At 36.2% G+C, this 72,089-nt stretch overlaps 2 protein-coding genes across 2 annotated transcripts; both read left to right on the top strand.

Annotated features, from left to right (window-relative positions):
• Positions 1–4,864: 4,864 nt before the first annotated feature.
• Positions 4,865–19,762, top strand: LOC128855769 (serine protease gd-like). Its single transcript, XM_054090938.1, has 4 exons — positions 4,865–5,518; positions 17,984–18,149; positions 18,234–18,900; positions 18,982–19,762. Exons 1-4 carry the CDS (start codon positions 5,291–5,293, stop codon positions 19,397–19,399), a joined length of 1,479 nt encoding a protein of 492 aa, XP_053946913.1. The 5' UTR covers positions 4,865–5,290; the 3' UTR covers positions 19,400–19,762.
• An 8,578-nt stretch (positions 19,763–28,340) lies between these two features.
• LOC128855768 (uncharacterized) lies at positions 28,341–49,201 on the top strand. The gene is made up of 2 exons (XM_054090937.1): positions 28,341–29,299; positions 47,324–49,201. Exon 2 carries the CDS (start codon positions 48,197–48,199, stop codon positions 48,833–48,835), a length of 639 nt encoding a protein of 212 aa, XP_053946912.1. The 5' UTR covers positions 28,341–29,299; positions 47,324–48,196; the 3' UTR covers positions 48,836–49,201.
• Positions 49,202–72,089: the final 22,888 nt, after the last annotated feature.

The following is a 72,089-nucleotide window of genomic DNA, read 5'->3' as shown; positions in this document are numbered from 1 at the left end:
GCCTATGGGAAGGCAGGCGAATATGGTCAGCATTCTCAGCTTGTGAGAAATTATTTGGCCAAAAACAACACCGTTCATCATGCCTCAACCACCGTACTCACCAGATTCGGCCCCATGTGACCATTTCCTGTTCCCAAGATTGAAAAAATCCATGAAAGTATGGATTTTTGCGACGATTGAGGAGATAAAAACTGAGAGAGCTCAAGGACATACCAAAAGGGGCAGAACTGCTTCGAGAATTAGGAAAAACGCTGGTAGATTCTATTATATCTGAGGGGCACTACTTTGAAGGAGATAAAATTGATGAATAAATAAATATTTTTTGAGAAAAATGAAAATTCACCTTATTTTTTGAACACACCTCGTGCATTCAAACAGTTCCATATTTGCTTATAAAATTGAATTCAATTTTGCTTTTTTGTTATAAAAAGTGACTTTTCTAATCACATTTCCGATGCTTCATAAGAAATTTCAAATCAGAAAATGAAATTGTCGGGTTATGGGCAAATAATCCCGAAATTTTCAGTATTTCAAAATGGCGAAATACCGAGTTCCCGAAAATCTTCGGCTTGTAAGCGAATAACCCCGAAATTTTCGGGATTTCAAAAATCCCGAAAATCTTAAAATTTTCAGTATTTCAAAATACGCAATGCCCAAAAATCCCGGACTCGTAAACGAATAACCCCGAAATTTTTAGTTCTTCAAAATCCAGAAAATCCCGGGCTTGGAAGCGAATCATGTCAAAATTTTTAGTATTTTCAAATCCCGGGCTTGTAAGCGAATAACCTCGAAATTTTCAGCATCTCAAAATACCGAATTCTCGAAAATCTCGGCCTTGTAAACGAATAACCCCGAAATTTTCAGAGTTTCAAAATTCCCGAAAATCTCAAAATTTTCAGTATTTCAAAATACGCAATTCCCAAAAATCCCCGACTCGTAAACGAATAACCCCGAAATTTTTTGTTTTTCAAAATCCCGGACTTGGAAACAAATCTTCTCAAAATGTTTAGCTTTTAAGCGAATAACTCCGAAATTTTCAGTATTTCAAAATACCGAATTCCCGAAAATCCCGGGCTTGTAAACGAATAACCTCGAAATTTTCAGAATTTCAAAAATCCCGAAAGTCTTAAAATTTTCAGTATTTCAAAATACGCAATTCCCAAAAATCCCGGACTCGTAAACGAATAACCGCGAAATTTTCAGTTTTTCAAAATCCAGAAAATCCCGAGCTTGTAAGCGAATAATGTCAAAATTTTTTGTATTTCCAAGTCCCGGGCTTGTAAGCGAATAACCCCGATATTTTCTGTATCTCAAAATACCGAATTCCCGAAAATCCCGGGCTTGTAAACGAATAACCCCGAAATTTTCAGAATTTCAAAAATTCCGAAATCACGAAAATACCGGGATTATAACGAATAATCCCGAAATTTTCAGAAATTCAAAATCTCGAAATCCCGTGTTTGTAAGCTAATAATCTCATAATCTCAATTTCAAAATACCGAAACCCCGAGCTTGTAGGCGAATAATCCCGAAATATTTAGTTTTATAAAATCCCGAAATCCCGGTACTGCCATCCCTTACACCCAGACACACACGATATAAGGCACCGCTGCGGGATTCACATAAAACACTTATAACAATGCCAGCGATAAAAAAATATATCTAAACCGGTTGCGTTAACCCTTCGTTAGGCACGTGGATTTTTGTAACGTGGTTAGGCACGTGGTCTACAATCGTAGACCATTTTAATATTATGACTAAAAGTGTTATTCATTTGTGTTTCTTAATAATACTTCAAAAGTATATTCTGTGATTTAATGTGAGGAATACAAACTAATATTTTCACTAAAATATTTGTGAATCTTCTAGAAATTCAATAAAAACATGAATGTATGTGTTTTTTAACATTTCACAACATAACACAATTCATAAAAGTTTTTTCTTATAACTAATGGACGATTTACAAAAGAGTTTTTATTATTCGTAAAACTTAAAATAAAAATATGTAAAATTCACTTCTTTAAATAAAAAATAAAAGTTCAGTACAAAACTTGTATGTTGTGGTTTCTGAAAACTGCTTATATTTCCTCACTGAGACATTCCGTGCAGCTTTCCCTCATATGATTTTTGCAAGCAAATCTGCCGCATTTAGTACACGACTTTCGGGATGATTGCGAGGGCAAATATGACAACATCCGACATAGTTACTTGGTGATTGAGTGGGTTGTGGTGCAATGCTTGGGATGCCAAGAAGGTTGTGGGCTCGCTGCCTCATTTCCCTGGGTAGTCGAGGATTTTTTGATCTAACTTCAATTTGTGGTCGAATGAGCTACCAAGCGCATTTTTCAAGAAAATCACTCCGTTTTATATTATTTTAGGGATTATTTGCTTTATATACACAAAGAGCGTTTATACCAGAGATGTTTAGTAAATTGTAAAATATTACCATTGACCAACGACACGTATCCCTTGCAACACTATATTTCCATAATTGGTCCACAAGATCTACACCAATTTTTGTGTGATTATAATCGATTATCATAATTGATTTTTTTTCATCATTTGTTTGCTCATCTATTGCGTTATCATGGTGCATAGATGATATCAGGATCACTGGCCGGTTTTTTTTTCGGGCAGTACGACACTAGTGTACAATTTTCTTGGAAACCAAAAATACTTGACTTTTCTTTACGGTTCTTCCTGGGAAGGAATTCTTTGGGAACTTCGCGTTTATTTTTTCTCACAGTTCCCAAATATGTAAGCTTTTTCTTTAGCAAATTATTAACCAACGATAAGCTGCTGAACCAATTGTCACCAGTAATATTGCGATTAGTTCCTGCGACTGCCTCTACCAATCGAAGAGTTATCCCTTCCGCACTATTGCTAAGTTTTTATGGTCCGTCCGGCTGAGTTCCCACATAAGTTTCCAAATTAAAAGTGTAATACGTTTTTGCATCCACCATCGCGAAAGTTTTAATGCCTTGCCTTGCTTTTAGTTTTAATGTATTGCTTAAACGCGTAACGTCCTCTAAATGCTAATATATAGTTGTTCATCCACAGTAAGAAACTCACTACCAATAAAATTACTTTGAAAGTTGACCAGGAATACTTCAAAAAGTTCTCTTATAGGCGCCAATTTATCAATTGCTCTTCTCTGCTGTCTTGTATTGATGTCATCAAATCGCAGGCATCTTATCAGAAATCTAAACCGTTTCTCGCTCATCGCTAGGTAGCACGATACAACCCCGTTTCCTTGGGAATTGAATGTCATCGGTTTCTCTTGCATCTTGATTCATTCTATCTTCTTGAAAGTTAACCCGTACTTTTTGAATATACAAATTTGTGGAAACGGTTATTAATCTGATAACCGAATCATTCTCAAATAAATTTAGGCACTCAATTTCTGTTTCAACATTCCGCGCATTACCTTTTGTACCCGGCAAAAGTTTGATTATATTGTGCGAACGAATACGAACTTGCAAATTGCGTCTGGTTTTCTTCCACTTAGTGACATTGTCTTCTCCTAAATAGAAATTTTGGGGATGAGATGCACCAGAACCGTCTGAAAGAATTTCATCATCGCTTGATGCTTCTAGTTCCGATTCGGTCTCGTGGTCACTCTCTTCAGCAGCATTCACATTGATATCCGTATCTTCGTCAACCTCCGTCTCGTTTTCTTCATCCATAGCACTTTCTTGACTACTTGATAATTCGGAGAGCCATCTTTCCCATACTTCAGGACTTTTGCTGCTTTCCATCGTCTTTTTTTGGAATCAGACATAATATTATCTGAAACTAATTAAATTAGCACACTTTTGAAAAAAAAATAAGCAAAACTTACCTGAACTTAATTCAAATATTTAATATATCAAGTAATATTGCCGCAAGAAAAAGTAACGTCGTTAGTCACGTGGTCTACATATGTAGACCAGCACTGTTCAGACCTTGATAAAACTTACAACTGCACGTCAAACCCGCACTGAATACACTAATTGGATAAAGAGATTAATTATAAACAGCTATTAAAAAGCTTAGGTAATTTAAGAGACAAATTTAAGGAGTTGCACGACTTTGAAAAGAAGTGGTCTACGATTGTAGACCACGTGCCTAATGAAGGGTTAAGATGAAATGCTCCATAAAATTCAGCGATTTTTACGCATAGCATGCGAGCCCGAAATTATCAAAGCAAAGCCAAGTCAACCCGCTGTATAGTTAGAGAAATTATTATAATAATGAAAATCATAATACTGTTTGCTGGTGACGCTCTCAGTGTAGTGCTGCATTTCTCAGACACAGCTGATGCTGAGCGAAAAATGATCACTCATTGGCGCTCATGAGCGGCGAGCGGCGAGCGACGCTTTAGGCATCAAGATTAAAAATGAAAAGCACAGTTTGTTTACAAAAAAAAAAAAACAAAAAAAACAAAAAAAAACAAAAACAAAAAATCGAAAACATTGCAAAGAAATGAAGTTGTTTTTGGCATTGCAAAAACGTCGTAAAAAATATAAAAGCACGTTAATATTTTGTAGCTGGAATTGACTGAGTACTTAGTGAGCAATATTTCAGTTTTGAGCAAAAAAGTACAAAAACAAAAACAAAAACTGAAAAAAACTAGTGTTTATGGGCAGCTATAAAAAATTCGAAGATATTGCAAAAAATATAATTTAAAAAAAAATTCTCAGTTATTTCCTGAGCTGAGCAGCTGAATAAAATACAAAAAGAAAAAAAAATTATTCAGTTACATACTCATATGTATGTACATAAGTACTTATAAGCGCACATGTAGCTATTACTTACATACATACATACATATGTACATATCGCTGGAAATATTAGATGCTGAGACTGTGAATTTATTTTCAGGTAGCCGGAATTTCATACAGTTCGCGACGCTCAGCGCGTTCACATACGGGCCGCGTAACGTAAATGCTGAAATTCATAAGCTAAGCTTTAAATTACGAAACATTGTGACGAGCAAGACTAGGCTTTGAAGAAATATAATATTATTATCAGTAAAAGCAGTGAAGTGTGACGCTAAAATGTTTTACTAAGAAATTAATCTCTAAACTGTTTGAAAGAAAAAAACTCAGGGAAAACCAAAAAATTTTACAAATAAAAAATATGAATACTTTAGTGCATTCTATGCGTTTTATACGAGTAACAAATACATTTTTAAAGTATTTACAAAGTAACTGAACACACGCAAAAAATCATTAGAAAAAAATTTTCGCAGCGCACTACACTTCATCAACTTAAGGCGTAGAATAAATATTCCACTTTGCATTCTGAGATGTTAGACGCGGTTTGGCGCACCTGCGCGTTTTTCATCTTCCTCTGCCACATATGGCGTCTGCCACGGAATGGCGTTGCCCAACAAGTGCCGCCTATTGCGTGTCCCAACTATTTTCAATATCTGAGCGATGGTAACGGCTACATCGGACGCATTACGCTGCCCAACGTTCCGATGGGGACAACGCGCCTAAATTTGCGCTTCTCACAGCAAGTGCCGGTGCAGTCGGTAAGTTTAGTGATGTAATTGCAAACAAAAAGTTATAATAATAACAAAAAAAAAAAGAAATAATAATAAAACAAAATAATAATAATAACAAAAAAAAAAAAATAAATAATAACAAAAAAAAAGAAAAAAAAGCCAAAAAATATATGTTATACTAAAATACTCAAAAGCCAATATTTATTTAGCAAACAGACATTCGCAAATGATTGCTTGATTGCGTTTGCCTAAGTACACAAAACATTAACTAAATCCCAACAAAACACCAATAACGACCTCTTGGCTGTTTCGGGAAGTAATCAAAATAAGCATATTTAAATATTTGCAAGCACAGATGGATGAATTTCTTTTATTAAAATTTAGTAATGAAATAACCAAACCGGATTTGTAGCATTGTTAGCAATGCGAATAAATTGATTGATACGTCGTTATTCAATAGGCGGCCCACCACGATGACTAAGTATTTTTTATTAGGCGGGTGTACGCTAATGGCACTATATGGATTTTAATAAAGGGCGATCCAAATACAAGTTTCTTTCTGAAAATGCGGTAAAATGAAAAAAAAAAACAAAAAAATGTTTTTATGTAGGGTTCGTTATGACTCCATTTTTATCGCTGAAACTAAGGCCTATTTTCAGGCAAAAGATAAATTGTTGTACAAAAGTGGCGTTGAAATGTTACAGCGGCACTGGAATGATTGCGTTGTTCTTAATGGAAATTACGTTGATGAGAAAGCTAAATTTGAGCAAAATATTTTTTTCTTTGTCTAGCCCTGCACTTTTCAGCCCATGTGTATATAAATAGGGTGGTTAAGTTTCAAAGGCCGGTGTTGATTATGAATCAAATACATTTTTTTTAGAAAGTTATTATCATTTCTTCTTATTAAGATGATACTGGTATATCTTACTTACGTAGAGAAGAAAATATTGGCCAAATGGTTAGCGTGGCCTCGGCGGCACACCTCCAAAGACCACCAAGTGCAAATAGTTCCTTATCTAAAGGGTGGTTAAGTTTCAAGGGCCGGTAATGATTTTGAATAAAATAAAATAGTTTTTAAGAAATTATTACAATTTCTCCTTATTATGATGATGTTACAATGGCTCAATTACGTATAAAACAAAACATTGACCAAATGGCCGCTGCGGCCTCGGCGGCACACCTCCATCCGAAGGTCTAAATTTTCGACGACGCTGAGGCATAATTGAGGTTCTATGCCGTTAAAGTGCCGAATTATCTCATCCTTTAGCTCTTGAATTGTTGCTGGCTTATCGACGTATACCTTTTCTTTCAAATAACCCCAAACAAGTCCAACGGTGTCGTTGACGTGTAGGTGTGGTTCACATTCAATATCGGCCCTTAAAATTTAACCACCCTCTATAATTGGCGCTTACACTCTTTATTGGGGATTTGGTCGAGCTTCTCCTCCTATTTATGGTAAGCATTTTGCTGTTTTTCCTCAAAATAAGAGACCTACAGTTTTATGCCGCATCCGTATGGCAATGGTTCTGTATGAGTCGTTTTTTTATGGTAGAAAAACGCCCGGAGGCTTGCTTCTCGTATCAACTCAAAAAAAATCTGTTATATGCGGAATAAAATTCTATACATATTTTTATGTATTTTTATATAAGTGGGAAAGATTTCCTTCCTACATATTTTTGATGTCCGAGTGCGTTTGAGTATTGTTTGAAGCAATAAATTCCTGTGATAATCTCAAGTATTTTTGGAACATCGATAAAAATGTGTTCAATCATCAATCAAGCATCATTTTATAGAAAATTGAAATTAGATTAATTTGAAAAAAAAAAATTAACTTAATCGTGTAAAGGATAATACTCGTATGCAAGGTTGGGAAACATTATTTTTTGATAGCCTTTAATGTCCAAATTACAAGAAAATATAATTCTGCAGCGATTAAAGCTTTCGATAGCTAACAAACGCCTTATTCCTACTAACCGGTTCGGATTTCGAGCAAAGCACTCAACAATTGAACAGCATAGGATCAGAAACGTGATAGAAGAAGAAATCGAAAAAGCTTGAAATCTTACATCCAAGGGGGTTTTCGGACATATAATATTTACTTTGTATCTAAATAACGGATATTTCAGCCAATTAAACCGGTATTCCGCAAAGTATCCTTGGCTCTATACTTTATGTACTTTTCACATCTGACGTACCAGTCTCTAAGACTAGCAGCGGTACAGCTACCCTTGCTGACGATGCGTGCATTTTAGCAATCGAAGACGATGAGATCCCGCCCACTCGTAAGCTTCAGGAAGATGTTAACAAAATCGCTGAATGGACTACAAAGTGGCGTATACAACGTAATGAAGCAAAAAGTAGAGTATTTGTGCACTATGTACGATGACTATTTAGCCGTTTTATGCTGTTGATGAAGTTCATCAGATTTTTCATATCAAGACCTGCTATGTCAGCAGGTGCAGAAAAGAAGTGAGAACCAAGATGCTTAAATCATAGCCCCGCGAAAGCGCGCCAGCTAAGGAGAAGGTGCTGAGATGATTCCAACGCATCCACCATACAGCTGACGCAAAAAGGACTCGAAGTAATTCTGAGTCTCACGGCATGTATACCACGCGGATGGTGCCCTGTGAGGATGCCCACAAAATCTGAGAGCTGAGATTTTGTCATCCCTCGAACGCCTCCGACCCAAACGTGACCAGAAGGATTTTGCGACCTTACATGTTCGTGTACTTACCCATTGCTCGTTGAGTTGGTGCAAAACCCATGCTTCGAGGAGTAGATCGCAGATTGTTAAGGGAATCCCGATTCTCTCTTCCCATACAAAACAAACTTTTAATTTATAGCTAAGTATTTAAACCCATATGGACTTATGGCATACCGCTGTGGGGCTATAACAGACAAACTCATTTAGAAAAAATTCGACGATTTCAAAACAAGTTCATAAAACCCGATCATGTTCCAGAAATTTTAACGCCCCATTCAGTCAGCTGCCTTCCATGACTGTAGCATTTATTAGAAATTACTTGATAGTGTACACTAGGTGCAATGGAATGAAATGTATTTAAGTGTTTATTACATTTCAAAAAAAAAAAAATATAATTACAATTACATTAGCAGCAGTTTGATTAAAATGACAATTACGATTACAACTAAAATTACAATTTCAGTTTAAATGACACTTGCAGTTATAATCAAAATTACGATCACATACATCTTAAAATTATAATTATAATAATATATTATTGATATTGTAATTACAATTAAAATTACAGTTGCAATATTGAGTACAATTACAATTACATTAAAAATTAAAACTACAACATAAATTAATTTTACAATTACAATTCATATTCATTACGAGTACTTAATTACAATCGCAATTAATGATTGAAGTTAGAATCGCAACTAAATTTGGAAATGTAATTAAAAGTACAATACAATTAAAATTACGATCATAATTACAACTTCAATTACAAATACAATTATTATTCAAGCACAATTGCAATTGAAATTACCAATACAAATACAATTACAGTTACACTTAAAATAATAACTAAAAATATAATAAAAATTGCAATTACAATTACAATACAACTGGTACTGTAATGAAAATACTGTAACTAAAATTCAAACTACAATTAAAATTACAATTAAAGTACAATTACTATTTCATTTAACTTGTTATCATAGTTCGAGTTATAATTACAGTACAATTACAATTGCACATATTACAACTAATACAATTGGTATTTATTTTCCAATTACTTTCACAATTTCAATTACTACTTCAATTGTAATTACTATTTAATTTACAATTACAATAAGAATTACAAATACAGTACAATTATTTTTGCAATTACAATTAGAATACAAAGTAATCACAATTGGAATTCAAATTATAATTACAGTACAATTCCTATCGTACTTAAAATTATAATAAGAATTATTTTTTTTTGCGGATTTGCGGATGAGGGAGTTTAAAATGCCTAATGCATCATCAAAGCTGCCATCGCAACAATAGTATGTCCGGGGACTAAAAAACTCCCCCTCATTTGGAACTGTCCCCCACCGCTTTCGCATTACTTCCTAGTAGCCTTCCATCTTCCTCTTTACAAAGGACTGTACCGATGTACCTGCGTCTAGGTCCCGCTTTTTTATATATATAGAATTACAATACCAATTACAGTTTAAATTACCATTATAATCACAATTGCAATTATAATTAAAATTACAACTCCAAAAACAATACAATTACAACAACAACAATAATTGTAACTGTGGTTACAATTACAACCTCAAAAGCAAAGGTACTGCGGAGATATCAGTCTGACTCGATCAACTTCATTAATTTGAATTTTTTTCTACATCGCACTTAGATCCTATTCAGATCTCATCCCGATTAGGTTATCTTGTTCGTTTATTCGTGTATTTAAACAAACCAAAAATATTTGGGAAATCCAATTAGGTAATAAAAAGATGAGTAATTAGAGAGAGAATAGCTGAGCAGCAGAGGAAGTTCAAAGGCAATTATCGTTATAAAAGTTTTGTGTACTGTACATACACACATCTATATATACACACATCTATGCATGCATACATACGAACGCCCAAACAACCATTCATGCATACATACATACATACACATATGTTAAAGCAGCGATCATCAATATTCACGCCCCAAAGCTGCCTCTGCGTCATTAGGCGATTATTGGTCGTGATAATTGTTAAACAACGCTGTCTCGTATAATTAATCAAAGTTATTGCATAAATTGTGCTCGCAAAAATACCACAAAACATTTTTTTTTTTAATTTTTTTTTTTTCAAATATTCAAAAATGTATTGGATTTTATTCCCACGCTTTTTTCGTTAACCCCGTTATTTATGCATGTCAGTTAAGAGTCTAATTTTATACTATAACTTAAAAATAGAACAAAAAGAAAAAGTACTAAAACACAGCAAAAGAGAAATGGGCATGAAGAAGTTGCGGGAATAAATAAAACCCAGAACTAAGAGCTGTGTTGGAAAAACCAAAGTAATTGCTAAATTGCCAAAGGGGATTCCTTTCTGCCTCCAAGAAGACTCGAGAGAGCTGCATATAAAGAAGAGAGGTATGTAATGCTCAAGACTGCCACTATCTACTGCTACATACATACGTACGCACATTATTAGGCACTTCCATCACTTCCAACTGCTAATATGCCGCAAACATTGAGTGATATTGGGTTGACTAAAATGTTCAGAAGCAATATCGAATTAATTTCAATTTTTAATTTTTTTATTTTTTTTTATTTAATAAATTTTATTAACCTACATAAGATCCATTTTGATCGATAATCTCTAGCTAACTTTTCTTTGGAGTAGTTTTTCCATCAGTGTAGAGCTTCTAATTGCGGTATCGTTTTTTCCAAAAACTTTTGCCTTTCCATTGCCCTCTACATTATAAAATACACACTCCATTCTAAAATAAGTCCAATCCGGTGAAAAAATTCTGTGTTTTATTCTCAAAACGCCACACTTAACGAAGGCAAAGCAGACTAGTTTCCTCCGTGGAGATGTTTTGTCAGTGGATTTTTTGCCCGAAAAATCAGCAGTCTAATTAAAACGTCAATATTTAGAAATGCATATTTGAGACAGAGATAGATATATACTCGCGTTGTTTGGTGCTCCTTTCTGTGTAGACAAAAACACGCATTTTTACAGGGATGAGTGTAACATTGAACAATTCGTACACCGTGGAAGAATAAAATTTATTTATAGAAAGAAAAAAACCATACGTTTTCTGAGTGAAGATCTATGCAATTCAGGAGTATTTTCAATCAAGTCTATTAAAAGATCGCAATAAATATTGAAACAAAAACCAAAAACAATCCCTAGGATTCTGCCACACCATCTAAAATATAGGTATAAAGGGTTTTCCAAATGGTGTTATTTTGATATTCCAAGCAAAATGCTATTTTCTAATATAAATCATCGGATCTTTATTTCATTATAAAGAAGAAGGTATGCCGTTAACATCAAACAAATGACCACCACGACCACGCTTACAGGACAATATCCTTTTCATGAAATTTTCCATAACCGAATTGCAAAGTGGCTGCCCTATATCCTCGATAGCCTCACGCATCCCATCTTTGAGATCTTGAATCGACCCTGGGCTGTTGGTGTAGACCTTCTCTTTCACGTGGCCCCAAAGAAAAAAGTCACAAAGTGTTAAGTCACAAAATCTCGGTGGCCAATTGTGATCACCTCTTCGAGAGATAACACGATGCGGAATCTTTTCCCATAAAAGACCAATGGTTTTGTTGCTTGTGTGGCCCGTAGCGTGGTCTTGTTGAAAATAAACGTTGTCCAGACCAACACCATCCAATTACGGCCATAAAAAATCGTTACTCATCTCTCGGTAGCGGAATCCATTCATCGTAACTGTTGAGCCGGCTTCATTTTCGAAAAAAGTAAGGTCCAATGACTCTGCCGGACCATAAACCACACCAAACAGTCACACGTTGAGGATAGAGAGGCTTTTTAATAATAACTCTTGGATGTTCTGAGCCCCAGATCCGCAGCCAACGAGGTGGAAATGGGCATCATCGCTCAAAATTATTTTTCGATGGAATTCCGGATCATTTGCTTGCATTTCAACGACCCACGTTGTTGATGATCGGCCGGCTTGCGTTCTTGTATTAGCTGGACTTTATAAGCCTTAAGACCCAAATCTTTATGCAAAATACGGTGTAATGACGTTTGTGGAATGCCGAATTCGAGGAAACGACGAAGAATGGACAAACCTGAGTTTTCTTCAACACTTTCGGCTACAACAGCAATATTTTCGATTGTTCTTGAGCGACGCACACTGGGGATTTAGCGGAAGAAAGTCAAATTTGCAACATACCACCTACGCAATGTTTAATGGTATTTCTAAATTCCAGAATAGAACCAACAATAAAATCAAAAAGAATTACTAAACTCCGACTTACAGTTTTTTTTTATAGATATGTCAAAAGTATAATTTTTTTATAGTATTGAACTGACTAAGAAAAAACTTCAAAGCCCAAGGTGCTTTTTTTTTCCTTTTGCTTGAGCCGACTTCCAATTTTTTATTTTTCATTTAGAGTACGATATTTTTATATATTTTAGCCGGAAGAACAAAGGCTGTAAAGCATTTGATTATCTATTTAGAATTAATTTTACGAAAAAAAAAAAAAATCATATTCCTTCATATTCTTGGATCTGCAAGTTGAGCTACATTTACCTACGGTCAGAAACTATTATCAACGTATTGCTTAATAGCGTCTCTTTCAGTTTTAATCAATTGCAGGTGCCACCAGGCGCCACTGATTATTTTTTGGCAATGATAATAACTAAACGCTTTCTAGTGTGTGCATAATGATAACGAAACACTTTTAATTTTGTTTTGACATTTTGAGGGTAATTCAGAATTATGAACTTACATGTATCCCGTGCGTAAATATTTGCTGGCTTATATTAATAAAAAAAAATAAAAAAAATTAAAATTTATGAATTTTAAAAAACATTGTTTTTTTAAATTTAAAAAAAAAAATAGTTTTTAAACATGTTCTTTTCCTACACAAATATATACAACTTCGTTAGTAGTAAAAATGTAAATATTTTTTGGGATGTATACTTTTTTCCGCATCTCTGTACAAAAATCCCCAGTGTGCGACGTGCACGGGTTTTCTTCCTCACATCACTAACTTTTCCGAACATCTCGAATTTTTTTACCAATTTCTGTATTGCGGTCCGACAAGGTGCTTCACGATGGCTCAAAAATGTTCGAGTGTTACGAACCGTCTCAGCCAAATTTCCACCATTTTTATAGTGAATTTTAATAATTTCAGTTCGTTGTTTAAGCGAGTATGGTTCCATTTTTATTAATGGCGTAGTTTCTACTTGTCAAATATCAAAAAATGACAGCTTCAAAAGCGTCATCTACCGAAATAGCAGACTATTCAAAATAACACCTGTAATTAGACAATCCTTTATATATGGCAATCTTTATTATTTTTGTGTAGAACCATTCGTGTAGCACCATGAATGACTCGCTGGAGTAGTTTGGTCGGTATCTCGTGAATGAGTTTAGTAATGTTGACTTCCAACACCTCAATCGAAGTTGGTTTATCCACAACGCGTTTATACTTTACACATCGCCACAAATAAAAGTCCAAATGTGTGATATTACACGACCATGGTGGCCAATCCACTGGTCCGAGACGAGAGATCAAATGATCGCCGAAACGACGATTCAGTAAACCCAGTGTTTCACGGACTTTATGGCAAGTAGCGTCGTCTTATTGGTACCAAATGTTGGGGAGATCACAAGCTTCAATTTCCGGTATCAAAAAATCGTTTATCGTGGCACGATAGCGTTCGCCATTCACTGCTACATTGGCGCCAGCCTCGCCTTTGAGGAAATATGGGCCGATGATTCCTCCAACCCAGAAGGCCTCACCAAAAAGTTGTTTTCAATGGATCTAATGACTCTTCTTGAATGTCTTCGGATTGCTCTTCAGCTCTTCAAATATGAAAATTTTGTTGGGTCTCATCGCTAAACTTTTAAGCACACCATAAGTTGGCCTGAACGCGCGATGAACACTTTTCACAGAGCGTCGATATTCGTAATACATTTGCACGATTTGTAAATGTTGTTCAGGTGTAAATCTTTCTATGATGAAATGCCCATGACTACAGAAAAAAATTATGTATTTAGATTGACAGTAGCAACGCGTGATTTGTCAAAAAAATTCTATTGGAAAAAGTACCTCCATTCTCATCGCCCTTTTTATTGCTAGATGTTTCATTAATCTTTTGGAATTAGAGATATAGATTTTTTGGACAGCTTGGGTTTGTATATGAGAATTTTAATTAATAATCCATAGGTTATTGTGGGGAGTCCAATGCATCTAAAGTGACTGACTTTTTTGAGCGGATTTTGGTTGAACGGTTTCATGTACCTTTTTTTTGGGCAATAAAGAGGAAGATATAGATGACATTTCATTTCAGCAGATTGGTGTCACACCGCATACTTTACATTCTATCTCTCGCATACTGCCTTCGAAAAACGAAATTTTAGCCAAAGGGTTGAAGCCAATTACCCGCCTGATGCCAAAGCAGTAATTTCACTACATTTTTTGATGAGAGTTTGCCAATTTGATGAGATAAGTGCTGAAAATCACGAAAATGTATTCAAAAATTGGGTTGTTAAAAAAAAAGAAACAGTTATTGTTGTTGAAGTTGTATTTATTTCATGTCGACTGGTAAAGCTTACCCTTCCCAATCACAAAACAATAAAAAAATGGAATTGAAAAATATTTACGTGCCTTTATTGGTATTTTATTTTATTTTTACAAAATTTTACATTCACAAAACAGTACTTTTTTTTGTAAACAATCAGCTTGTTGACTGCTGTTGCCTTAAGCTTGATGCGTCTCTAATGGATAACTAACCCGGTCTTGCTAAATATCCTCTCTGCTTCGTCTGATGAAGCTGGAATGCCAGGTATTTATTGGCACAATGTGGTAATGGTTCATGTAGCTAAAAGTTAATACTTTTAAGGGAGAAAATATTATATTTGCGAATCTATTCGGAAAAATTGCCTTCATCATGGTACATTAATGGATCAGAATTATAATTGCAGTTGAGCTGCTCGAATATGGTTTTTTGTGACAATTGTCGTCACTGTTAGTGTTTTATTGTTTTTGCTGGTTGCTCGTTGCCGTAGAAAGTTAAACAAGGGACTGGATTCAGTACTCTTTTATTATATTTCAGTATTTTTGACATTTACGTTATTTGCTGGCCTCAAAAGAGCAGATATTAACATTTCGGATTCCAACGCCTTCGAAGCCTGTCCAGCATATTGAAGTGTTACCTACGTTATGTAGTCTAGCGTTGTCATTTTATTGATCAATTCTGATCACTTCAAGTGGAACTTTTAACACTGTAGATCAAAATTAATCGGCCAAGCTCGCTTGCCGAATCCTCAATTATAGAACCGGATTTCCCTGGCAATACTGTGCCAAAATCATAAAATCATTGTGCAATAGTTATTTATAAAGTGTACATTTATCAAAATTTCTATAAAAAATTAACCCCAATGCACTAAGCTGCTCTTCTTTGTTGCAGCTTTCCCAGAACTTTGTTATTACTAAATGTTTTATTGATAATAATTACGCATAACAGACATACAGATGCATACATACATACATATTTTGTATTCAAATATAAGCGGAGCTACTGCGCCTCTCATTGTAAAATTGATAAGCTTAATGTAATTTTTTTTATTCACATTTCTTTGAGACCAGACACGCGATGCTTCTCGCGTTTTCGACTGCGAAACGAAATGGGGTTAGAAAAACACAACGGGAGCTAACAAATATCGATTGACTAACAAAGATTTTTCTATATTCTTAAAGAACATGAACCCAATTCATACTTAGCTTAGTCATCTGCGCCTTATTCTTCTTGATTGGTGCTATAACTATAGCCAGTCGTTTCTTTCTCGTGCTAACCGGCGCCACGGACACACCAAGTGAAGCCAAGTCCTTCTCCATCTGATCTTTCCAACGTAAAGGAGGCCTCCTCTTTCCTCTGCTACCACCAGCTGGTACCGCATCGAATACTTTCAGTTTGGAAAAGACAGAACTAACAGCGCGGCTTTTAAGACCGATCATATCAGTCGTATGCTCTTATAACAAATTGTACCTGAGCGGTTCTGCGGCTCGCACGATCTTTTCCAGCATCTGGTTAAAGAGGTCATACGACAGCGAGTTACCCTGTTTGAAACCTCGTTTGGTATCGAACTGCTCGGAGAGGTCCTTCCCAATTCGAACGCGCTGCAGGTTTTGAGCAACGTCATTTAGCCATATTAGTTTTGCGGGCATACCAAATTTAGACATCGTGACATATATGCACCTTCTTTTCGTGCTTACGAATGCAGCTTTGAAGTCGACAAAAAGACGGTATGTGCTTAATCTTCTTTTGTGGATCTTTTCTAAGAATTGGCATATTGTGAATAGTAGACTTTCCAGGTCTAAAGCCACACTGATGAAGTCCAATCAGTTGGTTGGCGGTGGGCTTCAGCCTTTCACACAATACGCTCGCTAGAACCTTATAGGCGATATTTAGAAGACTAATCCCGGGGTGTTGGGCACAGATTGCAGGATCGCCCTTCTTATGGATTGGGCAGAGCACACTTAAATTCCAATCGGCAGGCATGCTTTCATCCGACCATATTTTGCATAGAAGCTTATGCATGCACCTTACCAGCTCCCCGCCGCCATGCTTGAATAGCTCAGCCGGCAGTCCGTCGGTGCCCGTGGCTTTGTTTTTGTTTTAGCCGCGTTATCGCTATTCTCACCTCGTCATGGTCGGGTAACGGAACGATAGTCCCGTCGTCAACGATTGAGGTATCGGGATCTTCACATTCTGTCACTACTTAACAGGTTCGAGAAGTGTTCTCTCCATAATTTAAGGAAGCTCTGGGTGTCAGTACCCGAGATTTTCGGCTTTGTGCTTACAGGAAAACGCCCCGGTCTTTAAACCGTCTGTAAGCCGCCGAGCTCCCTAGCATAATTCTCATTGGCCAGCATCTCAAGCGCCTCGCACTCACGTATTTCAACCTTTCGTTTTTTCTTTCGGATAATACGTTCCTCTTCCTTTCGAAGCCCCCGGTAGCGGTTCCCTTGCTAATCCAATTCGTAGTAAAAAGTCATTTGTAGCGTTCACCAGTAAAAGTGACCATATTGGCGGTGACGTCCGCACCACACAATGGCTTTGAGTGGATGTATTGGTTATTCTTGCATCACACGCATATTTTGTGTGCCTCAAAAACGAATGTTTTACTTGTTCATATTTTAAGCCATTAATGAAGTGGATAAGTGCCTCGTCGCTTATGATGATTTTCAACACAAAATTGTCCTCTCCGTTGTTGAATTGATGATGGCTTGACACTAATTCACATGCGGCGGGCTGTCAGGAGGCATTAATTGATGCGCTGTTTGTACTTTATGCGGGAAAATGTGTGAGTCATTCACTAAAATTCGCTGTAGAGTCCGTCTGGGGATGCCCAATTGCGTGGCCTGTCGTCGGATTGCTTTTTCTTCGTAGTCGTTGCTCTTCGACTTCGGTAGCTCGGTGGCGGACACGCCCTGCAAGGTTTTGCTTAATTCCAATCTGTTTGAGTCGACCAGCTAAGCGCTGGAATGTTTATCCAGTTGGCGCCAACACCAGCGCCGATTATTGGTCAAAAGGATCGGCAACAATTGTTCCACGGTCTTGAGGTGTATATCATTCGGACCTCATGCATTTTTTTCTTCTTGTTTGTGTTTCCTTTGATTTAAAAACTCTCTTAAGACATTAAGTAATCATTTTTAAGCTATGTTGAAAATCGTTACAAATTAAAGAGACTCGCATATTCATAAAATTTTACTTCATTTCATTTAATTTAATTTTAAGCATTCCTTTTGCCACTTATTTCAGAATTACTTTGGGCGCTTATCACTCTACCAAGACCAGCAGGCAACTATCAATAATTTGGAGCGAGGTCTTCCAATTTCGTATCGCGTGGATTTTCCCATACCCAATGTATTGCCAAAGCTGACGCGTATTGCCGTCAATGGGCTTGACATCTGTTTGGCGTCTGAATGTGAGTAAAACCTCATCATTGCTCGAACATTGAGTAATCCAAATTGAAGTAAATTTGTGTATACTAACCTATTTTATTTTGCAGATCCTCCTCCGAGTACAGTTCTTGATCTGCAGCATACACTCCACACAACAACTGTGCGTGGTACAACACCGCTGAATAGCAATTTGGAAGGTGGCGCCATCTTTCCGGTCACAACAAACTCATTCCCTAGCCAAAACTTCAATCCATTTCTACAGCAGAATCCACAGCCGATGTTGACTAATCCAAATGCTATACAAAATCCCTTCCTCACGTCCATTAGACAGACACCAACCACAACCACTTCCCAGCCTACAGTTGTGCGTACGGAACTGCGAACGCAGATCCCATCGCCAGTCGTGGATTACTCGCAATGCGGCGTGGAAGGCAATACAGTGACACCATTCATCCATGGCGGCATAGAACTTGCACGTGGCCAGCTTCCTTGGTTAGCGGCCGTCTATCGAAAGCAATCGTCCGGTTTGAGATTCTTATGCGGTGGTTCCCTCGTATCCTCCAATACAGTGATTACTGCGGCACATTGCTTTAAATTAAAATCGCTAAGCGCCTCGCAGGTCGTCGTCTATTTGGGCCGTCACAATTTGGAAAACTATGGCGAGATCGGTGTGGTTTCGCGTGATATACGAAATTTGCTCATACATCCGGATTATAGTGGCAAATCGCTGCCTGATGCGGATGTGGCGATATTGCAGATGCAGACATCAGTCAGGTGAGTCAGCGTTTAATTCGTGAAATGTACTTTACTCGCTCATATACAAGACTAATTAAATTTTATTTCTCATCTGTGCAGCTTCAGTGAGTTCATTCGTCCCATTTGTTTGTGGAACGAATCGTCGGACAATTCATTGATTGTCGGCCAGACGGCCTTTGTCGCTGGCTGGGGTGCTGATGAGAAGGGGCGTGAAGTGACGGCGCTGCCCAAAATGGTTGACGCGTCCATCGTTAGCGATAATGAATGCCTGCGCTCTTCGGAGGTCTACAGCAAATTAACAACACCGCGCACGATATGCGCGGGCAATCGTGATGGCACTGGGCCCTGTATGGGCGACTCTGGTGGTGGTTTGATGTTAAGTCGCAATGGCTTATGGATGTTGCGTGGCGTGGTATCGGCCGGTCTTACCAGCCAAGGCCAATGTGATCTTAGCCAATATGTAATCTACTGTGATCTGGCAAAGCATATTGCGTGGGTGCGGAGCAATATCTCCTAGTTGGCGGACATAAATGGAGTTAAATTGAAATACAGTCTGCAAAATGTTAATGAGATGCTTAGTTTTAATATTTAAGGAGAAGGATCCGCAAGCAAAGTTGAGAGATTAGCAACCCTGGCAAAGGTGATTAGCAAAATTTGAGGCAACTGAAGGTGACTATGGAAAAAGAGCTCCATAAGTTCTCTTCGCTTAGATACATGGAATTACTCTTTGAAGAGTTTTGCTATCTATTCAGCTCTGAGGATCGCTGTAATATTTTAAATTTAAAAGTATGAGAAACTCAAACAAAATACTCAAATATGAACGCAAAAGTACACAAATAAAAACTTTTTATATACAATTTTTTATAATATTTTTGTAGAAGTTTCGTTGTTTATGATATTACATTTAGAGGAATGCCTGATTATCCATCACTAAGGCTACTCGAGGGTTGGTAGTTTTCTTCACTGAAAAGTTTTTTATGTGGTGGCTTTCCATCGCACAACAAGATTTAGGATTTTGGGATCCAGAATGTTGGGTTGTTTTGCTCTCATTAGCTCGCTCTCAAACGGATGTTCAGATGCTATCCAGAGGATACAGAAACATCGTCCTGGCCACTCCCAAGTGAATGGCGATCAGGGATCACTTGCGTGGACTTCTACACACGGAACCACCCTCCACTCAATCCGAAGTCATTGCTATTGTTAAAGCAGCAGAAAGGTGCCGGAGACAGACTAAAATCAGGATATGCAATGACAATCAAGTAGCTATTATTAGCCTAAGAAACCGCTTACACTTCTTAAAAACTAGTACCGGAATATAACTTTAGCCTAACCCCGTTGCAAGATACAGGGTCCGGTACTCGAAGTGTAACCAACTTCAGTCCGCTCGCGCAGCTTCAGTTGTCTGTTAGTTGGCTAAATGACAGTCCAGAGTATTGTTTACAAGCGCAAGGAAGCATTTTGCCCAGGGTAAACGCGAAAAAAGAAAATTAGTAATGGGTTTCAAACGTAACAGTGGGATTACATTATATGATATTTGGCTGGAAAATCTTAACCAGCAATTGCTCGTGAGCTGGAGCACCTTAAAGTATATGAAGTTTTTTGTTTATCGCACCACTACTCGTTACAATGACGCTGGTAGCATCGCGAAACGTCTTGGAGGTAGTCATCAAAATACTGCAACGTCACGTCACTAAAACGAAATAATTAGCTTTGTTACGAGAAATAGAAAAATATCACAAAAACTTTCTTATATAAAAATATGCACATTAAAATAAGTTATTGCGAAAGCCAGCAAATGGAATTATAAAAACGTTGTGCTCACCAATTTTTTTATAATCGAAATTCTCATTTATATTCTGTTGATGATCTTGTAATGGCAACATATTGACAACTGTTAGCTATTAGGATAAATATGTTAATCTACAGAACGTGGCAAGCATAAAATCTCTGGCACTGTTAACATATACCTAAATCGAATAAAAGAAGCAGCATTTTACAGAATGTGCGAGTCCACATTTCGGCAGTCGGCTGTAGGATAAAACATACAACTGGGCTATACAAAGGAGTTTTTTGTGCCCATGAAAAAAGAGGTTGTCTGTCGCAATGGAATTGATCAAGTTACATTTACACAAATGTGAAAAATTACGAAACATTTATCAAATTCATGAAAGATATGTTGAATTGCGATTGTGCATCAGACCTTAATAAGTCAACAACGGGTTGGGTACGTAATGCTGTATGGTACAATATTCTGTTTACAAAATGCTGTATACAAAATTCTGTGTTTCAAAATTCTGTAAAAAATATTCTGTATTGCGGAAATTCTGCATTGACGAAATTTTGTATTGACAAAATTCTGTATTGACGAAATGCTGTAAGTAAATAATAAGAAATTCAACAAATTTTATAAAAAAAGTGCGCACTTTTTTTTCTTCAGTTTCGATAGAATCCACCGTATTTTTGCGTAGAACTCCTTTTCGCGTGGGCAGCCTTCGGCCGCGCTTCAAAAAAATAACCCTCATCAGTCCAACTCCGGCTACGTAATCCACCGTATTTTTGCGTAGAACTCCTTTTCGCGTGGGCAGCCTTCGGCCGCGCTTCAAAAAAATAACCCTCATCAGTCCGACTCCGGCTACGCAATCCACCGTATTTTTGCGTAGAACTCCTTTTTTCGTTGACTTTTGTCAACACAAAATTTTTTCAATACAGAATTTTGTTAATACAGAATTTCGTCAGTACAGAATTTCGTCAGTACAGAATTTCGTCAATACACAATTTGTCAATACAGAATTTTTTTAAGACAGTACAGAATTTTGTCACTGCAGAATATTGTTACGTTAATTTACAGTATTTCGTACGAAAAGAATTTTGATATACAGCATTTTGTAGGGATCCCGTCAACAACACTAAGAGGCACCATCATCGATTTGACTTTTTCAAGACACATTACACTCGAAACACCCCCTTTCATTTCCTACTTTTCCTATCATTGTCCTATTCTCAACAGAGAAATGGTTCATTACCATGCACACAGGAAGAAGGCGTATGCAAATACAAACATGTGAATTTATATACATACATATACGCATATACATACATATATATGCTCACTCAAGTAGGAGAGCACCAGATGTCGAACGTAGCCGAACGCGGGGCCGATTGTGCCACTTTGTCGTTCATTTCACGCTCTCGCTTGCAGTTCAAGCACATTTGCTTGCGTACAGAATAGATTCGTACATTTGATATGTCCATATGATTTGTATGCATCTTTGCATATAAATTTGTTCTTTTTTTTTTAAATTGCACGAAATTGTATAATAATAACATATATAAACATCATTATTTATTCTTATATTAACATAACAACAATAATATACATATAGGTATGTATATGGGACGTTCCACGTCAACCGGTACACTAGCCGGTCCAAAATTCTATGGGACCGATTTTGAAGTCCAAGGTCTCAAAATGATCGTCTGAATGTCCACTATTGAAAGCCGTCTGGCCCATTGAGAAATTCATTATGGCGTCCGAATTATGGCGTCTAAGCTGACTAAAAATTAGAGTTTATTTAAAATCTTGTCTGCTCCTAAGAAAATCAGGAGCAATGAAAAAAAAGTAATACTGATTCTTTATGTTCTTAGGGTCGCAGATTACGATTTTGGAAGCAGATTTCCAAAATTCAAAATGGCGGATCCAATATGGCGGCCGAAAATATTAATTTATTTCGATTTGTTTAAAATCTATTTCTAAGGGGGTTTTGGGGTCGCTGATTACGAATCTGAAGTCAGATTTTTTAAATTCAAAATGGCGGATCCAATATGGCGCTCAAAAATAAAAAAATTATTTCAATTTGTCTGAAACCGGTTTTAAAAGGGTTTTTGGGGTCGCTGATTGCGATTCTGGAGTCATATTTCAAGAATTCAAAATAGCGGATCCAATATGGCGGCCAAAAATAAATAACGTTATAAAATAAAAAAAATAAAAAATAAAAAAAAAAATAAAATAAAATTGGTGGTCCCAAAATATGTTTTTATTTCATTGCTGTAATTGTAATTGTCAATCTAAAGAAGGAAGGTCGTTTTCTTCTTATTGACTTAGCAGATAAAATTGGTGGTTATTTTATTTTATTTTATTTTTTTTTAACGTTATTTATTTTTGGCCGCCATATTGGATCCGCTATTTTGAATTCTTGAAATATGACTCCAGAATCGCAATCAGCGACCCCAAAAACCCTTTTAAAACCGGTTTCAAACAAATTGAAATAATTTTTTTATTTTTGAGCGCCATATTGGATCCGCCATTTTGAATTTAAAAAATCTGACTTCAGATTCGTAATCAGCGACCCCAAAAACCCCTTAGAAATAGATTTTAAACAAATCGAAATAAATTAATATTTTCGGCCGCCATATTGGATCCGCCATTTTGAATTTTGGAAATCTGCTTCCAAAATCGTAATCTGCGACCCTAAGAACATAAAGAATCAGTATTACTTTTTTTCATTGCTCCTGGTTTTCTTAGGAGCAGACAAGATTTTAAATAAACTCTAATTTTTAGTCAACTTAGACGCCATAATTTGGACGCCATAATGAATTTCTCAATGGGCCAGACGGCTTTCAATAGTGGACATTCAGACGATCATTTTGAGACCTTGGACTTCAAAATCGGTCCCATAGAATTTTGGACCGGCTAGTGTACCGGTTGACGTGGAACGTCCCATATATACAATATATAAACACATCATTGTTATGTATATAAACATAATTACGCACACAAACCAAAATATAACAAAACACAACATAACATAACATAACATAACATAACATAACATAACATAACATAACATAACATAACATAACATAACATAACATAACATAACATAACATAACATAACATAACATAACATAACATAACATAACATAACATAACATAACATAACATAACATAACATAACATAACATAACATAACATAACATAACATAACATAACATAACATAACATAACATAACATAACATAACATAACATAACATAACATAACATAACATAACATAACATAACATAACATAACATAACATAACATAACATAACATAACATAACATAACATAACATAACATAACATAACATAACATAACATAACATAACATAACATAACATAACATAACATAACATAACATAACATAACATAACATAACATAACATAACATAACATAACATAACATAACATAACATAACATAACATAACATAACATAACATAACATAACATAACATAACATAACATAACATAACATAACATAACATAACATAACATAACATAACATAACATAACATAACATAACATAACATAACATAACATAACATAACATAACATAACATAACATAACATAACATAACATAACATAACATAACATAACATAACATAACATAACATAACATAACATAACATAACATAACATAACATAACATAACATAACATAACATAACATAACATAACATAACATAACATAACATAACATAACATAACATAACATAACATAACATAACATAACATAACATAACATAACATAACATAACATAACATAACATAACATAACATAACATAACATAACATAACATAACATAACATAACATAACATAACATAACATAACATAACATAACATAACATAACATAACATAACATAACATAACATAACACAACATGCAGTTCAAGCAAAGTAACGCCGCATGAGCTAGACAACGACGCATGAGCAAGATAACGACGCATCTTTTGGTGCGTGCAGCCGGCTACATCGAGTTATAAGACGTTATCACGTCAAAAAAAAACATTAAAATTCAATAAGAAATAAATAAATTGGTAAAACTTGTCAATAATGGAACAGAACATATGAGCTTGGACACTCAAATGCTCAATAGTTTTTATTATATGTAATAAATTTACGACTGCATACACATTTAGATTTCCCCTGCCTTAGTGAAAAGTGTACTATTCGTATGCCCATAAAGTCTGCAATGTGTCACTGAGTGATTGTCGCATAGACCAGAGCACTGTGGCCTTAAGCAGTTGCTAAATAACTTACATACTATAGCATTTCCAAAGAGCATTTTACAAGTATGTACATGTCGAAGCAAATTATTTTGAAAACGAAAATAGGTGTTTTTCTTGCTAATTGCATAAAATCCATTAAAGTATTTTGCTAATTTAAATGGGCAGCTAAAAGTGAAATAGAAAAGTTTGCCTGCAGCAAAACCAATTTTGTTCGTGTCCCTGAAGTTATTTATAAATTACAGGATGACCTATCTAGCGCTTGGCATTTGAACTATAAGGATTTTTTAACTTTAACAGCAAAAACAACATCCCTGAGATGTCTGAGATTTAGCCTAGGGTTAGACAGTTACGAAATGGATGACTTTTATTTGAATAAAGTTAAGAAATGTTAACTCTTTCCGGCCAAAATCGCCATTCATAAAGATAAAAAATGTTGCCTCATAAATACCAGCTCTACCAAGGCTCGCTAAATATCAAATATGAGACATCATTTGCGAAATATGAAAGAATTTGACTCATTTCCTCGGCGCATGGCCGCTGAAAAATAAAATTTTTTAATTATTTTTATTATAACAGCAAACCAAAAGTGGATGATACTTTTGGCACCACTTTGTATTAAAATGAAGCGAACGGGTTGATACCCATTTGTGCATTAACTGTAACATACTTTTTTTATTTTTATTTTTAATCATAAAATGGTGGCCGCTGTAGCTAAATGAGTGGGTGCGTGACTACCATGCGAAGTGTCCGGGTTCGAATCTTTGGGTATGAAGCACCGAAATGACAGAAAAGTGCCAATTACATAAACAGTCTGTATCAAAACAAAGATACCGCGTTTATCCATGAAATATAAAAGATATATATTTAAATTTTTTTACATGAAAGTATGTATACAACTACGAGTCACAATTACTCAATAAGTGGTGCAGTCTTCATCGCTTAACTCGTCGACAAACAGGACTAGATTTTGCGAATTTGACGCACAAGTTGCTTTAAATCATGAACTGGCCTTTCGGCAAGATGCGTTTTCATAGTTCCCCACATATTTTCTGGGGGCTGGGAAGGCCAGTTTTCTTGTTTTGTTGTTTCTCAATGTGTTTTTCTAAGAGCAGTCGTTTCGATGATGTGGGACGGTAGGTCGTCGTTCGATGGTGTTGATACTCCCATCTACTCCCTTTTTCACAAGAACTGATCGTGCTTGGCGTAATCGCAAAGAAAGGTACCACTTAAAAAGTTGGACGATCACTTTACCCTGCTTTTTTGTCGTCACTCGCTTCAAGCCGCGCTCGGAAAAGTCATCAACATTTTTGTACACTTTATACCGCTGATTCCACATCACAACAAACTTTTTTGATTTTCTAATCACTTTAGGAGTCGCAGCGTAAGATAATTTCGGCCCTTTCGAATGCGTGCATTAAAATACCGCCTCGAAACGCTTCGCGTACTTCTCACTCATTTTTGTTTGGCTGCATTTACGGGAACGTTTCGAACGACACTAACCTGAGTTAGCACTGGCCCTTCAGTGGAACTATTACGCAGCAAAAAGCAGAACGAAATACACTGCGCGTCATCAAAAAACAAAATAAAATGCGTGTAAAGGGGGGCGCTAACCTGATGACGCGCAGGGTATATCTTGAAGTTACAAGAAAAAAAACGGTTCTTATCTTCTGACACAGACTGTACGTATATTTACGTATTGAAACGGTGGGTTTTTGTTGTGTTCAATTGAAAAAAATGAAATGAAAAATGTCCACGACATATGAAGTCAGCTCAACAGCTGATTCTGTGAAATTCCCTAAGAGTGGGATGGCGGTTCTCCACCTTCTGCATTATCTCCACCGTGGGTGTTAGGCACATTTGCACTCTCAATCATTATTCTGGCGTTACCTAGCCTATGGCCTGACACAGCAGCCATTGGAGTTTGGTTACTGCAGACTTTCCTGTCATTTCCAGAGTAAGCGTGTCGATTGGTCTATACAGCTGGTACTCAATATGCAGTTGAAGATTCCATTTCTTTTTCGCTTAACACATTTGTTGAGATCAATAATAATTCAATACAATATAAAGTGATTAACTTTGCCCTCACGAAATCGCAGACGAGGTGTGTGAGGGGACTATGAAAATAATGTCAAAATGGCAAGTATTTGATAACAAAAATGAAAAATTACGTTAAGTTAATCTAAATAAGGAATATAACGAAAACGAAAGGGTAGCGAAAAAATAGTTTATAAGCAGGAATATTAAAAAAAAATCTACAATTAGATCTGTTCAACAGCTGATTCTGTCAAATTTAAAGAAATCCGAGTAGCGGAATCGCATTATCTGTGCAAGCTTCTATATTTTCTCAGCAGTACTCTAAGATCACTACTCCAAAGAAATCTACATTCAGTATTACCCTGCAGTATTACATATTTCCAAATTAAATGCAATTTCAAGCATTTCAGCTTAGTTACTCGCTGTCGCTGTTGATAAGACAAACACACCTAAGAACATCAAGTAACTTTAAAGTAAAGTAAAGTAAAAGTAAATATGTAAGTATGTATTTTCACAAGCATAGAGCTCAACAGGTGGCTTGCCGCATATGGGGGCAAAGCAAAGTGGAAATCAACAAAGCAGCACCACAAATATACATATTTACTTATCCTAGGAGAGTGAATATTGTATGAGCGAACAAGAGCGTGAGAGCGCGGATTTATAAGTGTGGTGAAAAGCTCTTCCATTACCTGCTGTCGATACGTTACTCCAAGTGATAAGTGTTGAAGGTGAGCGCGAATCGACACGCATACAATATTCGCCAAGCCAAGCCGTGATAAGCAAATTGAGAAAATACAAAAATTACAACGAGCTCGTATACATACACATACATAGGAATAAATGAGCGGCGAGAGAAGCCATAACAGCAAATATATTGCACCTTTTATCGGCTCTTATAAAATACGAGCATCCTGTTGAATTCGTCAGCATGTAAGTGCGTGCGTGCGTGCGTATGTATAAAGCGTACGATGATATTGCCGAAAAATTGTTGCATATCTTGTGGCGCAAAATACGATGTAGACGAACGTAGCACCGTTACTGGTTGTTGTAACAACAAGGAAAGTAAAGTCTTTACCCATGTGAATATGTTGACGCTCATGCGAAAAAGGATGCAAGAAAACACTTTAAATAACAACAAAGAATAATAATATAGTAACAACAACAAACAATATGTTCACATACATACATACTCGTATGGATGTGTGTATGCACAGATATGTACTTGTAGGCCACCCCAATATTCGCACCTACATATGAACATCACCAGTCTTGGTGGCTTTGTTGGTCTTCGCTGCGACGTTGTTGGTTTCGCTGGCGCTATTTGGAACGCTGCTTGGGCGATTCAGGCTAGCTAGATTCAGTCGACGTTAAGCTTTCATCCCGTACGGTTTGGTTTTGAGATTTCGCAGTGGCATTTGTTTATTTATTTGAAGCATAAAGAATCACTTCTATCTAAGCTCCAAAGGAGAGAGAGAGTGAGTGAATGCATTTAAGTTATTTCAAGTGACTAGTGCAATAATACTTTGTGACTGGTGATGCGATTACACTTAGGAGGCGGCAGTGTGGCTAGTGTTGAAGGTGCGTCAGTGAGGCGTTCATTGATTACAAACAATTGAGCGGGTGTTAATGGCGCAAAGTGCATGGTGATACGCACACACACACACGCACGCCCTGGTACAAGTAAAATGGAGTGAGGGCAAGTGCACGGAAATGGCGGGCTAAATTGGTGGTTGCAATTGAAAAATTGCTTGAAACGGAATTTTCTGGTGATGACAAATTGCATGCCATAATAAATTATTTGAAAAGCACAATACATGCATACTTACCTATACATGTGCACGAAAGTATTTGTTTTTAAGTGATCGTAAATTAGGTCGTGTAGCCCCTGAAACTCAAGTGACCTACAGAGGTGCATATAAAAAATAAAAAAATAAAAAACAAAAACAATTGTGAAAACAATTCGTCGTATAAATGATATAAAAGTTAGTAAAAAATATTAAGTTTTTAATTGCAAACTATTTATTGCGTTAGAAAAGGTAAAGAACTTGAAGAAGCAAAAGTTCATCGCCGATGAAAATAATTAAAGATCTAAAATGTAAAAATAAATAAATATACAAATTGAAAATTTGAAATTTAAAAACTCCAAAAACTGTAATAATTTGATTCTAAAGTAAAACACACGAAAAGAGTAAACTCAAATTTAAAAAAAAAATAAAAATAAATTTGTGAAAGAGAGGATTTACAGATAATACGAAAAACAGAAAAGATAAAAAAAATAAAATCAAAGGACAAAAATAAAAAAAACGGATACATATTTAATTAAAACAAACCACAGGTTAGTATTAATTTAAAATTTTTTTTTTTAATCAAATTGTAAAAATGTGAATACCAAAAACAGAAAAAACAATAAAAATTTTATAACCGATTTTTTTTGTTTTACAATTAGCATTTTGTGCAAATTTACTGAACAGTTTTAAAATCAAAATCAAAATCATAAAAGTGTAAATGTAAGAATATTTAATATAGAAAAATGTGAACATAAAAATTACGATAATAAATGTAAAACCGAAAACCCTTGAAATGTGAATAAGAAACAAATAAAAGCGAAAAAATATTTTTTTTTAAATCAAATCGATAATAATTTGAAAATAATTATAAAGCCGAAAACCCTTGAAAATGTGAATAAAAAACAAATAAAATCGAAAATTTTTTTTTTCATATAAAAAAAATTAAATCGAAAATAATTTGAAAATAATAATAAAACCGAAAACCCTTGAAAATCCGAATAAAAAACAAATAAAATAAACAAAATTTTTTTTAATATAAAAGAATTAAATCTAAAATAATTTGAAAATAATTATAAAACCGAAAACTCTTGAAAATGAGAATAAAAAACAAATAAAATCGGAAAACTTTTTTTTTTTTTTTTAAAAATTTAAATCGAAAATAATTTGAAAATAATAAAAAAATTTGAATAAAAAACAAATAAAGTCGAAACAAAATTTTTTTTAATATAAAAAATTGGATCGAAAATAATTATAAAACCGAAAAACCTTGAAATGGCGAATAAAAAACAAATAAAATCGAAAAAAAAAATTTTTATATAAGAAAATTAAATCGAAAATAATTATAAAACCAACGATCCTTGAAAACGTGAATAAAAAACAAATAAAATCGGAAAACTTTTTTTTTAATATAAAAAATTTAAATCGAAAATAATTTGAAAATAATACAATAATAAAATCGAAAACCCTTGAAATGGTGAATAAAAAATAATTAAAATCGAAAAACTTTTTTTTAATATAAAAAAATTTAATCGAAAATAATTTGATAATAATTATAAAACCGTAAACCCTTGAAAATTTGAATGAAAAACAAATAAAGTCGAAACAAAATTTTTTTTTTAATATAAAAAATTAGATCGAAAATAATTATAAAACCAAAAACCCTTGAAAATGTGAATAAAAAAACAAATAAAATAAAAAAAAATGTTTTAATTTAAAAATTTAATCGAAAATAATTTGAAAGTAATTATAAAGCCGAAACCCCTTGAAAATGTGAATTAAAAACTGATAAAACGCAAATTTTTTTTTTGAATATAAAAACGTAAAATGAAAAACATTCGAGAATAAATATAAAACGAAAACTTTTGAAAATGTGAATAAAAAACAACTAAAAGCAAAAACTGTTTTTTTTAATATAAAAAATTTAAATCGAAAATTATTTGAAAATAATTATAAAACCGAAAACCCTTGAAATGTGAATAAAAAACCAATAAAATTGAAAAAAATTTTAAAATTTAAATTTAAAACTTATTATAAAAAAGTAAAATCGAAAAAAATATGTGAGAATAAATATAAAAACGAAAACTTTCGAAAATGTGAATATAACAAAAAAGAAAACAAAAAAATTTTTGAAAATAAATATGAAAACGAAAACTAGTTTAAGTTTTTAATTTAAAAAAACAAAAAAATTAAAAAAAAAAAAAACTAAGTCTTGAAAAATCAATTCATGATTCAAAATAAAGTAACAAGTAAAACTAGTTTTGAATTGACCAAAAGTGAATAATAAAATACAAATCTTACCTAAGGTGTGAACAGAAACACGCAAAAAATCCAAAAGCACAGTATTGAGCACACAGAAAATATAAATAAAAAAAAAATTAACTTTTCTGCCTTTAAAAAATTAACTTTTCTTCCTTTACGTAAAATCTGCATCAAGCCAGAAATTAATATTTAAATTATTAAAATAATAACTCATTTAATAAATGATTAAAAATTAGTTATAAATATTTAAACTAGTGATGATAAAAAACCCACTGTCCAACACTGGTTAATCAACACAAAAAAAAAAAACAAAAAAAAAACAAAAAAACGCTAGTAATTATGAAAAAGTATATTTCAAGGACTAACTTTGCCAAAGGCAGTACTAGTCCAAGTACTGGATGCGTAGGTTAGGTTAGGTTAGGTTTGGCAGCCGCATCGCACATAGAGACAACGATGCCACTTAGACCACGAAATGGGTCCGTTGTGAGCCACGGGGGCTGGGCTACATTTTCCTCTCCATATTGAATCATCCTAAGCTTTTGACAAAGCGTAAAAGGTTGTTGATACCTAAAGTGTATAGATTAACTATATTCGTTAAGAAGTAGGATGTTGTTTGGAATGCATCCAGAGCTCGTAGGGCAGCTTGACTGTCTGACAGAATGCAGATATCCGTTCATGATATTCTGTTCATCTTTAACCATTTTAAGGCCTCATGAATAACGTTTATTCCGCTTGAAAAACACTACACTGATCCGGTAGTTTAAAGGATTCACTGATAGAAAGCTCTTTGCCGTCCATTTTAGATCCGTCCGCATAGATCTTAACGGGTGTGATGGGTGTTGGATCTTCTTCAAGCCATTCCAGTCTAAAAGGGATTTTCATATAATAAATAAAATTTCAAAATAATTATAGAAAAAACGATTTAAAAAAGTTTAAAAAATACATTTTTTCAACTTAAAGACTCGGTTCTTAAAATAGTAGTTGAAAAATTGAAATTTGAATTAGTCGAGCCAAGGAGCACCAAGAGATTTGGTGGCTGCTACAACACTCAAGCTTAAAGGCCCATTCTATTTAGAGGTCTGAAAAGAGGGTAGATAGTCAAGGGGGAAAGGAGAAAAGTATCAGAGAAAGAGATAGGAAAGAATAGAGACAGAGATAGAGACAGTTAGTCCTGTGAGAATTTCCCAGATTCTTTGGCAAATCTGTAAATATCCTCCAGTTAAGAGAACGAATATTACTCATTCTCAGGACATCGGAACCCAAAACTCGTAGCCGTGCTCTAGCAAAGGCAGGACAATCACAGAGAAAGTGCTCAGTGATATCCGCCTTATCCAAGCATAACAGGCCTATTGGGTCCTCAATGATTCCCATGGTGGTCCTATGCTGGCCCCATGGGTTGTGTCCTGCAATGGAACGTCTTTCCTTCGAAGTTTTAGTAGAAAGTTTGGACAATTTTCTGTTCGGACTTGTCACAAAGCATTTTGCAGTTCTGCAACCTTCGATAATGGACCATTGCTCTTTATGTAGATTGCATACATAATCGCTGATCCAGTTCATGATTCCTGCGGAACTGATTAAGATTATTGGCTTTGGTCCTTGTGGGGGAACCGCTGATCCACGGTTGGTCAATTTATCGGCAATTTCGTTCCCTTGAACACCGGAGTGTCCTGGAACCCATATGAGCACAAGCCTGTTTTGTCTTGCAACAGAATTAAGCTTCTTTTTACATTCTTGAACAAACTTTGAGGTTTGCTTCGCGTTTTCCAGGGCCTTCAGTGCAGCCTGGCTATCACTGAAAACTCGATTATCCATTCGACTACTTTTATAATAGCAAAAACTTCCATTTCTCCCATAACATAGTGATACTTATTACTATCGTTTAAGTACCATACGGCTCCAGACCCTATTTCAATCTTGGAACCATCGGTAAAGAAAATATCCGTCAAGCCTCCCAATGCATTCTTTGAATTGCTGGATTGCTCACGCAATGGAAATTTGACATCAAATTTCCTTCCACATGAAACTGTGGGTATCAGGTCGGCTTTAGGTGCCGAAAAGAGTGGATACTGCTCAGACAGCAACTTAAAGATTTCTCTGTGTCCCGAAGTTTCGTCTTTATGCCAGAAACCATATCTATAGAGTCTACACATTGCTTTTATTGCTTCCTGTTGTATCTTAAGATCCAATGGGGGGGCAAATCAAGCATAGCATTTAGGGCATCATTAGAGGTTGTACTCATGGCACCCGTAATGCATAAACATGCACTTCTTTGCAGCCTGTATAGTTCCTGGAGTATGAACTTAGCCATGCTCCGTCACCACCAGACCACATAGGCGTAAGTGATGATTAGTCTGATAAGTGCTGTGTATATCCATAGTACCACTGCACGTTTCAGACCTCAGGTTTTACTTTTTTCTGTCTCCCGAGAGCCTGCTTTGATGCTATTTTTTCCCGCCTGTCGCTTTTCTTTTATCTTTTCTTGAAATACGAGAGATATCTTGGAGCGTTGTTGCTGGGTTATGGAGGGTGTTGAGTTCCAGGCTGCTTGCTTAATGCAATTATTGAAACTTTCAACTGCAATTGTAATGTTTTCATTAGATTTGAGTGGGTGCTCCAGATTAATTGTTGAGGGAATTAAAGTTTTATTGCTGTGAAGACTTTAGGAGGTAAGAGATTCAGATGTGTCCTTATTTAATTTGGTCATTACTGGAGAGTGATCAGAGGTGAGCTCATAAAATCAGTTACACGTTATTTCACTTTCTGGAGTACTTTTCGCAAAGCAAAAGTCCATGATTGTGTTCGCTGGCCAATATGTTGGATAGCCTGAGGAGACTGTGATAGGACTCAAGTTTGTGATGACGGACAAGAGTTGCTATCCTCACTAGAGAGTTGGGATCCTCACTGCGTGTGTTTGGCGTTACAGTCCCCTTCAGCTAGGCATCTATTTCGAACAGTTTTAAAGAATTTTTCGTATACCCTCGTTTAGATAGAACGCGCTTGGGTCGGCCGTATGTTGACAGCTATGCTTGAGGCTTGCATAGCTTCCGTAGAATAAGAGTTAATGCTGCGGTGTTCAATTCCAATTTTAATTAAAATAACGGAGTCGGTATGCGCTTTTTTATCGGGTATTCGAAATAGATTTTGATCGGTAAAATGAGTTTCAGGTTTGAAGGGTTGAATTTTGACACAAAAATTTAAATTGTTCCGCCCAAAAACTTTTTGTTACAAGGTATATTTTTTCCTGAGAAATTAATTATGAAAAATGTATCAAAATCTTACGAGGAACCGAAGATATTTGACTTTAAAAAACTGCATACCAAAATTTTCAACATTGAATAAATCTGAAAATCATTAAATTATTTCTTCATTTTCTTTTAATTTTTGAAATTTAGGTGTTATTGTACTCGAGTCTACAACTAAACACAAACTAAACACACTAAACTGACGACAATATCCAAAATACTTGGATCACTTGACATGGAATCCTGTATCCTCTGTACTATCCTAAATTAGATTATTAAATCTAGCTTTGCATTTTCTGCAGGAACATTAATTTTTAAAGTAACCAGCGCCAATCAAGAAGAAGAACCAGCTACTTCGCTCTCACCTTTTTAGTGTTTTTAGTGTTCGTGCCTTATGCGGCCACTTGCCAGTTAACTTGCAAAAACATCCGGAGTTGTCGCCGCCGACGTTTTAGTGCCAACAACAACACAATTCCTTTCAACACTTTTGCCAAGTTTGTTCGCTCATTTTCGACAGAAATTAAATTGTTAGTGTATGGGTTGTTTTTTTATTTATTTATTTATTTTTTCCTTTCTTTAGTGGCGAGTTCGCATAACTCGTGACCAACATTACGCGACATTCTTGCGTGTGTGTGTGTGAGCGTATTGTGGATTGTTTTGCTGTTGTATTGTGCGTGTGTGTGTGTGTGTGTGGCTTTGCTTGACTGGGACAGGTTCATTTGTAGGCAAAGCAACATTCCACAAAAAAATAATTGCACGCAAGAAATTTTCGCTCACACATTGCATATAAATAGTGAAAATGGAAAGGCAATCAAAACAATGCATTGTAATAAGTAAAAAAGGAAATAAAAACATAAAAACATTTCGCACATCCGGTGTTGGCGAGTCGCGCCGTTTCGGATATTGTGTGCAAAAAGGTAATCAGCTACACGCCAAAAATAATAACCTGTAGGATATTTTATTTATTTGTGTGAATAAAAATTTAGCTACGAGGGTGGGTCAATAAGGCCCTAAAAACTGAAATAAGTAGTAGTAATTTTGTCAAAAAAAAGAGTTATTTTTATGATTTTTATAAACATTGTTTTTTTTTAATTTTTAAAGTAAAATATGCTTAAAAAACAATTTTATGAAAAAAATAATATGAATAAAGCTTATAAAATTTTTTTTTCATAAATTTGTGAAAAAAATTTTTTTCATTTTTGTCATTTAAAAAAAAACAAAACACAAACAAAATTTTTATAAAAATTTCAATTTTTGGGAAATATTGTTTTTTTGCCATTTTAGGAAAACAAAAAAATGTATGAAATTTATGATTCTTCTTTCTTATAATATAATATTTGGGAAAAAAAATTTTTGTTGCTATTTTTGAAAATTACCCTCCTTAAATTTTTTCTCGTCGACGAACTGTACTTATTTGAATACAATTCGAAAAGTCCATTATGCAACTTGCATGGATTACTGGGTATAGTCTCAGCTATTAATAACAAACATAAGAAAAAAATCTAAGTGAGGGTGCTTTTCTAAAATTACAAAAAAAACTCTTTTCCCAAACATTAAAAAAAAATTTCATAAATTTTCAATCATTTGTTTTGTTTTTCTAAAATGACAAACATAAAAATGTTTTTCCCAAAAATTTTAATTTTCATAAATTTTTTTTTTCTCAAATGACAAAAAACCTGGTTTCCCCTAAAAAAACAACAAAAAACTTTCCCAAATATTAAAAAGAAAAAATTTTATAAATTTTCATAAATTTTTTTTTTGTTTTCCTAAAATGATAAAAAAAGTGTTTCCCAAAAACGAAAATTTTCATAATTTTTTTTTTCTCAAATGACGAAAAAACTGGTTTTCCCTAAAATAACAAAAAAAAAAAATTTTCCAAATATTAAAAAAAAAATTCATAAATTTTCAATCATTTGCTTTGTTTTCCTAAAATAACAAGAACAAGTTTTTCCCAAAAATTAAAATTTTTATTAATTTTTTTTCTCAAATGACAAAAAAACTGATTTTCCCTAAAACAACAAAAAAAACCCAAATATTAAAAAGAAAATATTTCATAAATTTTCATAAATCTGTTTTTGTTTTCCTAAAATGACAAAAAAAAAGTTTTTCCCAAAAATTAGAATTTCAATAAACTTTTTTTCTAAAATGACAAAAAATAGTTTTTCCGTAATATAACAAAAACAAAATTTTCCCAAATATAAAAAGAAAAAGTTTCATAAATTTTCATACATTTTTTTTGTTTTCCTAAAATGTCAAAAAACAAAAGTTTTTCGCAAAAATTTAAATTTTCATAAATTTTTTTTTTCTAAAATGACAAAAAAGCAGTTTTCCCTAAAATTAATAGGACTATGAATAAGTTCGTGCGGTTTTTTTTTCGAAATTTGAAACTTTATTGACGTAAAATGGTTACAAATTTAATATTCAAAATATTGTCCATCGCTTACTACTACTTTTTCCCATCTTTCTGGCAATTCACGGATTCCCTTTGTGAAAAATTCGGTCGGTTTTGCCGCAATCCACGAATCGATCCATTTTTTGACTTCATCGTAATTACGGAAGTGCTGGTCAGCCAGGCCATGTTGCATCGATCGGAAGAGATAGTAATCGGATGGCGCAAGGTCTGGACTATACGGCGGGTGGGGTAGGACATCCCATTTGAGCGTTTCTAAGTATGTTTTGACCACTTGTGCAACATGTGGCCGAGCATTGTCATGTTGCAAAATAACTTTGTCGTGTCTATCGGCGTATTGCGGCCGTTTTTCTCGCAGTGCTCGGCTCAAACGCATCAATTGTCGTCGGTAGACATCCCCCGTAATCGTTTCATTCGGTTTCAGTAGCTCATAATACACAACACCCAGCTGGTCCCACCAGATACACAGCATAACCTTCAGGCCATGAATATTCTGCGCCGACGTCGATGTTGAAGCATGGCCAGGGTATCCATACGTTGCCCGACGTTTTGGATTGTCGTAATGGACCCACTTTTCATCGCCAGTCACAATTCGATGCAAAAAACCCTTTCTTTTGTGCCGTTGAAGCAGTTGTTCGCATGCCATAAAACGGCGTTCAACGTCTCTTGGCTTCAATTCATACGGCACCCAATGGCCTACCTTTCGGATCATTCCCATGGCTTTTAAACGTTTGGAAATGGTTGATTGATCAACTCCCAAAGTTTTTGCAACCTCTTCTTGCGTTTGAGCCGGATCTTGATCGAGCAATTCCTCCAATTCGGTATCCATGAACTTTGGCGGCGCACCCTCGCGTTCTTCGTCTTCCAAGCCAAAATCACCACTTTTAAAGCGTGCAAACCACTTCTGGCACGTTCGCTCAGATAGAGCATGCTCACCATAAACTTCCACCAAGATACGATGACTTTCGGCTGCTTTTTTCTTCATATTAAAATAATGAAGAAGAATTCCCCGCAAAAACACATTATTTGGCACGAAATTCGACATTTTCAAGTGTGGTAAAAATATTGTTGTTTACGCTTCAAATAAAAAACTTATACTGACGTTTGTGCCTTACGACAGTAGCTCTCCAATGAATGTTTGGAAATGTGGATCGATGGAATAATAATCAAGTTACGCCATCTGTTGTAAAACCGCACGAACTTATTCATAGTCCTATTACAAAAAGAAATTGTTTTTCCAAATATTAAAAAGAAAATTTCATAAATTTGCATAAATTTTTTTTGTTTTCCTAAAATGACAGAAAAAGTCTTTCCCAAAAATTTAAATTTTCATAAACTTTTTTTTCTGAAATGACCAAAAACTGGTTTTCCCTACAATAACAAAAAAAAGTTCCCAAATCTGGAAAACAAATTTCATAAATTTTCAATCATTTTTTTGTTTTCCTAAAATGATAAAAAAAACAGTGTTTCCCAAAAATTTTAATTTTCATAAATTTTTTTTTCTCAAATGACCAAATAAACTGGTTTTCCCTAAAATAACAAAAAAAAAAACCAAATATTAAAAAGAAAAAATTTCATAAATTTTTTTTTGTTTTCTTAAAATGTAAGAAAAAGTTTGTCGCAAAAATTAAAATTTTCATAATTTTTTTTTCCTAAAATGACAAAAAAACTGGTTTTCTCTACAATAACAAAAAAATTCCCAAATCTAAAAACAAAAATTTCAAAAATTTTCAATCATTTTTTTTTTGTTTTCCTAAAATGTAAACAAAAAGTATTCGCAAAAATTAAAATTTTCATTAATTTTTTTTCCTAGAATGACAAAAAAAGTTTTTCCCAAAAATTAAAATTTTCATAAAATTTTTTTTCTCTACAATGTTTTTTGTCATTTGTTAGTTTTTCCCAAGAAAATACATTTTTTTTTTTGTAAACTTATTATATTTTCCCCAAAAATAAAGAAACATTTTTTTTAACTATTTTTTTAATTTTTTATTATTTTATTTGTGCAGTTGTTTGAGTAGTTCTCCAGTCATGAGATAATATCCGTGAGTTCAAAATTGAAATAAGTTGCAGTAATTTTGCCAAAAAAAAAGTGTTTTCAATATAACCATAGCTCAGTTCGATGCACCTCATCCAATGCTTCTTCAATCACTTAAAATAAGTGTTTGTTTTCATCGTTCAAAATCTCTTATCGTCAAACCATTCCTTTATATTTGAAAATAGAAAATATAAATACTCTGAGTCTGGAGAATATAAGAAATGTGAGAAGAATTCGTAATGTAGTTCATGCAGTTTTAACGTAGGGACTGAGAAATTATGCACAGCTGCTTATGCCTCATGTAAGGAAACTTTTTTCTCATCAACTTTGGCAATTTTTGTCAAATCGATTCACAAGATCTGCATAATACTCGATTCTTCCTTAATCTTTGTTGTGCAGCGAAGAATTCCTCTTTTGTCGAAGGCGCTAAACTGGGGTCTGTTGAAATTGAATATCTTTCATTTTTTATTTGTTTATTTGTCTTTGAAGGGACATATTCTTACAGACTATGTTAAGTTAATGTTCAATAGTTTAGTAATAAATTAGAAACAACGATTTAAGATGATTGACTAAGATGCCATACGACCATGTAAAATCAGCAGCAGAAGAATTGAAAAACAAATTCAAGTCCGCAGATGCCCTAGAAATCGGAACATTCACCCCGTAATTGGTTCCCGAGAAGCCAATTTTCAAGGTTTCATGCTGTTGAAGTTTCTTAGTAGGGATATTAAAATATCGAAGTTTCTTATTAGAAGAGCGGCAACGAAACCATGCTGGTTGGTAAATATTAGGCCTTTGACAGCAAAATAATGGATGGTTAAGATTCAAGGGCCGGTGTTGATTTTGAATAAAATACAATTTTTTTAAGAAATTATTGTCATTTCTATTTATTATGATACTACTGGTATGGCTCAATTACGTATGGAACGAAATATTGGCGAAATGGGTGCCGCGGCCTCGGCGGCACACCTCCATCCGATGATCCAAATTTTCGATGACGCTGAGGCATAATTGAGGTTCTATGCCGTTAATGTGCCGAATTATCTCATCCTTTAGCTCTTGAGTTGTCACTGGGTTATCGACGTACACCTGTTCTTTCAAATAACCCCAAAGAAAGAAGTCCAATGGAGTCTTGACGTTTAGGTGTGGTTCACATTCAGCATTGGCCCTTCAAATTTAACCCTTACAATTTGTACAATCCGTGGGCAAATATCCTTATCTTAACCTAATTTTTCACTTAATAATTTTCACTCATGTTAGCCATTACTTAGATTCTCATGCGTTTTTCCCAATTTTGCGGCTTCACGGTTCACGCGCAATTTCCGTCCAACGCATTTACGCTATGTATATTAATTTACGCAAATTCCCTATTTATAGTCTAAAGTATTAGCATAACAAGGTATGAAAGCGAACTAAAAATAATTAGCTGATATTTTTTATTATCGCATGATATAAAATTTCCAAGTGCCTAGCGCAAAAGCGGAAAGACAAAACGGAAATTGTGCAAACTACAGAAACTGTTCCAGCCAACGCAAAACCACCCAAATTTGTATGCGTGTGCGTGTATGTGTATGTGTGCAAGTGTATATGTTGCGCACTTGAATTCACTTATAGCTCTTTTACTAGTTTATTCGCTTTGAATAAAATTTATTGACATTTGCATAAGTAGATTTCGGGTTAATTCGGGCATAAAGATAAGCATCATTATTTTGATATTTGAAATTTCATGACTTTTGTTTTATTCGCAAAATAATTCTAAATCTAGTATATAGTTACACTCGCTATTGGGTGTGTGTGTGTGTACATTTCATATTTATTAAAAAATATCTAATCAGAATTCGTTTGCCCCCGAAATTTTATTGAAGTTGAGATTAGAATTAGTAAAATAAGTCAAGTTTTTGATTTATAAATATTTTACATGGAAATTTTATCGAGAACGTTGGTGGCCATTCCGTGTTGGTGGACAGTTTGGAAACGCAAAATGCATTTTTATAGTGAATATTTATTTTTTTTATGTGCTTTGGTTCGTAATCTGAAGGTTGGAAAGTATTTCCTAAAGACTTTTGAGCTCTGGTGTTTAACTGGCCGATTTCACTGTGCAACAGTTTCAGGTGTGCAAGTTGTGTCAAATTACACTTGTTAGTGTTGCAGAGCTTTAGTTCATAAATAAAATATTGGGCAACTAAATTTAAAATTAAAAAAAAAAGTTGAATGAAGATAAAGCGAAATCAAGCAGCATTGAATTGGATAATGAATTATAGTCTAAGTACATAAGAAGGGGAAATATTGCGAAGACTTCTTTGTGGAACATCCGCTCAAGTAGAACAGGACAACAAAATTAAATATAAAAGAAAGCGAAAGGACTTTTCCAGAGATTCTAATTTTATCAGTTTTAGTCGAGAATTATAGAATTGAATAGACACCTCAAATAAGAGTGAATGTACTGCCTGCTTAAGGGGTCCAGGTGGTTTAGAGCTCGAAAATTTAGGGCATTTTGAGGATTTTTTTTTAGAATAAAAAAATGAAAAACGATATTTAACTTTTTTAGGCTTTTTACTTAACTTCTTTTATATACAAACCCCTTTTTGGGAGTTTGACCGAGCTCTTCCTCCTATTTGTGGTGCGCGTCTTGATGTTGTTCCACAAATGGAGGGGCCTACAGTTTCAAGCCGACTCCGAACGGCAGATTTAATTTTAATAAGTTTAAAAATGGCGCTGTAGTTGACCCTCCCGAAAATTTGGACTTGACCGGTGTTATCTATTTTGGCTCTTCTATTCATCTGAAACACAAAGACCAAAAAATTATTAATCAGCATGACTGTAAATGACATAACAATATGATTCTAGTACGGCCATTGATATTGTGAACAACATATTAAAATTTCAGACGATTCGGTTGAATAGTGTTTTTTTTTTTTGTTTTTTTTTTTTTTTTGACAACACCAGACCGAGAAACGTATTAGGTGCACAACTAAGTTCTCGCTGTTTTTTTGATGAAAATACAACTTTATTCTGAAAAAATGGTTACAAGTGAATCATTGGAGGTATTGCCCATCGCTGGCTACTACTTTTCCCCATCTTTCTGGTAGATCTCATATACCGTCGCGGTAAAACTGTTCTTCTTTGGAGACTATCCACGGATCAAGCATTTTTTTATGTCTTCACATGAATGGAACTGCTGGTCAGCTAGACCATGTGCCGTCGATCAGGACAGGTGATAATCGGACGGCGCAATATCTGGAGATCTGGAGAATATTGCGGGTGGGGTAAGATTTCCCATTTCAGTGTTTCCTGGTAGATTTTAACGGGTTTGGCAACGTGAGGCCGATCGTTGTCATGCTGTAGAATCATTTTTTCATACCTCCGTGTAATGCGGCCGCTTCTGGCGCAGTGCTCGACTCAATCGCATCAATTGAAGTCGATACCGATCCCCAGTGATGGCTTCGCTTCGCTAACAGTTCATAATAAATAACACCAACTTCGTCCCACCAAAAACATAGCATATCCTTCGCAGCGTGCATATTCGGCCGAGGCGATGACGTAGAAGCACAACCGGGCAATCCCCGTGACTTTTTTTCTTTGGATTGCTGTAATGAATCCACTTTTCATCATACGTCACCTTTCTTGCCGCTGGAGCAGTTGTTCACTGGCGAAAAATCGACGTTCAACATACCTTAGTTTTATTGTAACTCATATGAAATCCAAACCCACTGTTTCTGAATCATTCCCAAAGCATGCAATCGTTTGGAAATGGGTTGGCGGGTAACTCCTAATACTGAAGCAAGCTGTTCTTGCATTTGACATGGATCCTCATTGAGCAATGCCTCCAATTCAGAGTCTTCGAAGGTTTTTGGCCTTCCTTCACATTTGTAGCTCTCGAGGCGCTTCAGCCGCCGTTTTTTCCCGAATGAAAGAGGAAAACCAAGATTTATCGCAAATGACGATTACTCGGCACAAAATCAGGCACTTTCACAAAACCGAAAGTATGCGATACCAAAATTAAATCTCATAAGTGTCGAGCAGTTTGTTTACCTTATGTCTAAGCTTGGTTTATGACGTTGGGGTTATGTTAGAATCGACTAGCACACACAGCAGGCGGCATCTGTTGACAAACAGCGAGAACTTAGTTGCGCACCTAATGGTTTTGAGATAATTGAGTTTAACCCTTTGAATCTGATAAAACGGAAGATGACGCCATTACTTCGTCATGTGGAAATGAAATCCATGCAATAAGGAATTCACTCAGGCATTTCAACATTAGCAGTGATAACAGTTTGATTATAATTTTTTTTCGATTTCATTTCTTGTGTTTAATAAAGCCTTAGTTTTTTTATAACGTTCAACGTATTTATTTTCTATACTGCGCACTCCAATTCCTCTCGACCACTCGTCTCGCCCGTCGAGCGTGACGAATATGACTCTATCTTCTAAAACGGCTGTAGAATCGAAACTACTGGGAATATCCTTCCAAAAATTTTACAGTGTATTCTTAAAAGCATATGATTTCGAAATATCGAAAAAACAAGAAATCGATTTTTGTTTAATTCTAGACTCACAGGATTCTTTAAGAAATATATTTTTTAACGCGCTCAATTGTATTTATCGAAAGTTACTTGTAAGGTCTCCAAATGATAACGGCGTACTCTAAACGAGGATGAAGAAGAGCCGTGAACAGCAGTTTATAGGTACATGGATCAGAAAATGCGGATGTATTACGACGAGTGAAGTCTACAACTGAGTACGATTCTGAAAGCATAAAATTAATGTGGCCACTGAAGGAACATTTTGTCACGAATAAGACCTCAGGATCCTTAAACTCTGTTATACTTTGGGTTAATATACTAATATACATAAGAACTAATGTGGGATATGTTAAAATGTACTGACGTCTCGAAAATGTGAAAAGAAAACATTTCTTAATACTTAAGGCCAGGCGCGAGCTTATGAACCATCGATGAAGATTATTCAAGTCGAGATGAAGATTCTGATCATCCATTGAGTTCTTAACAGATGAGAAAATTTTTAAATCATCCACGACGAGCAAGAAATTCAAAAAGGAAGAAACTTTTGCTAATTTCAATGGTAAAAATGACAAACAGAAGTAACCCTAAACTGAAGTGCTCCCTTGGGGGCACCTGAAGTAGCAATGAAGTAATCCAATAATGCGTCATCAACTTTTACCACACACCGTCTGCCCGCCAAATACGAATTAAGCCATTGCAGAAAGAAGAAGTGAAAGCCCAAGTAAGCTAACTCATTTATTAGAATCGCGTGCGACATTTTGTCAAATGCCTTAGGGAAGTCATTGTAAATGCATTCGTCGCTATTACGTCTTCCATAATCTCTTCATTCCAGTGGAGTTCACCAAAAAGTTGCTCTGAGTGAAATTTCATCATCAATCATGATCTATCTAACCAAATCGTGTGATGATTAGCCCGATTGAATCCTCGGAATACTTCAGATGAAGAGCGTTTTCCAAATACATTTACGTTCGATACCTTTGAAAACTGTGCTGGTGTTAATATTTGACCATGACCCATGGTTTTGTTCGCAGGGAGTGTGACAATAGCTGCGTTCCAATGAAAAATGACCGGGACGCATCCCAGACTCAAATTTTAAAATTTAGGGTTGAAATGCTACAATAACGATGTGTTTCTGAAAGAAGGCGTTTTCGATTCGCGACTTCTCTGCTCGCTAAGTTTGGGCTCTGCTCGCTTGACGAAAAATTTGCATCTGAAAGCAACAACAAACTTACCAAGAAAGATTTGCTGCTAGCGAGTATGGTTCTACCTCATAAAACTGGTATAACTCACTCTTTTCAAGAGCTTCTAACTTTCCTTTCGGATATTAGGCACGTCTTATTAGATTGTTTTCAGACACGCCAGCTTTTTTGTGTGGACTCTTAACTTTTGGTAGAGAGGTTCACGGGGAAGAGAGAGAGCCACTGTGTTATTCATGCTGGGGCAAAACGCTTTGTGTTGTTGCAACTCGATTAGTGTGTCTGAACGCAGTTTTTTTGTTTGTTTTTTAATTGGTGCACACACTTCTGTTCTGTGTTTGGCCGAGCTCTTCCTCCCTTTTGTCTGAACGCTATCCGATTAATATTCATTAAGTGCTTCCAAACAAGTGCCATTTTTGGGAGCCATTTCAGTGTTGCCAATATAACTTATTTGTGCTAGTTGCTTCGTCTATTCGCCACTCCCTAACGGATACGGAACCGATGAGAGCTAGACATCTAGTTTCTTTTATGATCAATTCTGTTCGCTCTATTTTTTGTCGTTAGATTAGGAGCACAACTTTTTGTAATTGGTTGCATTAAGCTGTGAATTTATACATAAACATCAAGTTGTATGGAGTTAATTAAAAATGCTCCATGGTCTTTTGTGTATTCTACTCATCACAGTATCTCATGCAAACCCAGTTCACTTAAGAGCTCGATTGGGCTGAGCGTACGAGCCTTTTGGTCCGGCTACATCCGGCCGAGATGTCTCAAAGTTGTTCGCGCTATAGCCTCTCATTCGAGAACAAGGTGGGCTGGAGTATCCGGGGACTGGGCACAGAAGCGAACGAGCAGGGCGTAGAACTATGTCCCAATCCTTGTGCGGATAACTATGCAGTCACCTGCGAGATGAATAGACAGTGTCCTGTGATAGTGCCCTTAAGCATTTTCAGAATATTGTTAGGGAGACTTGTGAGTAGCTCCATAATTTTGTGCCAGATCACGTTAGTGTTTCACTCCTAAGCACACCTCCATTCCCTTTTGGCGCGTTGTCCGTTGTGACAAGGAAATGCACGGGCCCTGTTGATAGCAAAGCCGCAGCCTCTATAGACAGTACATCCGCTACTTTGTTCCAAGATATGCCTCTATATTCTGGGACTGATCAGTGCGATGTCTGCCTAGCTTCTATGCATGGAAATATTATTTTTTCACATATGTTTATCATGGAAACGTGCATCAAAATGTCAGTTAGCCACTCGAGCGTACATTTTCTCTTCAAACCCAACCACTTTAAATGCAATGCATAAAAAATTGTGTGATCGCTTGCATTCTAATGAAAAAGAAGAAGCACACACCCTAAACAGTGGAGCGAAGTGTATAGTCGAAACCAATGGGTCTGCTGCTTTCATGGCTTCAGGTGACAACATATCTCCATCTGAAGCTCCAACGGGTTGAAGTCATATGTTGGCTTTCATTTCATTACGGTTATGCGGAGAGGAGGGTACGGATAAGCGTAAAAAACATTTGAAATTAATTTTATGCAAAAATTTCCCAAAAATGTGTGATAACAAAGTATTCTATAATTCCTCTTGGGAAGAGAATAATTTTTTTTAATTAGCATTTGAAGTCCCACGAAAGCGCGTTCAGTAGTTTCGGAGAATAACAAATTATAATAAATAAATACTTTGCGGTTAGACTCTTTCTGGTTTTTTGGTCGAGCTCCTCCTCCTATTTGTAGCGTGCATCTTGATGTTGTTCCACAAATGGAGGGACTTACAGTTTCAAGCCGACTCCGAACGGCAGATATTTTTATGAGGAGCTTTTTTATAGCCTGTCGAAAAGCGACCGCTATTAGAAAATAAAGTGCGTGTAGCGTACACATAACAGAAATGAAACTTTCAAGACAGACAAGGAAAGAGGGAGAGACCCGAGATAGAATGAGAGAGAGAGAGAGAGAAAGAATATATATCTAAATAATTTCACAACATTTGCAATATACCAAATTTACAAAAAACGCCGATGGGTCGACCGGTGTAGGTACACGCCGGACACAAACCGTGGCAACAACGCGCACTACTCCGAGCATTTATCACCCGCACAAACGCAGCGATTCCAGGACCACAAAAACGGCACAAATTACCGCGAGGCAATACCAATAAATCCGACGCTGGAATGGATAGCACTTTATAGTACGCACAAGCACTAGCCAGGAAACGCAAATAAACGCCAAAAATTAGGCACCAAAAAATAAACCCTAAAAAATTGGGACCAAAAAAAAGCCCCAAACAGTAGGCACCTAGGAAATATAACGCTAAAAGTAGGCACCATAAAATATATTCCCTACAAGTTTGCACCAACAAACAAGCGCCAAAAAGTAGGCAGTTTTATTTCTCACTACAAATTAGCAACCACAAGGAACAACCTAGGATAAGTTGCGCAAAGTGTATCTAAGATATATGTGTATAAGGTGTAGCTCTCTCTCTCACCTTTTCCTCTACGTTATATGTTTTTTCTCTCTCGCGGAACGAAAATGCCCTAAACGTTGCATGGCCTTGAAATTTTACTCTCCATTCTCGCTCGTCCATTGACGCCTAAGAAATTTCACTTCAACAACTTTTTCTATAATTTTGGAGCTTCACGCACTTTCAAATGGTACTCACGCTCACGCTTAGTGAGTTCAAACAGCAAAAAAGACGGAGAAAAAATCTAAAAATGGTGCAAAGATATTCTACTTCATTCCCTGCATTCCCCATAATCAGGCGGATCCTTGAATTAAAATTTTCAATGTAGAGAGAGAGAATTTCTATAATTTTATTAAATATAATTGAGATGATATTTTAATATTTAGTAAATTTAGAAAAAATCAGAAGGGTTAATAAAAATTACATTTCTCTTTTCTGCTTTCAGATCTAAACTTGCAATTGTATGCTTCAATATAAAAAAAAGACATGAAAAGTGATCCGTATGAACATTAAAAAATAATTCTATTTTAATAAAATGCAAGCAGCCATTATATCCTGCATAAATAGTGAATATCTTGTCGTGCATTCCAATTACGTTCGGTTGCTGGTTTTCCCCCTTCTGTGAGCACCAAATTCTCACAGCCAAATGTGAACGCCGCAGCGAATATGAATGAATATGAATGTAAATATGAGGAAAGATATGAAAAAGAAATTCCCTACGAGGGATGCCATTGTGCAGTGCGCATTGTCGCATATGTGAATTAATGTGAAACGCAAATGTAACGGGAATGTAAAAAAAAATACAATTTACTCAAAAAAGAAAGAACTCGTACAGAGTTCGACGTGGAAGTTTTGTAATTTTCCAACGAGCGTGAACTAAAAACTTGGCAGAGGGTTAAAATTATTAGCAGCACGTAAAAAGATATTTTTGCTTTCAACAACAAAAACAAAAAAAAATTAAAAAAAAATAAATAAAAAAATACAAAAAGACGTATTAACTCCATTAAAAGACCAGTGAATTCATGAGTATTTACAACACCGAAGAGAGTGCAAACTTAAGTGAACCCAATACATGTACATACACTCCCTTACACACCGACACACATTTGCATGCATTCACTATCGCACACACTTAAACAACCACCCACACGCTTGCCCAGATACGTGTGAACGATTTGCTGTTGCCTTCTAACCTTTTTCCCCGCTCTTTGATTGCGCGTATGTGTATTTGTGCGTGTTCTTGTTACGCCCACAAACACAGAAATACACACAACAAAAAAACACACATACAAATCGACGTTTAAGGGGTGTGAGCAAAATGTCCGCGACGGCCAATTCAACAGTCGCAGCACTCGCAGCCGTCGCAGCGACAACAACCACAACAGCAACAGTTACCACCATCGCTACAGCGGCGGCGGCGGCAGCAGCAGCAGCTGCGACGCACAACAATCACAGCAGTAACGCCGCCATTATAATGGCGGCGGGTGTAGGCAACAGCGTTGGCGGTGTGAGTGCAAACGCAGCTGGCGGCATGTCCGATCATCTGCCGCTCCAACTGACCACTGCCAAAGTGGATCTGGATATTGAAATCGATATACAACTGCTAACGAATGGCTACGACGGCACAACGGTAAGTTATTATAACTCTTCTCCATGGCAGTACACACATACATACATGTGCACGTATTCGCCGCATTACAGGTATATGAAATCGTCGACCTTTCTTTGTCCATATGCAGGTGGCGGGATAATTCGTCATACTTTCCGGGCAATGAATAAAACAATTTTCTTTCTTTTCTTTTGCAATTTTCAAAGTGGAATTTATGCGTGTTCTTGCACTTATTCTTCTCCACATTTTCTTCGATTCGATGCGCGTAGGTGTGGAAGTCATAAACGGGTGAAAGGGGAGTTTGGGCATTTTTATTATGATACCTTCTGTGTCTGTTTCCGGTCGTAAAATCTCAATTCATAAATTACACGTAGGCAACAAAGCAAAGGAAAAAAGATACAAAACAAAAAACGAAAGCATCGAGAAGCACTCCCTACTGCTGCAGATCAATTTTTTCGATGAAAATGTGAAGTGTAATAGCTTTTGAAAATGTATGGCTCGATTTGATACATTTTGATTTTTTCAATGCACAACACATTTTTTTTTTTAATCTTTCTATTTCAGGTAATTTTACTACCTTTTTAATAAAACATTTTTATAGCCATAAATTTACTGTCACCTGGCTTTCTTCGTGTGTGGGTGCAAGTTCTTTTGAGTAATTGATACTTCATATGCGAAGTCATAAATCTACTTGAAGTAGGCGGGGATTTTTCTTTATCCCTACCATTCCTGTTTCATAACTAACTACTCACCTGCGTATTTTTTATTTAGGGCAAACAAAATTTATTAAGTTATGACGCAGCCTGCGTTGAAAATGAACAAGAAAAATATAAAATATAGGGTACTCCAAATAGTGTTTGGAAATTGAACCCTCTTTTGCTTTTGCCTCCGTATGACTCGGATCGCATGCAGCAAGCCCTTACAATAATAAACAAATGGTGCACGCAAAAAGAGCTTTCCATTAACCCATCAAAAATAGCACTTGTACCGTTTATTAGGAGAAGGAACATAAATCTCAAATGTCCGACCTTTAATGGAACAACACTTCAACTCTCGACAGAAGCGAACTATCTTGGCGTCAGTCTTGACAAAACGCTTACGTGGAATTCCCATATTGAGAGAGTTACTTCAAAAGCCTCAAGGGCATTCTTTGCCTGCACAAGGCCTTTTGGTAAGACATGGGGACTAAACCCTAGAATGACCTTCTGGACATTCACCACAGTTGTGAAACCCATAGTCACTTATGCATCCTTAGCATGGTGGCCCAAGGTCAAGCAAAGAAAAGCAGTAAACGAATTAAACAAACTGCATCTCCTGATATGTATTGGTATTACAGGAGCTATGAAAACAGGTCCCATGGATGCATTGGGAGTGCTCCTGAACATACCACCGCTTCCAATCTTGATTGAAAGGGAAGCTCGCTCGAGTGCCTTAAGATTAAAAGGTATATCTGAACTTAAAAGTGGGGATATGAAAGGACATTTAAAGATCTTAGAAGACTTCCTATATAGTCCCATTCTTCATAGGGATGATATACTATCACTCAAACTAATACTCTTCAGGAACTTCCAAGTTATAATTAATGAACGTGCAGCCTGGAGAACTCATTCTATCAATTTCAAGCTTGGATCTCAGATATGGTTTACTGATGGGTCCAAATTGGAAAATGGTAGGACAGGGGCATGAATCAATTGCCCTAAATTCAAAAAATCGATTCCGATGGGACTCTACCCAACAATATTCCAGGCAGAAATATATGCCATTGAAATATGTGTGAGAGAATACCTTAGCAGGAAAATGAGAGGTACTCACACCTACATACTTTCAGATAGCCAAGCGGCTCTAAAACCCTTCTATCAACAACTTTCACCTCTAAATTGGCAAATGATTGCTTAAACCTTCTCAACACGTTGGGGAACCTCAACATAGTAACACTAGGCTGGATTCCGGGACATGAAGGACATGATGGAAATGAAATGGATGATGATCTTGCAAAACAAGGAGCAAATATGCAACTTACTGGTCCTGAGCCTTTCTGTGGACTCACAAAAGGCCACATTAATGAATTCCTTAGGAAGTGGGAAGAAAGAAAATTTGCTGCACACTGGCTAAACTGTCCCGGTCAGCGTCAAGCCAAACTATTCCTAAGTCCCAACAAAGGAATATCTGACAAGCTTCTCTCACTAAGCAGTGTAGAGCTGCGTCTTTTAACAGGATACCTTACAGGTCACTGCAGCCTGAGGTATCATCTAAATAAGATTGGTCTATCTGAGACCAATGTCTGCCGCTTTTGCGAAATGGACAGAGAAAGCTCAGAATATGTGATTTGTGAATGTCCTGCGTTGGGCAGACAGAGACTTCATCACCTTGGTGGTATCGTAGTATCTCCATGCAATCTTTGGAACAACAAACCGAAAATTGTGCTAAAATTTTTAAAAAGCCTAAAACTCTAGTGTTACAAAAATAGGCCTTTCACAATAGATCAGCTCTGGTCGCAGTGCGTAATGGCCTTCTAATAATATAATAATAATAATGACAGATATTTTTTATGATTAGCTTATGATACGATAGGAGGTTTTCCATTGCCTACCGAGGGGCGACCGCTATTAGAAAAAACTTTTTCTTCATTTTAATCTTTCACCGAGATTCGAACCTACGTTCTCTCTGGATTCCCCATTCCGCTATGGCGCCCGACTGTGACTTTGTTAGGTGCATAAATTTAGTTAACCATAGCAGTATGGGTTAATGCGTGATCATTATTCGGCAGTGCCCAGGTACGAAACCACGAAATTGAACACTAAATGATAGAAAACATTTTTTTTCGAATAGGAATCGCTAAAATGTGCCGCAATACAGGAAATACTTGAGAGGCTCGCAATAAGCAAAAAGTGTTTTAGGGTTTAGGGTAGAACGTTTTATTATTTTTTCATTTTTAATGATATTTCATATACCATATAATTTGACATTTTACAATAAATCTTCTTCTGCTGGAATTTAGAATAATGTCTATTGGGCAATTTTTGGCAAACTGTAATTTCTTTATTAATGAAACTTGGTGGAGATGTTAGTGAGGTATTAAGGAACACTCTTTATAACTCCAAATTATTCGGGAAATAATAATTTCGTAATTATTTGCCTTCAAAGTGCCCTCGGGAACTTCTCTATGGTTTGGCACATTACATTATATATTTTTTGACGTGATAACGTCTTATAATTCGATTTAGCCGGCTGTACGCACGAAAAAATGTGTCGTTACCTTGCTCATTTGTCGTTACCTTGCTCATTGCCGTTACCTTGAATGAACTGCAAGCGAGAGCGCGGAACGAACGACAAAGAGCACAATCGGCCCCCGCGTTCGGCAACGTTCGACATCTGGCTCTCTCCTACTTGAGTGAGCATATATACATATGTATGTATATGCGCATATGTATATAAATTCACATATTTGTAGGTATTTGCATATGTCTTCTTCCTGTGTGCTTGGTAATGAACCATTTCTCTGTAGAGAATAGGAGATGATAGGAAAAGTAGGAAATGAAAGGGAGTGTTTCGAGTGTAAAGTGTCTTGAAAAAGGCAAATCGATGATGTTGCCTCTTAGTGTTGTTGACTTATTAACGTCTGATGCACAATCGAAATTGAATATATCTTTCATGAATTTGATAAATGTTTCGTCATTTTTCACGTTTGTGTAAATGTAACTTGACCTATTCCATTGCAATTCCATTTACCTTCTCCTCTATATCCATACAAAATATCTATCAAACAAATAAAATTAAAATTTTGTTTTTAAAATTGCAACCATTCCATCAGTATTTTCTTATGACGTTGTCACGTTAAACTATCGTCAGTAAACCGACTTTACAGAGAACCTCTTTTTTAACACTTCACTAAAATTCACCAAATATACACCCACACGCATGTTTTTACTTATTTTTATTCTTATATTCGAATTATTTTTATTAAAATTAAATGCAAATGCATTTGTTCATACAATCACTTTCCAATATTAAACGCGAATAAGAAGAAGATTGGAATGACAACAGAATGATGCTGTCGAATGCCTGCAAATGAAAACAAAAATATGAACAAAAATTAAGTATTTGAGTTTTGTATTAATGATGGGGATGGGGGTTATTGTGCCTCCTTACTACATACACGCATATGACGTTTTAATTTTGGGTTCAATGGCTTTAACACGGAAAGAAGTTCTACGCAAAAAATACTGTGGATTGCGTACCCGGAGTTGGACTGATGAGGGTTTTTTTTTTGAAAGGAAACGAGTTTTTTAACTACGACCACCCTATTTGTTTTGCAGACATGATAATCGAATTTTTGTGGAGAAAATCTGTTTATAATTATAAGGCATGAGGACCCGTTTGTAAAAATGAAAATTTTGGCTTTTAATTACTTTATTATTTTTTGTGATACGCTTAATATCATTGTTTTTAAGTTTCGATGAGTACGATGAGTTGTATGTTTTTATTTTCAAAAATATTTCCCAATTTTAAATTACAGCCAAAAATACTGCAGTTTTACAATGCATCTTCCACTGAACATCCCTGCATACGAACTTCGTTTTTATTTCAGGTGTATGGCAACACCAACTTTTCGCTAAATTACAGAACTTTAACATTAAATTACTTAAAAACTATAAGCCTCCCCCCCTTTTAACTTTTTTTTCAAAGCGATGCACATTATACTAAATATTTCCCATTTCGTCTAGCGCTTTGACACTTTTTCGCTCATCAAAGCCTTCAAAGTTATTCTTCTGGGCATTAAAATCAATGTATCTTATCGATAACAGTAAAAATGTGTACGCATATAATTTAAAGCAACTTTTATTACGTGGAGACAGCGCTTCACTCACTAGTCGACACAATTCAGAAAACACTTCAATATAAGGAATACATCCTTGCTGTCTTTCTAAACATCGAAGGTTTCTTCAATAACATATCTTCTGCTCAAATATGAACGAGACGTTATCAATAAAACGGTCCGCGGATGACATATGGCAAAATAAATTTTTTGTGTTTTGGTAGGACTGTTATAAGCTTACATGGCAAATTTCAGCGTGATATGTCACATAGTTTGTTTTCTGTGCTACTGTAAGCAAGTTAAGCTCGAGTGTGTTCTTCGAATTCTCTTTTATGACTTCAATTGTCTCAAAATGTTTTCCACGGAGCGGCAACTTGAGCTTGGGATTCAAATAATCGCGAACAAGACGTGATGTGTGAGCTGGTGCATTATCGTGATGCAAGAACCATGACTTGTTGTCCCACAATTCCTTCCTTTTAAGACGAATGTTCTCGCGCAAACGCTTTAAAACGTCTAAATAATATTCAGCGTTAACCGATCGGCCTTGCGGAAGGAACTCCGAGTGCACCACACCTTCGTAATCGAAAAAAACAGTCAGCATAACCTTAATTTTTGAGCGACTTTGGCGTGGTTTTTTGGGTTGATGTACGGCCCTCTTTGAACGATGTGTACCACTGGAAAACACATGCACGCGATTGAGCAGAGTCCCCATAGGTTGTCTGCAACATTTTTAAGGCGTCTGAAGCCGAAATTTTGTTGGAATAACAAAATTTCAAACAAATTCTTTGAATTTCCATCGTTAAATTCGAAGAACACACTCGAACACACACTATGTGACATATCACGCTGAAATTTGCCATGTAAGCTTATAACAGTCCTACCAAAAAACAAAAAAATTATTTTTGCCATATGTCATCCGCCGACCGTTTTATTGATAACGTCTCGTTCATATTTGGGTAGAAGGTATATCCTGAAGAATTACCAAATCGTTAACGGGAATGGGAGTAAACAGTGCGCTTGTCTCGCTCATAGAACTAATGCTAATCGGGCGGACGATAAGCGCAGATTTGGGTGGAACATCCATTAATAAATTTCCGGTCAGGGGCACACCCCAGGGTGGGGTAATCTTTCCAATTCTGTTGAACCTGACCATCAATGATCTTCTTCAGAAACTTGAAAAAATGGTAGATTAGATAATTTCATTACCCGATAATATGTTAATAGCAATCTCGGGCAAACACTCTCCTACACTGTGTGATCTTCAATATACTATCACTTTGTTGCAATAGTCGAGGGCTTCTAGTACTAAATTCGCAAAAGGCGGATCTCATACCGTTCAGCCAGAGACATAACACAACTCTTAAACAAATATTTTTAAAAGAAAAACCACTTAGAATAACAAGAAGGCCTAAATATCTGGGACTCGTACTGGATAGAACGCTAAAGTGAGGACTCATAGTCGCAGATAGAGTACGCAAAGGTATGACATCATTGCACTTCTGCGAAAGGCTAATTGGATAAAAATGGGCGTGATAGCACAGAATGATACATTGACTTTGCACATCAGTAGTTAGATAAACTCTCTACTATGGTATTGCAATATGGTGGAATGCCCTTGAGAAGGGCATGCATGTTGAACGAGTTTACTAGGTCCAAAGACTAGTATCTGTTCTTATAACTCTTGTAATGTCAACCATACTAGTGAAAGCATTATAAGGTTGCCAATATTCGACGGACCCATTTGGCAACCCTGTATCTTTTTGACAGAATTATCGGCATTGATTTGCATTAATTCCCGTATAAGATTCAATTGACGCAAAGCTTGTTGCCTGCGGGCAAGCCTCGTCGGTTGGAACGGGCCCAAAGAGTCATCGAAATCCGTCGGGTCCGTCGAATATGACCAACCCTGTATATGCGACATAAAACTTCCTTCCGGTAGACCTGCAAGCTAGATATATCGCGCGCAAACGGCAATAAGGCTGAACACTGAGTAAGTGGTCCTGGATGGCATGTTGGAGCTTCCCGGATAGGTGGACTATGCAATCCCGCCTACACTTGCAATTACAACGTTCACGACCTTCCTACCCTCGAGAGAGGAGTGATAACGGCACGAGGTAAAACAGGACGAGCCCATCCATGTATACACAGAAGGCTCAAAGTTGGTGAGCAGGGTGGGAGATGGTGTATACCTATTCCGAACATCTGCGGGTCTCCTTCAGTTCTCGATCTTCTAACAACTGTAGTGTATTTCAGGTTTGAACTGATAGCAATAATGAAAGCCATAACACGGTACAGTGTGATGCGATACCTGAAGATGATATATACATTTTCTCTGATAGATAAACGGAGATAAAATCGCTCACAAAGTAGTTGATAACCTCAAAGGTAGCCGTGAAATGTCGCCCATCACTTAACAAGATAGCTGAGTCATTTCACTTAAAGGTAACATGGGTTCCTCGCCATTGTACATTGAGGGTCACTACAGAACCGATGAGCCAGCGAAAATCGGTACCAAATTGACTGATGAGTACATAGACAATGATATAGGTATACTCTAGCAAGCATGTAAACTACGTATCCGCGAAGAAATTGTAAGAAGAGCGAATGAAATATGGCGTAATGAAGCCACTTACAAAATCGCCCGACAGCTGAGGTCGACTCTCAATGCTAAACGCACGGAACTTCTACAAAGAAGAGACACACTGATTTCACTTATAACGGCGCATTCTCTAATCGGTAGGTACGCCCAGAGGATTGCCGTGCAAACACGTTACTTCTGAATAAGTTGTTCAAAAGTGCGCACTGGTTTTAGGAGAGATACGGACAAATTCTCCACTCGTCATCCCAAAGGACTATGAGCCTCAGCATCCGCACCAACCTAACGTATATTACTGTATGAATCCACTTCTCTTTAATTCTTCTTCTCAATATCAATAAAATTATTTCAGAGGTAAACCAACTCGTCAGTGTTTTGATAGTTGATTGCGAAGATAATCTTTAAAGGCCTCTTAACTGCTTTGTTATAGAGTGGGTTAATGAAGATTGTGAAAGGCAATGAGCATATATATAGTACCTATGTAAATAGCTACCCTGAGTTCAACAGCTTTGAGTTTGAGAGCCCTTTCTGCTTGAGCTTTGCATCTAAAATCATGCCTACATAGGATAATGAAGGCTCTACAAACATGCCACTAGGCCCTGAACCCTTTCTAGGTGTCAATTCTGTATCGATTTCACTATGAATTGGCGACTTCATGAGGTCTACCTACCCATAGAGTACGTTGGTGTAAGTTGGGCTTCTGCAAAGTAGCCAAGTACTTTGTGAAAGAATCAAACAAGAAATTAGCGAGTAGCCGGGTAGGAAGAACCTGAGAGTACTGGTGGGTGTAATCAAAGGGCACAACACCTGTGATCAGCATGTGACTACCATGCGAATTATTGGCAATATTCCTCAATATTCCTAGTCCTCAATATTCCTATCTTGTCGTGAGAATGAGGACACTGCAGAGCATTTTTCCTGTAGCTGTCTGATGTTTTCTAGAACCAGACTTAGGCTGTTGTAATGCGATGTACTAAGTATGGAGAAATTTCACATTCTTCTTCTCCGGATCTCTTCAGATTCATCAATGAATGGGGAAAGATTCGCGGAAGAGTGACCTCAAAGCAAGTTTTCTGTCTTGCTATCCCTACTGTATCTATCCTGCATCTCTATTATTTTTATTGTTATATATCTGAGTACAGTAAAATGGTCATCCTGACTGAATACCCACAAATCTAGTCTACTCGAATCTAATCATGCCATCTTTCTTTCAAACATTCCCAGCCTCGCTTCATTGCATGTTGTCATCGACCAAGCTTCTGCGCCATACGTTAAGACGGGCATGATGCGGGCCTTGTAGAGTGTTAGTTTTGTTCGTCGAGAGAGGACTTTACTACTCCCTTGTCTACTTAGTTCAAAGTAGCAGGAGAGATTCTATGTGCAAATGTAGCTACTTGTACATTTTCGGTACTGGCAGGTATAGAGTAAGTACAGTCCGAGGCCTGACTAGACTGCCCTGTGTTACTTCGGCCTATATTTCTCGCACTTTCGAATACGATTTCAGAATGTCAGTGAACTTCCCATGTGTCCTAAGCATTTCACATAAAAAATAAAAAAAAATAAGTAAATAAAAAAAAAATAAAATAAAATGAAATAAAGCTCTGTAAATTTCGCAAATATTAAAATCAAAATCTTTAGTTTGAAAAAATTTGCACTGCACTTTGTCTTGATATGTTTGCTTAGGATTTGCAATTTGAAATCTCTAAATTTATGCGAAATTTATGCACGAGCAGACATCCACTTCATTTACTTTTTGTATTTTTTTTGTTTTTGCTCTGAAGTTTACATTTTACTCACATTTCATTTTACTTTAGCACATTCCAAAATCTGCAGTAAGCTTTCCTGTGTTTTTTAATTTTTTAGTTTATCCCTTTGAAGCCTCACCAAAAATGTGTATAAGGGGAAATGTTTGTAAGGTGTATTTCTGTAAGGCTTCAGACAGAGCTACCCAACATAGACGAATTCAATCAATACATTTTGCGCTCAACTGGAGCTTTCCTTCCAATTCATTTTTACATTGGCAGCAGCTGAAAGTATGGCTGCCGAAAAAAGGGGGAAAAAGAAAATCGTAGAACAAATTAAAATGAAAACAAGTTTATTTTGTTTCATCCCGGCTTGAGGTGTTGCCACGTCTACTGCTTAAGCCGATGGTAAATTTGCTATTGCTGATTCCACCAAGGGATTTTTCTTCTTTGTGGCTGCACAGTTTGGGGCTGAGCACAAACTTAAAGTGTGTCAAATGTAGCTTTTGTTCTTCAATGGTTGATGTCATGGACATACATACGTTTGGATAAAATATATGTACTCCTTTCACAAACAGATGCACAAGAGCACAATCTTACTTATACATACACACTTTTCTATGTAAATAAATGCTGAGTTTTTTAAAAGGTGAAAAAAGAGAAATCAAATCAAGTAGAATTCGAGAGAATACAGTTCTGTGCAAAAATATCAATACGGCGCCATATATTGCCAATTTTTGACTATTTACTTGTTTAGTTTTTTTTTTTTAAATAAAGTTTATCCCATAAAAAAAGCCATAATAAACTAAGTTTCATACTATTCAGACATAATATCCTGATGCTACCATGGACTCCGGGACACGTGGCTATCGCGTGTAACGAGACATCTGACTCTTTAGCTTGGATGGGCTTTGAGGCCAACTTCTTTACCACTTCCTTCTGTAGCCATCAAAGCCACAGTTAGCAAAGCGTTACTTTAACCCACAAGCGAGCTTGGCGGGTTGAGAAAGGCTACAGATGGACAAATCTGATGTTACCTGTCATGTCCGAACGAATGTCGCAGATCCTCCTATCATTAGGCAGAAGGGACTACATTAATACAGCTGTTTGGACTGAGGACGGACCCATTTCTATGGGCGAAGCACTTGGAAAAGGTAGGCATCTCAGCCAATGCATTCTGCCCAGCTTGTGGAGAGGAGGATGAGACGGCGAGTCGCTTTCTGTGCATCTGCCCGGCTTTCGCTCGACTCAGATGTGAGATATTTGGCACTGATATATTAAGAAGCGACCACCTTGGCTCCTTGGCGCCACAAGATCTACTTAGATTTCTTCGGAGGTCGAGTAGATTTAAAGAAAATTAAAAAGGGACCCGAATGCAGTACAATGGACTTAATGTTGTCTGTATTTGCTAAATTGTGCCGACAAAACAAAAAAAAAAAACACAGAAACAAAAAAAACTCATACTTTTACAATTCTATGATTCAATTATTAAAGGGACGCGGTGGTCTAGAGCACGAAAATTTCACCTATTTTCGCCATGTTTTTTTGCCATTAAAAAAATGATATTTCAACATTTCGTGTTTATTACTACATCTACAATATGTATTGAGCATACAAAAAAAATTTATTTCAATATTTATAATTCCCGAAAAAATCGGACCCGGACGGCGTAGCCGATTTCGAGACTTCTACTTAACTGAAATTAAAAATTCAAGAAGATTCTTAATCAGAATGAGTATGGTTATGGTCGGAACTAGAACAAATCGAAAAATTTAAAATTGACAAAATGGCGCGCTTTTGAAAAAAGTATTCGTAAAATCGGGCCCGTTTTCACCAGTGTTTTGGTGTAAAAAATAGGAAATTATTTAAATAAAATAATGATTCTAGTTCCACGATAGCCGTACAGATTTCAAGTGGTTTGCTTGAATATTTTGTTTTCGTCCCCGCCTTACCGAAAAAAGTCGTTTCGAGATAAGTGAGTTTAAAGTTTGAGGTACAGGAGCGCGCGGACCCCTCTCTACCTAGTTAATGGGCTGTAGAAGCAATAATTATGGGAATTTCCGCATGAAAAATTAACAGACCGGGTCTTCTTAAAGGTTTGCTCACTTATGGCATTAGATTTTTAACACTTAAATGGAAGAAAACTGCGAACGTTGTGAAAAATGTATTTTAATTAATACTTCAATGTAAATAACACACTTTATTATTATTAGATACTCCTTTAGGAGCTTAAGGATTCAACAAAAGTATTCCAAACATTACTATTTCTAGACATAAATCTCAGTTCATTAAACGATTTTCCAGTTTCATTGCGGATAGTCTTTTACCAAGTCATCACTGCTCTGCCTCTTCTTCTCGTGCCTTGCCTTTTTGAGCAAATGTTAAATTTTATAAAATATCAGATAACTCATAATTCGCTGAACAGATACACTACATAAAGGGTGGTTAAGTTTTAAGGGCCGGTGTTGATTTTGAATAAAATACAATATTTTTATAAAAAAATTGCCATTTCTCCTTATTATGATAATACAAGTCTAGCTCAATTACCTCCAAAACAAAATATCGGCCAAATGGCCGCCGCGGCCTCGGCGACACACCTCCGTCCGATGGTCCAAATTTCCGATGACGCTGAGACATAAATGAGGTTCTATGCCGTTAATGTGCCGAATTATCTCATCCATTAGCTCTTGAATTGTTGCTGGCTTATCGATGTACACCTTTTCTTTCAAATAACCCCAAAGAAAGAAGTCCAACGGTGTCAAATCACATGTTTTTGGCGGCCAATTGACATCGCCGCGACGTGAGATTATTGGGCCATCAAATTTTTCGCGCAAAAGAGCCATTGTTTCGTTAGCTGTGTGACAAGTGGCACCATCCTGCTGAAACCACATATCGTCCACATCCATATCTTCCAATGCGGGCCATAAAAAGTTCGTTATCATCTCACGATAGCGAACACTATTCACAGTAACTGTCTGACCGGCCTCATTTTGGAAAAAATACGGCCCAATGATGCCGCCGGCCCATAAACCGCACCAAACAGTCACTCTTTGGGGGGCATTGGTTTTTCGGCAATCACTCTTGGATTATCATTCGCCCAAATGCGGCAATTCTGCTTATTGACGAATCCACTGAGGTGAAAATGTGCATCATCACTGAAGATGAGTTTCTTCACGAAGTGCGCGATATGCATTTTGATTTGAACGCCCGTTTTCATAATAAGCCTGAATAACTTTAACCCGTTGCTCGATTGTGTATCTTTCCATGTTAGTCTGAAATTGAAAAATGTCAAATGAAATGCAAAAAAAAACTTGACGTTTAGATGTGGTTCACATTAAACATCGGCCCTTAAAATTTAACCACCCTTTATATGCAAACATTTTGTAGGTACTAACGCCATTAGGCAGTGTGAATGAATTGCTAAAGTTGCATTATGAAGTGATTCCTTACAATGAAATATTTGTACTTACAATAAATTGGTTTGTACTTGTTTAAATCAGTGGGTGGAGAATCGCGATGTATTACTAAGCTTCAATGTAAATCCTTGTCTTTGCGACTACTGAAAATTTGAAGCTCGCTACTCCCGCCAGGTTATAGCAAGCACGAACGCATTTCTGAAAACCCTTAAATCAGTTGTTCACAGTTTGTTGTGAATATTTTTATCTTCCGCAATATTTGCATTCACTTTAACCTTTGCTTGAGGTGCCACATTCTCTGTCTTTGGTGTATCAGCCAACTATTTGTGAATGAAGGTAGTAGAAGGTTGACGAAGTTGCAAAAGTTCGAAAAACGGAAAGAAGGGAACTTAGGTTAGCTAAAAGTACTTGAATTCTTGGCAATGCTTTTTCGCGGAATTACATGCATGCCTTATGTTTAGGTAGAAGCCATTTATTATGCAGTCCCAAAAAATTCAATTTGTGTTGGGCAAATTAGTTGGCTTCCAGTTAAAGTAAGTAAAGGTTAAGTAATTTTTTTTAGTTAAGCACAAATATGGGCTCAACAACTTTCCACTATGGACGATTGTTTGAATTTAAATTACTGAAATTTTCAAAAATTCAGTTTTGGCTATTTTTGGAAAGTTGTACAGATGAATTTGGAAGCACTAAAATGACCGATGCAGTCAATAGGTAAAGGGTGACGTAAGGGTGAAAGTTGCGCAGCTATTTTTAGTAAACTTTTATCCATCTTATCACTATTTTCATCTTGCACTGGGGGAGTATGCAATCAACCACCTGCTGCTGTTGCATTTAAAGCTTCTGGCTTAACAAGCACCAAAGGACGCCTACAATGAATTCAGATTTTGTTAAATTTTAAAGAGGAAAGATTCTTCTCTGTACGACTTTCGGCGGCAGGTGGACAGTATTTCAAAAAGAGCCAAAAATAATATTTTTTTACTGTCAGTTCCAACCTAGCGTATAAAGAACACTTTTGTGATGCGGAGTTCTCTGAGAAGAAAAATGTATATATAGGTATACAAGTTAACACATTTTTTAATATTCCAAAGTTTACCTCAGCTTTCTAGTCAGTAGCAAAATATCCTATTTAAACATCAACAAAAACGGCAACACACCCATTTACTAGCAAAAGCTTCAACAGAACGTATAAAAATGTCCGCAGAGTTGTGCCTACGACACACGGCATTCGCCCATCAACATCTTTTAAATGGTACTGCGTATCTGTTTTGGTAAACGTGCAGCTGCGCTGTGACAAAAAATCCTGTACATACTAAGGTTAGGTTCGGTTAGCCTGGTTGGCAACAAGCCACGCATAGACCTTTTGGCCCCTAGCGATACCAGATGTATACCGACCTCTATGAATACCGAAAGTAGACATCTTCTAGGATGTCAGCGCTTTTGGCGAATCTAAGCAGCGCTGAGAGACGTCCTCCAGACCCTCAAACAATGGGGCTCCCAGATATTTTAAACGTGTTTTTGATAATGCCGGACGGACGCACAGAAGGTGTTCTAAAGTTTCCTCAACATCCTCTCTGCATTTCCTGTATTTGTCCGTGTTAGCAATCCCTATCTTGTGTCGCATATGCAGCCAATATATTGTGACCTGTTAGCATACCTATGATAGTTCTGCATTCCTTTCGCAAGAGCGTAAGTACGAATTGAGTCAGTTTTTTGTTGTTAGTTCTACACATGACTTTTGCTGTTTTGCATGTTGTCAAATTATTTCACCTAGCTTCCACTCGCCTTTTCATGTAATTGCCCATTTCATTGTATATTGTATTTAGCGGTTTTGGTATGTCGTTCTCTTGTTCAAGAGGTACTCTAACAGCACTTTTTTCTATCTCATCTAGTATGTCGTTCCCCACAATGCCTTTGTGACTAGGTGCCCAGTAGATATGCAGCCTACTGTTTGCGGCTAGCCTTTCTATGGCCTCCCCGCTCCGTCGAACATTTTTGGACTTAATACGATACGAATACGCTTTTATTGCTGCTTGACTGTCCACGTATATATTAATTGTAGAGTTCTTTCTTGTTCTAGTGTAGGCTAGCTCCGCGGCTTTCCCCACAGCAAAAACTTCCGCTTGGAAAATGCTGCAGTGGTCTGGCAGCTGGATAAGCTGCCTTATCCCTAGTTTTGAGCAGTAAATACCCGCTCCCACTCCATCTGAAGTTTTAGAGCCGTCTGTATAGATGTGAAAAGTTCTATGGCCAGGCTTCATGCCTTTGTGCCTCTTCAATGTACTACTACGAAACCTACGAAACATACTAAATGATTGCAGAAAATATTCCGAAGCAAAAACCAATTAATTTAACAAAAAGTATCAACTGATTTATTACCGGAATTTTCGTTAGTTAACTTATACGATATTACAAATTCGTATACCAAATTGGATTTACTTTTTTATTTAAATTTTTTTATAAAAGTATAGTTTATATTCCAACAACATTTTTTATAAAAATATAGTTCATATTGCAACAAAAATTATATTTTTCTGAGTTCCAAACATTGCACAAAATTTAAATTTAAATTTATTAAATTGCATAAAACTTTCAAATTTTTAAGCAAGAATTGCCAGATAGACAGGAATTCCGGTTATGCAGTTTTGCAGCCCATTCAATTTCCTAACTAAACTGATGGTCTGAAGTGGCTCAAAGCTCGCATGGATTTTTGATAATTTTTGTTTGTTTTGACGGTGTTATGCATTTTCTTCCATTTAACGACTGCTCGAAAGTTTTATGTTTTAGTTTTAAATACACAAGCGACCAGCAAAATAAAATTCTTACAAATCTATGCTATTTTTGAGCCACTTGAAATTTTCATTGTTTAAACCAAAATTCAATAGGCTACAAAATTGCATACCCAGAAATCTTCGCGAAACACTCACTGAAAAGAGTGAAGTGTTGATGAATATTTTTTGATTTTTTTTTCAATAATTTTGTACAAAGTTTTGATATTTGAATTATATGGTTATGGTTCTTGTTATTGTTGTAGCAGCGATACTAAACCCTGCCAGTGTAGTGTAAATCACCGGTCGTCTTGGTCTAAGTCATCAAAAGGTAGGCCCAGAAAACTTGCTGTTTCGACAATTGGGTCCAAAGGAAGAGGGGTGTTAGATGAGTGGGTTTGGTGGAGCATGGGAAAAGGTGGTTAGTGTCGTGCGGGGTGCCTTCATATGAAGGACATATGTTATGTTTGGTATGACGGGGTCAATTCTGGATAAGTAGAAGTTTAACCTGCTACAATATCCAGAACGTAATTGTGCCAATGTTACGCGGATCTAACGGGGAAGCTGGAGCTCTTGCTGTAGATAGTGGTTGGACTTCGTTCACAGCATTCGGTGGTCGGGAACTTAAGAAGGTGGTGATGGTCTCCCGATAAATGTCGTTTATTGTCTGCCTAAACACTGTCTGGTCCAGTAGTTGCCGATTCGTTTTTTCCTGGATCTCGTCGGTGTAATCGAAGAGATACCTCCTGTCGTGCTTGGGTTTGCTGAGTAGTTTGTTGTGCTCCTTTAGCTGTAGCATCTATGCATCGTCGTGAAGGTGTTCAAGTGGGGGCATCAGTACAAATTGCCTTAAATGGTGATAGCAATATTTCTTTGTCTTTGCCCCAAGTGCTGCCGGCAAGCGATTTGAGGACCTTGTTGCGATTCTGGACTTTAGGGGCAATTGCGGTTGTGTGCGTAGAGAAGGAGAGCAAACTGTTAAAGGTTACACCCAAAATTTTGGGATTGTTAACAGTCGGAATTGGTGGGTCATCGACTTTTACCTTGAGTTGCAGTGTGACCTCCTTTGTCAAGGTGGCGTAGAGGGTCGCCGAGGCTTTATGGGGGAAAATTGAAGATTCCTCGCAATGAAAACGCGAGAAAGATTGCTGGAGTAGTCATTCACATTGGCGCACAGGTCATCAATGTCATTTCCCAACGCCATTACCGTGCAGTCGTCAGCGTATAAGGCCAAGGATACTCCTTCTGGTGGTTGGGGAAACTTCGATATATAGAAGTTGAATAGCAAGGGTGAAAGGAGCCCACCCTGCGGAACACCTTGTTTTATTTGCTTGTTTGAATGTTGGTCGATAATTAGATAATTAGAGGACCACCTCTTCAGCCTTGGCGGGAGTGTCGACTATGAAATGTCAGCTAGTAGGATGGCTGTCAGTATCGAAAGCCTTCTTCAAGACCAACACTACTACGACATTCCCCTCTTAGGGTCAGTTTTGGTTAAGCTCCCAGTTTATCTGGGTGTTTATGGCGGTTGTTTATGAGTGCTGTGGTGGCACTATTCGATAGCCATGCTGATGTGCGGTTGAGTTCAGATGTTTCGTGTAGAGTGGGAGTAGGAGGGCTTCAAAAGTCTTCACTACTGGGGAAAGGAGAATTATCGGCCGATAAGATTTCCCTTGGTTGGCGGATTCTTATTTAGCAAGCTTATTTTAACAATGCACCCTGGCATTTGTTGTTAGTGCCATTCAAACGTAATATAATTATTTGAGAGAACGACCGAACATCGAGTTTTACGGCCACACCGAACTTCGGCTAATTTCGCTCGAAACCGAAACGAAACCGAGTCAAACATTGTATAGGATCCACATAATAAAACAACCTATGGCTTTTTAGAAATTCTCTTATAATTTTATTAAAATTAGTGCAAGTTTGAAGAAGCTAAAAAATCGCATTGATTTTTAATAGTTTTTCGTTGCTGACAAAAAATACATAGTAAAAAAAATTATAAAAAAATTATAACAAATTAAATTTAAAAAATGTATTAAATTAAATTAAAAATGCATGTATACCTGCCGGTGGACATAAATATATGAATTTATGCTAATATTTGTATTCATTCATTTTATTACTATCATTGAAAACTTTATATTTTTAATTAAATTTTATATTCTCCCCGGGAAATACCTGTTTATGTTTTTCAAATATTCCAATAATCTCAATTAGGCAAACAAATTGTCATTTCACTAAAACCAGCAAAAGCAATAAAACAAACTAAACAACTGGAGTGTAAATAAAATATACAAATACACTCACAAAGAGTAAAGTCGGCGCTCGCAACTAAATATCAAATATTGAAATATCAAAATAAAGCCACAATCAGTTAGCCAGTGACCCAAACATATCTGCCGGAATTTGTCGAAAGCAGCATTAATCAAAAAATATACATTCAATAAACATTTAGTACATTTTCGAAATGCCAGAAGCCAAATAATAAATATTTAAAATAAATGCAAAAATTTTAAGTTCATAGATTTAAAAAATGTGCACGCATAGCGCAAAGTGTATACAGAAATCATTTATTTATTAAATGTATTAAGCCTCACAAAATCAATAAGTGAAAAAGTATTAAACAGCGTTCAAATATAAAAGCAAGCAAATAAGTGTGGATTTTAAAATTTTAATAGGACTTGAAGCGAACATTTTTTTTCGGTGGTTTTCATTGAATGCGCTGCAAATGCAGTAAAAGCAATTTTGCGAAAAAATAGTGGCTTGGTAATTGAATAGCTGGCTGTCTTTTATGAGCTTTAAAATTTAGTTTCAAAAATTCTGCCAGCTGAAATTCCATTTCGGTAAAACTGCATTTTTTTTGCTTTAGTGTATGTTTTCAGTGAAAAGTGGGAGGAAATTTAATTAAAAAATGCAGCAAAAGACAATTTAGAGGCACTCGCCAAAATTGGCATAGGGGAGAAAAAATAAAAAAAACATTATGAAGTTTCAAAACGTTACAAAAAATTTCCTGCTTTTATGAATTAAAACTAGTTTAGTAGTAATTTTACGTCAGGAAATACGGTTGTGCAGATTTATTATTTTTTAAATGTGAAAAGTAATTTTTTATGAGACATTTTGTTTGTTTTCTTTTTATTCAATTTGTATTTTTTTCCACCGACAGATGATGGATGAGACATAAAAGAACCGTTTTTTCCTTGTAACTTCAAGATACCTCACAGAAATAAGTATATGTGCAAAGTTTTTTATATCTTTCTTGATAGTAACGGTACATTTTAATTTGGTATGCCAAAGCCTGTATTTGCAATCCAACTTAACTATTCACTTACAAAATTATTCTTTAGTCATTATTCTTAGTACCGTTATTACAAATTTGTGTTGCGAGATTTGGTTTTCATATGAAATAAGTTTATGTGCATTCAGAGATCAGTATTGATTTGGCAAGCATAGATAGCAAGTTATCAAAACATTTTGTGTTATTTGCATTGATATCATAAAGAAAAATGTAAGTAAAATAGATTACTTCTTTTGAATAAAGATTAATTGCATTATTGATGGGTTAATCTGTAGAATGTCACGTGGAAGATATTTATCTGAAGAAGAGCTTGGTCTGATTAAAGGCCTAAGCGAAAGTGACAAAAGAATTCATGAAATTGCTGCTAGAGTAAACCGGCATAGGAATACCATTAACAACTTTCTTAAAAAACCAGAAACATATGGTCAACTCAACCGAAGCGGCAGGCAAACTAACATCGACAACAGATGCAAACGAGAAGTACGTCGCCTGGCTGCTCAAAAAAAAAAAATGAAAATCAAACACCATTTAAGTCTTAAGGTCACCTATAGACGAATACATCAAATTTTGGTCGAGGACGGAACACTTAAATATTGTTTGCGGGAGCCGGTACCAAGCCTATTAGCACGCCACATTAAGGCTCGTTTGGCACTTGCCGAAAAATATAAATTTTTGGACTAGCGAAAAGTTAATTTGAGATGTACGGTGTCCGGCACTCGAAGTGTTACCAATTAAAAAGGCGGTAACCTTAGTTTCAATTCAAAGTAAAATTATGTAAATCAATCAATCAATCAATTCAAAAATTTTCTCGTCAGAAATCGTCGATCGGAAATTGACCACTTTTGGCCAAGTGAAGCAACTTCGCTCTCTTAAGTCTGACTTGTTTCTGCGTTGGTGTGAGATCAATCGCCTTTTGGATCTTGTAAGACTTGACTCAGACATCATTTTTCAATATGCGCCGGATGCTACGGTCAGATATTTTCAGTTCTTTCGCCATTTTATTTTTACTTCGTCGATGATGCCCGTGCATCAGCTGCGCGAGCGGTCTGAAGTTTTTAATAAATGATTCATATCCCCGGATGGAGTAAAGTTTGCGTTCACCAGTTTTAAGGCCCCTTAACCTAGTTTCCTTCTTCTTTTTCTAGTTTCCTTTCTCTTCACACCAGCGTTGCGCAATTTCCGAAATAAGTTACGTGCGATCAGATATATGTAGTAGAGTCAAACTTGCCTCTAACCATAAAAAAATAAAACTTCGTTTTTCATGTTTTCATAACTTGCTTTTTGCCTATTACAGTTATTTTTAGGGAACTATTGAGAAAAATTCGGAAGTAGAAATTCACGCTTGTGAGAGTTATGTTATATTTTCGATGACCCTTTAAATATTATATTTTTGTTCTTCATTGACCAGCAGACACGACTTGATTTTCATGTTTGTGTTGTTTTTTTATTTATTGAAGTGCATTTTTCGATGAAAATGATATGATCAAAAAGTTCGCAGATCAACTGCGCCAAGTGACGCTCTAAGTCAATTGATTTAAGTTCTGTTTTTTCATTTGTAGGTTGCCACATCCTTAATTAACATATCTACCAAAATGCCGTTGCTCATCATTTACAAAATTTACAACGTTTTGAGTATATCTACCTCAGCAAATGTTTTCGATTTTTTTTAGTTTTAAAAATGCATTTAAACTTGCAACAACGAGTTTGTATTAAATTTTGGGTTAAAAATGGACTAATGTTGTATTGGGAAACTGTTTCGGTAATGATACTCTAAAGAAAACAGCCGACAGCCACTTACGAGTGGCATGAACGCTTTGTAAGTGATCGTGAGTCCATCGAGGATGACGTTAACCAAAGTGAAAGAAAAGTTGGTTAGTAACCGAAATTAAACATCAGAGAGCTTATAAAGGACTTGAACATTGCTAATGGATCCATTCAGGTTATTGTAGTAAATGATTTGAGTTTGCGGCGTATTGCGACAAAGTCGGTCACAGCAATTGGTTGGACCTGAATTTCATGCAAAAAAGGGACCACGTTTACATCGCCAAAGACACGATTTCCAAGGTTGAACATTTAGCACGAAACCTAGGTTAGGTTAGGTTGTAATGGTTACTCGAAAGTGGGCCGACTTGGATGAAAAAAGTTTGGTTCATCCTTTGTGACACCATTGCAAGGAGGAGGTGAAGGAAAAACGATAAGACAAAAAGGAGAGGGGGAGTTGAGTATTTGTGGACTATGTAGGGAGACTAATTTGCGGTTGTTACCCGTTCTATGCTGCTGATGAAGTTCATTAGATTTTAGATATCAAGACTTGCTATGTCAGCAGGCGCAGAAAAGAAGTGAGAACCAATATGCTTAAATCTTAGTCCCGCTAGAGCGACAGGCGACGTAACATTCATCAAACGCATCATTACTGGATACGAGACGTGGGATTAAGAGTTAGTAGAGAGCTCCGAATGAACCAAAATCAAAAAAACCACGTGAAAGAAGAAAACTTACAGGTTTTATGGATTCCAAAAGTTTTATACAACTTGAATTTTTAACAGGGAATTGGTGGAGACGTACGATTGGGAACCGCTGGTGCAGGCGGCTTACTCACCAGACTTGGCGCCTTCCGATTATCATTTGCTTGCATCGATGGGCCACGCACTTTCCGAGCAGTGCTTCAATTCTCACGAAGAAGCCAAAAAATGGCTCGATGATTGGCTTGCGGCCAAAGAGGGCCAATTTTTTTGGCGCGGCATCCACAACTTGCCTGAGAGATGGGAAAAATGTGCCCCTAGCGATGGCTATTATTTTGAAGATTAAATTTCTAACCATTTTTTGTTAATAAACGTTTGAAATTTAAAAAAGTCTCATTTCATAGGTATATATAACCGCCCAAATTAGTTCGCGAAGTCTGTCGTTCTTTCATTCAAAGACATTAGCGGCCGTTGGCGATGAAGTCTTCCATATAATGTAAACTTATGATGTGAGACGACGATAGAGACAGAATGAATTTCAGTTCTTCGATTCAGTCTCTCAGTGTTACTACCGGAGGAGCCAGCAGGCTTTTTATATATTTTATCCTACGCACGAAGTCACAGCGATTAAGAGATGATACGTTAGGTCGTGACAGTTCTGACTCATATTACTTTGAATCTAATAAGGCGGAATATGACAGCATTACTTCGTCAATTTGAACGATACCACATAATGCCGGAATAAAAAACGAATACATAAATACAACCAAACTTCTTTTTGTTGTTTTTTTTTTTTCAATTTGTTTGCTTACAATTATTTTTTGATTTTATTAAAGTTTTTTCTTGTGCTAGTTTTTATTTTTTTTCTTTACTGCGCATTCCAATACCTCTCGTCTTCAGCGACGCTCGCCCGCTGAGCGGCTTCGTCCCCAAAAGATAGACTGCCGTTTTTCAGCAATGTTAGTATCGAAATTTTTCTTTAACCCGCTAAAAAAATGAGATTTAAGTCTACCAATCCTCATTTGTTGCACTTAGATCCTGAGGTAATTCCGAATTAAGTCGTTAATACCGGTTCACGCCATTGTCTGTATCGTCTGTCTAGGCTATAAGTTAATGAAATAATTTTGTGAAGCTCTTCAAATTCAATAAAAAGCGATGGTTTTAGTTAAAGAATAACTTTTGTAAACTCGTATTTCATAATTATTTAGATAGCTGATGGCCTACGTTGCTAGCGCTCCAATTTGAAAACTTGTATAAATAACTTGTTATTATATAAGTTAAGCAAAAAAAAATTAATAAATAAAAAAAAAAATAAATAATAGTTAAAGAATTGCAAAAAACTTCAATATTTTGGTATGACAATACATTTTCTTGGAAAACTGTGTACTCGTAGTATAGAGAAAATTGTATAGGCTATTGCTTGAGTCAATTCCATTCAAGTTGCTAGCATAATCGGAGCGAACATTTTAAGATTTACTTCGTAGGTCAGCTATACGAGCAGATTCTGGAGTTCACTTCCGAGTGAATTTCATTGAACATTGAATTTCGAGTGATCGCGCATACATACACGCATACATACACACATGCATACGTACATGTCTACTCCCATGACATCGGTGATGGTGCATAGTATGCACTGCATACCAACCAAATAACGCAGGAATTACATGTCACTGCGGGCTTTTGTAATTTAATTTATTACACAAAGTATATACACACATACACACATATGTAAATGTTGATGGGGAAAAACTATTTGTGCGGTTTTTCACATTAAACAATTAATAGTCAATTGAAAAAGGAATTAAACCGATTTGCCACCACAACTGAAATCTGACTGCTTTTGACACTTAATATGATTGAGTATTCGCGAATATGCTGATAATTTTTTTTTAGTTCGGATGGTGAAATTTCAAGCAGACACATATGATTGAATTTAAATTATGTATGAAATGTGAGTATGCAATTCTCTTTAATTTTTCATTCACTTTTCATTCATTTTAATTTCAACGAATTTTGAGTAAAATTTACTCAAGCGCACTCCCATTTTGGGAATCAGTTCATTTGGTATTTGTGTTACAGAAATGAGTTATTTACGAGTATTATATTATAATGATTTTTATTAATCAAAGGCTTTCGGCTGAATTTGAGTTTATGTTGAAAGGCAGCGCATTTTTAGTATCGACATCGTAGATTTTTCCTAGTACAACAAGCACTTCAATGAGGCTGATGGCATTCTCAACAGAATTCTTTTTTTTTTTGCACTGTAATATGCAAACTTGAATTCTTCTTCGTGATTTGCGCAGTAGCTGCTTACGCGATTTTGGGCCCAGTTTAACAAGATAAGTCGTTTCTTTTTCGTGCTAACCGGCACCAATTGGACACACCAAGTGAAGCCAAGTACTTCTCCACCTGATCTTTCCAACGCAAAAGAGGCCTTCCTCTCCCTCTGCTACTACCAGCTGGTACCGCATCGAATACTTTCAAAGTCGTAGCGTTTGTATCCA

Source organism: Anastrepha ludens, chromosome 2 (genome assembly GCF_028408465.1).
Source record: "Anastrepha ludens isolate Willacy chromosome 2, idAnaLude1.1, whole genome shotgun sequence".
NCBI classification, from domain to species: Eukaryota; Metazoa; Arthropoda; class Insecta; order Diptera; family Tephritidae; genus Anastrepha; species Anastrepha ludens.
This window is presented reverse-complemented; position numbering and strand designations above follow the sequence as displayed.

Excerpts from the sequence above, each read along its gene's own strand:
- LOC128855769 (XM_054090938.1), top strand. The coding sequence starts at position 5,291 with ATGTTAGACGCGGTTTGGCGCACCTGCGCGTTTTTCATCTTCCTCTGC. Across the intron at positions 5,519-17,983 it reads AGCAAGTGCCGGTGCAGTCG|AATTACTTTGGGCGCTTATC; the intron begins GTAAGTTTAGTG and ends CACTTATTTCAG. Across the intron at positions 18,901-18,981 it reads CAGATGCAGACATCAGTCAG|CTTCAGTGAGTTCATTCGTC; the intron begins GTGAGTCAGCGT and ends TCATCTGTGCAG.
- LOC128855768 (XM_054090937.1), top strand. The coding sequence starts at position 48,197 with ATGTCCGCGACGGCCAATTCAACAGTCGCAGCACTCGCAGCCGTCGCA.